At 36.4% G+C, this 72,089-nt stretch overlaps 2 protein-coding genes across 12 annotated transcripts; one reads left to right on the forward strand and one right to left on the reverse strand.

The window, feature by feature from the left end:
• Window positions 1-1,003: 1,003 nt before the first annotated feature.
• Window positions 1,004-55,092, reverse strand: LOC149266355 (uncharacterized). Of its 3 annotated transcripts, XR_016252711.1 has the most exons (7): window positions 54,814-55,077; window positions 18,136-18,238; window positions 17,908-17,952; window positions 17,371-17,466; window positions 11,174-11,270; window positions 1,550-1,708; window positions 1,004-1,429 (listed from the first exon to the last, which is right to left on the reverse strand). XR_016252711.1 is itself a non-coding variant. In XM_089395891.1 (6 exons), exons 1-6 carry the CDS (start codon window positions 54,940-54,942, stop codon window positions 1,342-1,344), a joined length of 558 nt encoding a protein of 185 aa, XP_089252017.1. In that variant the 5' UTR covers window positions 54,943-55,092; the 3' UTR covers window positions 1,004-1,341. The 3 variants fall into 3 exon arrangements, 2 of the variants coding, with proteins under 2 accessions (XP_089252017.1, XP_089252025.1); XM_089395891.1 differs by lacking the exon at window positions 1,550-1,708 and having other exon boundaries at window positions 54,814-55,092; XM_089395899.1 differs by lacking the exons at window positions 1,550-1,708; window positions 54,814-55,077 and adding an exon at window positions 53,037-53,158.
• Window positions 55,093-58,740: 3,648 nt separating this feature from the next.
• LOC149266356 (uncharacterized) lies at window positions 58,741-65,348 on the forward strand. 9 transcript variants are annotated; one of them, XM_089430411.1, is made up of 3 exons: window positions 58,741-59,042; window positions 60,218-60,242; window positions 64,671-65,348. In XM_089430411.1, exon 3 carries the CDS (start codon window positions 64,678-64,680, stop codon window positions 65,335-65,337), a length of 660 nt encoding a protein of 219 aa, XP_089286537.1. In that variant the 5' UTR covers window positions 58,741-59,042; window positions 60,218-60,242; window positions 64,671-64,677; the 3' UTR covers window positions 65,338-65,348. The 9 variants fall into 9 exon arrangements, with proteins under 9 accessions (XP_089286537.1, XP_089286524.1, XP_089286529.1 ...); XM_089430398.1 differs by lacking the exon at window positions 60,218-60,242 and adding an exon at window positions 62,615-62,705; XM_089430403.1 differs by lacking the exon at window positions 60,218-60,242 and adding an exon at window positions 62,615-62,705 and having other exon boundaries at window positions 58,741-59,007.
• Window positions 65,349-72,089: the final 6,741 nt, after the last annotated feature.

Raw genomic sequence — 72,089 nt, forward strand, 5'->3', positions numbered from 1 at the left:
ACATGTCTTAGGGTTTTGGATCTCCAAAATCTTCTTGAAAGTTCACAAGTAACTAGCTTCATGTGCTTGAGTAATGTGAGTTAACGTGACATCCACTTGGTATCATGGTGATTAATAAAATAGGTCAACTTATGAGAGACATAGCTTCTCATATGAACTCTAATTAAAGTGATCTTTACACGCCATTGAAAAACTCTTGATGTATATAACATTATTGTTTAAGGTCTCAAATAAACTTCAAAAGTTTATAACCCAAAATCAACAAAACTAAACATGTCTGAGAAAAATAAACATGCAAACCAATAAAACTTTGATTTTTCCATTTAAAAAGGATTAACAAATAAGAAATTATATGATAATATAATTCAAATTATCATTATTAATACAAATTTCACAAAACCAACCCTTAATGCTTATAAATTTTCTAAACCTAACTGGTAATTATTAAGTCGGCATAAACATAAAGCATATTTACAAATTACCATGTTTTACCAATTAAGATTGGTAAAATGAAAAGATCCATATACTAGCATTTGCACCCAATGTTGCAAAGAAGACGTCGTAAGGCATAGCGTGTGGAAGAATATCGAAATGTGAATAGGCTTTTGTGGGCTTTTTTGAAAGCAAGGGTCGATGATTACGAGTTTTAATTTGAGGAAGCCATGCCAAAAACCATTGAAATGGAATGTAAGTAGCCATTAATATGCATCAATATTCAAATGGGAAATTAAATTAATATGCGAACAACAACCGGGAAGCCATATTGATTTGGAAAAGGCTAGTTAAGAAATCATTATTCAAATGGGAAATTAAATTAATATGAAGATATATTGAAAACATGTATTATATTCGTTAAAATCAATTGACTTTGCCAACAAAATATGTTAAAACCCATTGAGAATGAATTGGTTGTGAGGACATAAACTATCAAAATGGTATTGATCTTGAAACATCCCTTCTTAAGTTTGAAATGGAAAACAAAAATAGTTGTGAAGACATAAACTATGAAAATGGTATTTGATGTTGAAACATCATTTTCTAAGTGTGAAATGGAAAATACAAATAGTGTATTGTAACATCCTTTTTAAAGTTTGAAATGGAAAATACAAATAGTGTATTGTAACATCCTTTTTAAAGTTTGAAATGGAAAACACAAATAGTTGTGAGGAAACAAACCATGAAAACGGTATTTGATCTTGAAACATCCTTTTTCAAGTTTGAAATGAAAATACAAACAGTGAATTGTAACAAAAGAGGTTCGAAACATCCTTTTTCAAGTTTGAAATGGAAAATACAAACAATGAATTGTAACAAAAGAGGTTTGAGAAGGAATATAATAGTCTAAAGAACACTGTGCTTGTCATTCCATATTTGAAGTTGTATGAAAAACTGGTGGAGGTAGTGAAGACCTGAAGAAGCAGTAATGGACCTGCAAAATGTATATGTAGTTAGAATTAGCAATATGTAAATCAGTTGCGGAAATTTATTAGTAATACTTTGCAGGTGAGCTGTGTTAAAATGAATCTGGAATGAATGGAAATGAAGTTACCTCTGCTATGGGGATTTATATATTGTTAGTGGAAGATGCATGGTGAATAACGTCATATTGAACACCATTGGAGGTTAATGCGTAGCTGGAGATGCAGTTTTTTGTGCTTGCCAGGCGACTTGTAGTTGTGCAGGTATGTTATTTCTGAGGCCATGTGGCCTGTTGCAAAAGAAAGAAAAGGCTAGAATGAGATGTACAGACAATATAAAGACATTCAAATATTTGCTTATTTACTAATATTCATTAAAGTTGGTTGTTGTTGAAAGATATGAAAAGTATGTTATGAAATAGAATGAGGTAAATAAATGGAGGAAACCTTTTGGTGAAGTCAAAGTATGGGTTGGAGCAGATTATCTGGGGGCGGCATTGAACGGAGAATTTCTTCGGCGTTTTTTCTGCGAGCAATGTTGTTGTTGTCCTTCATTTTACTGTAACGATCGAAACTGAATGCGGGGTTAATCCGAAGATCTTGTAGAGAAGGCACTCTTGAAATAGCTGTGAATGTGAGACCTTGACGTTCTGTTTTTCCAATGTCAATTGTTGCTTTTGGAAGTGTCATACCTTGAGATTTATGTATGGTTAAAGCCCAAGCCATCTTCAGTGGAATTTGTGTACGACCATTTCTTTTTACTGCTGGAATAGGCAAGTGAGTGGGGTTTCTTTCATCCCAAGGAGGCCCAATGTATTTGGGGAAATCTACGACAAAAAATGTTGGAATTTGGGGTGGTGTAGTTGAATCTTTGTAAAAGATGGTTACAATTTTTCCGAGGGAACCATTAACAAGTCCGGCTGAAACCCAAAGGTTGGAAGTCAACATAACTTTTTCGCCATTGCATAGTAATACAATTCGCTCAAGTTGCTCGTCTTCAAAGGAAATATTGGAATATGTGTTGTCATCTTCAGCAATGGACCGTGCGATAGGAGTGTTCAAAGATTTCATCATTTTCTTATTATGGACCATTGTTTGAGCATTTGTTGGAAATAGATGCATGGAATCATGGAATGAACATATTTCTTCTTCTGATAAAAAGGAATCTGTGCGCGACATGAGTATGTTGTAGTCGTCGATTGTTGGATGTGCATCTCTAATGTTCTGGAGAATGTTCTTGAAAGTAACCTGTGCGATGTCGTCGCCTTGTTGACGAAATATTGTGTCTAATGTGATGACTGTGTTGAAGGTGTTCCATAGTGCGCTTCCGTGGCTCGTCCCTGCATATAGAGGTATGTCTTTGACGGGTGGTAGCTGACCGAGATCACCAACCAATATTATGGAACAGCCACCGAAAGGAGTGTTTCTTTGGTGGGGAAATGCCTCGCGAAGACGTTCATCAATATGGCTGAGAAGCTTTGGGCCAATGAAGCTCATTTCATCGATTAGTATGTATCTTATATGCCTGAGTTCTTCTTGGAATTTTGCAAGAGCATTACCTTCTAAGGGCATAAGATCCTTTATAGGAAGGTGCAAAGCAGAATGGATTGTCGATGCTTGTATGTTGAAGGCAGCAACCCCTGTAGGGGCAAGAAGCATGATCGACGAAGGTTCCAGGCTTGCAAGGCGTATGAGCATATCTTTGATGCAATTTATAAGGAGGGATTTTCCCGTACCAGCAGTGCCTTGTATTATCATTATGAAAGCGGGTAAATAATCCTTCCTAGCAAAATGATTAGAAATAATATTTAGAGCTTTTCTTTGCATTGGAGACAATGTAGTAAGGGTCGGCAGGACATGTTGATTTGTTTGAAGAATGCGGTGGATGGAGCGGCTATTCTCAATGAATTGTAATGCACTATTTTGTAGATCGAATGGGATAGTGGTATGATTCCAGTCATGGGTGTCATCAAGCCACAAAGACCAAGCATGTCAAGGTCATTTATGAGAAGCTCATTTGTGGGGTATAATTGGGAAAGTAATTCCCATTCATTTATTTCCATGGTGTCTGTTGGATTGTTTTCATCTATAGTTGAGGGATCATTTGTGGCAAATTCAATATCAGATAGTGTGCGGTGTTGATGCCAAGGATTGTAGAATGGACGGAATGTTTGCCAATTTGCGATGAATTCTGCAGCAGAATCTCTTATATCTTGTACGATATGGCGAAAAGGTTTGTATAACATAAGCTCAACCCTACAAAAGTCAGCGTAGCAAGGTTCTGTTGTGGATGGTATGGAGGAGTAACGTGGTACGACCCGAACAATTGCTTCTGTAGGCCTTTTTTTCCATTTGTTTGTTTTGCGACGAGGATCATATGACCAGGATCTTGCCAATTCTATTAATGATGTGGACTCTAGGATAGAAAGGCGTTGGATATATGTATCTATGATGTGCGGGGATGTAGTGGAGGTGGTGTTCGTTTGTGGAAGGCGCATAAGAATTTTTTGGTTTACATTTAAAGAAATGAATGGCCGACTACATAATGTTAATGGTAATTTTTGCAGCATATGGCAGGTTTCTTGTGCTCCAACGTCACGATCAACAAGGATTTCTGTAAGAAATTTTCGAAATGCGGATGTTGCTGGGTCAGCAATGGGTGAAGCGAGGACAATTCTACGTAGCATGTCGTGGAAGCTTTCAGATTTTTTTTCTGCTTTGGATGCATATTTGGCAATATATTTTGTACAGCGTGTATGAATAGTACTGGTTGGCAGTCAACATTTGCACGCCAAATAGATAGGATGGTAGGGTTATGGCTATTGAGTCGATCATCGTTGCGAGCAGGGGTGTATGTTTTTTGGCCATTGGAATCAATGAATAAGGCCGATTTTGGATGTAATTCCCATGGTGCTTTATAACGACATTGGACTGAGGATCCATTTTTTCTAAGGCACGTGCTTTCTGAGCATTTTGTGTGACGTTCAACACAATTGACGAGTTGTTCATAGTCACTGAAAGGATTGGTTCTGAAGATTTGTGGTGTGGACAATAGACAAGGGTCTTCGAGATTTGTCCAAGAATTTGGTTGGGTTGAAGGTGCAGGAGCACGAGGGTTCCAAGCGGAAATATATTTGTCGAAGAACTGCCTTGCAATATCGACTGCTTCTGTGTCTTCCCAGTTGAGGTTTTCCATATCGGGTGCATTTTCTATCCAAAGGAAACCATGGATGTGCGCAAATCCCCTATGTTGCCATTCATACCTATCAAATATGCGGTTTTGTAAGATAATTTTGCAAAAGGTGAGGAATGTTGTTTAGAGTCATTGGAGGGAAAAAAAAATGCGGTAGAATGCGTACCTGTACCAATAATCTTTTGTATTCAAGTGTTTCTCTAAGATAATCTCATGAAATGCTGTGAATCTATGGTGCATATATAGTGATGTTAAATGTGGGTTAGAGATAATGTTATCATTTCTCCACTTTTGTTGTTTTGCAATATCAGAAGGAAGACATCCGGGCATGATTGCATGAAGATCAGGCCATTTTGTATCAGCTGCACTTAATGTGAAGAAGAACGTCGGGCAACCGAGTTGAGATATCATGTCAGTTAGTTCATTTTTAGCTTTGTGCCAAAATGACCTTGTTCCACGTAAAGAGCTACCGAATCGCATGACTTGCTCTGCCAATTGTTCATCTGGAAATTGTTCTAATCGGATGTTCAAATCTTGAATAGATATTGGAAAGCTATCTGAGATGTTTTTTTTCACAAAAAACGACGTTGTTGCTTGACTGCGATGCCGCATCATGAGATTATATATGTAATAACGAAAGCGTGGGTGGTTTCCAAATCTGTTGTCGTAGTAACGTATGAGATGAAGTGCATATTCATGTAGCTGCACTGCTTTCATTCTTGGCTGATTTGGCATTGCAGCGCCTGTCGGGAAAAGGGCGGGGAAAGCCATAGAGAGTAGACCTTCTGTGTTGTATTCATTGGCTAGCGATAAACCAATTGTCGGCCACTCAATTCTAGTATCAGATTGGTGGTTGTAAGCATGCAAATAATGGCGGATTTCTTGGATTTCTGTATTTGTATTAGGTATGATGGGTACGAACAATGATGTTTGGTCTACGGATGGGTCTGCGAAATCTTCAGTGAGCTCATGGGGTGGCTCAAGTGGAAGGCAGACAGCGGTTTCTGTAGTATTGGAATGGTGAAGGGAGGAGGAGACATCGGTGGGGATCGCTGGTAAGGATGCCAGTGCGTTGGTATCAATACGAACATTCTTATAGTATGGGTCATTTGCCAATTTGTATTCCAATGCAGCGAGAACGCGATGTCTACTGACAATGAAATCATAAGCCTTATGGTCATTACTATGACGCGTGACAATTAGGATGTCCAAGTGTTCAACACGCGTGGCAACATGTCTGTGATTTTTGTAATGTCTTGAGGAAAAAAATTGTGTGGCCACTGTATTTATACTGGCCACCGCGTGCATGTGTTACTTGCAGTATAGGGTTAAACCTAGCAATGAGCATTTCTTATATTTGTGAAAGAGATGTAAGGGCAGCTGGCTGAGGACCAGGGTCCATGTTGTTTGATAATGAGAAGCGATGACCCTTTGTTTCAGAGACGCATCTAGAGCAACAATACATGTGGTTGGAATTGCGGATATGTATTCCAGGATATGATTCAAGACAAATGGAGCATGGGCATTTAGGTGGAAGTTTATCAATCTTTGCACGGAAATCTCGATGTGCTTGATTAGTATAAAAGTTGTTGAAAGCATGTGCGAAGGAGGGGTTAGGGCAATGAGGCATGGATGTATTTGTTTGAGAGGTTTGCTGAGAAGACAAAGAGTCTAATAATTGCAAGGGAGGATTATTTTCAGGGTGGGCCATTGTAGACGAGGAAAGTTCTTCAACCTTTTGTTTTTTGCGTTTTTGACATTCTATGGTGTTTTTTTTTGCTTGGTAAAGCTCACGGCGCCATGCATTTATTCGTTCTTTATTTGTTGCATAGTATCTTCGAGCACGTTCATTATTAGAAGAAGAATCCATTCGCAAAATTTATGGTACCTATAAGCAAGAGAGGGGAAAAGAAGAATGTTATGTGGAGACAACAACCATGTTATTGTATGAAAGAGAAAGAAGGGCAAAAATTGGAAGCGAAAGCGAAAGAAGGGAAAAAAATCTAAGTTCTGAATAGTGTTATGTGAAATTTTTTATTTAAGTAATATTTTTGAAAGAACGTATTAGTGTTTTTTCTGTATACATGTAGGTAGTTTCATGTGTAAAGCTGATAAAAGGGAAAAAAAAAATGTTAATTTGTCTACTCACATAAAGATAGATACAATGGAGAACGAATACTTATTTCAATGGCATATAAGAAAATTTCATAAGAAGGCATGCAACAGTATATCTTGTAAAGTTGTATTTATAAAATTGGACAATAGGAATTGCCAAAAAGCAAGGAATACATTTTGCAATATTTATCTACAATGATGAGATGTTCTGAATTTCTCAAAGGGTGTTGTTGCATTCTGTCATGAAATGCAACTTTTCTTCTTTTATGATAACGCATTTCAATCGTGGGACTTCTTTAAAAGTTTCTGTCTTCACCGATAGTGTGAAGATATGATCTGTCCATAGAGCTCTAGAGACAATTTCCTTTATCAGTTCTGGATCTGAAGATAATAGATGGAAGTCTTTGGCATTATTTCCAAGAATTGTAGATCCCGCGTCTTCAAAAGCAACAGTTGAAGCCAATTCACCAGTGTGATCCTGTATGTCGATTTTCATTAAGTATCTGTAATCACAGTCGCTTACTTCTGCGTTGCATTTTGGACAGAACCACATCCCTGTATTTTGTAGAATAAGTTTTTTCATGCATTTTTTCCCACCAACGACCGACGGGCAAGAAATGTAGTAAAAACTATCCATCCCAATTTTTGTTATTGTGCCCTTTAGCTGGAAAAATGTTGGTTTCTCTAAGGAATCCATACTGTAAATGTCAGCAATTGTTATTTTTTTTGTTGGTGGCCAAAAGGAGATCTTGTTGTCAAAGATGTAGAAGCTGCAGTCGAACCTTCTTTTTTGAACCACGCCTTCAGTGCATGGGCCTCTTCAATGTTAGGATCTACAAGAACAATGGATCTCGTTGTAGTGCCGATATTTTTTCCATTAAATTCTCCAACACGCGCAGATTTGATTGCAATGATGGGGTTATTTCCTGTAGCACATAGGGAGGAGATTTCCTGTGACACGACATTAAAATTATCTCCCCAAAAAATTGCATCTATGTTATACCCTGACATGTCTCGAAGTTGTACTGTTTGTTTATTGACCTCAGAGCCATCTTTTCTACGTATAGTGCATACATTGGAAATGCCTATGACAACACCAAGAATATCAACAATGGAGTTGACGTTTGTTGTTCTGATATCATCAATTGATTTTATATTGAAGCACACTGTTGGACTATGTTTTTTTTCGTTGGCAACATGTTCTATGGTAGATGTTGCATTCAACAAAATTTCCCAGTCATTGTTCAAGTGGTTGTATTGCTTATTAGCCTTTTTTACATTCCCTTTAGAGACAATGTAGACATTTCCATTTTGGATTTTGTCGAAAAAAGAATCTGCGACACTGTTGAAACATGTAATATGTATTTCTCCACCCTCTGCATCGAACAGGTCAAAACCAAACACTTTACCGGGTCCGTATTGATTCTGAAACTGTCGAAGAGCTATTTTCCTTTGGACGTATCCTTTTATGCACCAGTTTGAGTGGTAAGGTTTTAACGATCTGATGGGAATTTGAACTGGCACAACGAACGGAGTTGGAGTAGCTGGAAGAGGGCAATGTCTTTTTGACAAAGGATGTGGGTCCGATGAGGATGGAGTGTCTTCACGAGATGTGATGGGGACACTCATAGTTTTTGGATTGCCAATTAAGGGTGCAAATGAAGCAGATATTTCAAAGTCTATTAGCTTTATAGACCTACATTACAAATGAGATTCATAGGAATAACTGTTAGAAGCGGTTGTGTTATAAATGAAAAATGTTAAATTTGAAATAAGAAATTTATAAGAAACCTACGTTGAAGGACCAATAGCTGAGGTAGTCCAACTTTTAACATTTATAACAGAACCCTTTTGTAGCAAGCCTGTTGCTACGAGATCATTGAAATATTTTGGAAGAATGATGTGTTTCTTATGTGTTCCGTCTGAAATTGCAATACGATACCGCGGAGTTGAATTTCGCATTGAGTGTATTGGGTCAAGTTCAACAATTTGTAGGTACGGTTGAATATGAGTTGGTCCAGATAACATTGAGGAAATTGCATTTTCAGTAAGGTTTGTTGTCATTTTCTGGTACAAAACAAAACAAAAAAATGTTGTTTTCTTCGCGTAAGATGTTTAAAATTCATTACATTCCTATAGCATTACTTGAAAAAATATGAATTAAAGGGCAAAGGGAAAGAAGCATGTTCAGTGTTTTTTCTAAATGAGTGGCCATCTAAGCTTGAAAACACAATGAAAAAAGATATTTATTACAACAACTTTTATATGGCCATTTTTTTTGAAGCACAGTACCACCAAGGGAAGAGGAAGAAGGAGAGGGAGAAGTAAATGAAATAGAAGGTTTGGGGGCAACTCTAGTATCATCTGGTCGTTGATTTGATTGCCCAAGAATCATGGTGTTTTAAACGACAGAGGTCGAGAAAACCCATACCGGCGGGTGAAGTGCAAGCCCTGGAAGGGACAATGTAGCCATATGAGGTAGACCAATATCACCCCTAGAGGAAAAGGGAGTAGGATTCCCCCAAGGGGAAATCCTTGGTTGGTGGACTCCATTTTCTCAAACTGAGACCAAAGAGGGGGGAATGATGTTATTCTGATTAGAATAAATTTTATGTTGCTTTGACACAACTTGCTTTTCCAATGTGTAAGAGTCAAGAAAAAGCTAAAGATGACTCTAGTCGTCTTCGATTTGGGTAACTCTAGTATTAGCTGGTTGCTAAGTTGACTGTTCAAGAGTCACGGTGTTTTGAACGGCAGAGGGCGAGAAAAGGGATACTGGCAGGCCAATTGCAAGCCCTGGAAGGAACAATGTAGCCATATGAGGTGCGCCAACATCTCCCCCTAGAGGAAAAGGGAGTAGGATTCTCCCAAGGGGAAATCCTTGATTGGCGGACTCCATTTTCTCACCCTAAGACGAACGAGGGAACAGTGAGGTTATTTCGATTTAAATAAATTTTATGACGCTTTGACACAATTTGCTTTTTCATTTTTTAAGAGTCGAGAAAAAAGCTAAAGATGACTCTAGTCGCCTTCGAATTTTAATGAGCCTGAAGTGACAAGTGCTCAGATGATCCTTTTCTTTTAAGGAGTCCGAAAAGGAATGAAAGTGAGTCACGGTGTTTTGAACGGCAGAGGGCGAGAAAAGGGATACTGGCAGACCAATTGCAAGCCCTGGAAGGAACAATGCAGCCATATGAGGTGTGCCAACATCTCTCCCTAGAGGAAAAGGGAGTAGGATTCTCCCAAGGGGAAATCCTTGATTGGCGGACTCCATTTTCTCACCCTAAGATGAGCGAGGGAATAGTGAGGTTATTTCGATTTAAATAAATTTTATGACGCTTTGACACAATTTGCTTTTTCATTTTTTAAGAGTCGAGAAAAAAGCTAAAGATGACTCTAGTCGCCTTCGATTTTTAATGAGCCTGAAGTGACAAGTGCTCAGATGGTCCTTTTCTTTTAAGGAGTCTGAAAAGGAACGAAAGTGACTACTCTGGATATCTAGACAAGGGGATTACCAAACCAATCGCAAAACTGCAGAATACTTTTTATGGTACGGCAGTCAATCTTCCCGAATGTTGTGTTCAGTGCATTGCAATCGATAGGGCGGCAGACACGGCTTCTTAAGGATAAAGGATATAGCCTACTATGGTCTCCCAATATATACTCGACGGTACGTGGGAGCACAAGTCCGTACTGGCACTTGTCGTTTCAAAGAGGAGGAATCACCCAACCTACGATGAAAGTGATAGTTACTAGGCTTAACGACGCCAGAACACGTCTCTAGCCTAGACTTCTAAATGGTGTGTGTTAGGTTCCAAAGCGTTTTTATGTTTATTGAAATGTATTTTACAGTTGATCTTTCTTAAGAAGTTTGCCTTTAAGGTTGATCGCATGATGTACATATACAATTCCTAAATATGCAATCTAAGATGATAAACAATCATTTACTTTCTTTTTGCAGTGAAAATCCTAGCTACTAAGGAAAGAGAAGTGAAATTGTTCCATAAATCAATTTATGCATGCATTCTAAATGTAAATGTACATGCATGTATTTGTTTCCCGCTTTCTTAATGTGTGCATGACAAAAAAAATGCCAAGTGGAATATAATATCAATACAGGGATATGACTATTCAAGAATTCTGACAGACATAAGCAAAGATATTGAAGTTTGTATCTAAGATTTTCTAGAGTTTGTTCACTAGAAACAAGACAGGCACGATGGCACCACTTTGCATTAGTTTAACAGAAAGGAATAAAGTTTAAATTATCAAGAAAGCATATATATAACTAAATCATTTCAACTAGGAAATAATTTTTAATCAAATTTATAAGACTCTGTAGCTGCTCAGTGGCCAATGTACAAGTGATGGAAAAGGATTTTCTATCATGGTCCATGGATGAAATAGAAATGAAGCAAAAACTCGGAAAGGAGATTAAGGTTGTTACCAGAGACGAAGAAATACAGAAAACGTCCAGAAAATGTCCTTCAATGCTGAAAGTTGAATGGCCCAGTGAGAAAATACAGTAGGCAAAGGCAAAGCATCTGTATTTAACATTATTGTGTGAGTAACCAACATAAGCTGCACAGTGCTATGCAAATTAAGAAGTGATTATTATATCAGAATAGTTGAAAAGCATTAAGGGACTACCCGCTTTCCTAAATAGTTGGTGAAATTTCCCAATTTTTAAAGTGATGCAAGAATTCTGATCAGCAAATGAAGAGCTTCTATCCACTTTTATATATTTTTCTTGGTTGAAAAGTTCTGAAATATAGCATAGACGCAAAAAAGATCTAGAATGCTAGCCTTATGAGCTAGATACACATTCTAACATGAAAACATGCAACCCCATTCTGTCTAATGTTTCCGGGACAACCCATAGATGTATCGTGATAGTGTTAGCTTAGCATCCAACTATTGTAAAAAGGGAAAAAAAACAACAACTACAAATTAGTTAATATCACATTTAGCTTGCAACTGCGTGCTATATAGTAAAAAAAGGCTATTGTCAGATAAAGGTAGGGAGAAACAACTGCAAATTCAATAACAGAACAAAGATTAAACTGCATGCAAGATGATCCGAGAACAAGTAGTAAAGAAAAAATTGCCAACACTTTCTCCAAGGTGCGCAGATATCGAATTCAGCTGTGCCCTGTTCTCATAAAGGCACCGAATAGCTTGCCTCAATGTTACAATTTCTTTTGCCAAATTCTGCCCAAGAAGATTTTGACTCATTAAAGATAAAAGCGAAGCCTGTTTCTGAAGAACTCCTAGCAGCTGCAAATACTACTATCAATGCAAGTGAAACTGCATGTTCATGACCTTCCACCTAAAAGCAATCTATGCCAATTTTAATTAAACTTTTTTTCATCATTGGTTTTTTTTAATAGGTGTAACTTCTTTTAGAGTAGTTTGTTTTAGAGTGACCTAGGATATCTGCGAACGTTAGAAGTACAAAGAAGCTCATTAGAAATAAGATTCGCGAGGAGAAAATTAAAATAATATACACAATATTTTTTAATTTAAATAATTATATAATGTAAGGGAACATCACTTACAATTAGGTATGCAACCATATAAAAGAAATTGACATCAAAAATAATGTTAAGCATTGTAATTATAAAATCTTCATTTATTGAAAACCAAAAAAAGACACAAACCTCAAGCTGTCATCCTCTCAGTGCCAAAACTCCCCTTTCCAACCTCTACAGCTGACCTTTTCATTGTTTTACAAAGCAAGGCCTTTGCCTAGAATCGTAAAACAAATTCTAAAAACAGAAATGAGCTTGACAGTGTGACACCTATGGCTAAGTGACGTCTCCAACCGCTCAACAAACCAAGAAAACTCTGCCACCTATTTTAACCTACTGTCATATAACAAATGATCTTCTAGTGCATATTTACTTGATGCTTGGTAATTCTCTTTGATCAATTCCTTCTTTAATATCAAGAAGTATTAGTAGGAATGGACCATGACCACAATGAATCAGCAAATTAATTGACAACAGGGGATTCAAGTTATACTAACTAGAAGCACACCTTGCAAGAAAAGTTCTTATTGAATATTTGGTATTAGGCAACTAAATAAACAAAAAAAAAATTCCCAGCTAAACAGAGATGACTCTTTTACAATGTTCAAGGCTTATAGTACAAGACTATGCCCAAACTGTACATTTTGATTCAATGAGAAGTAAGCTCCTGGAATTAGTTAAAATGAATGTCGGTGAATCACCAATGGATGACTAATCTAAAGGTGTGCAAAACGATATCAAGAGAAGGAAGGATCTGATTTCTTTTATCTAGAAGTTCCAGTTCATTTATCGAAAACCAAAAAAAGACACAACCCTCAAGCTGTCATCCTCTCAGTGCCAAAGCTCCCCTTTCCAACCTCTACAGCTGACCTTTTCATTCTTTTACAAAGCTAGGCCTTTGCCTAGAATCGTAAAACAATGAGGAAAATCTGCCCAGATACAGAGAATACAGTTTGGGGGAGTCGTCCAAAGCATGAGTCACAGCAATTTCAAGAATTTAAGAAAGGAAGATGTTAACAAAGCAATCAATAAGTTCTCACGGGAAGGCAATGTTATAGATGCATCTGATGGCATTTGTAACCATTTGTGGCAAAATTAAAAAAGAATGTAAAATATTACTAATGCAAAGAAGATACCTATTCAATCCTGTAAAGCTTATGAATAAAACCAAGTAGAGGTTGACCAGCCATCCAACAAGGTTGTCTATACTTAACCAGAAAGCCTTTATCTGTTAGATACGTGACCATACAGACATTTGGGGCACTTGAGTCATTAGAGAATGACTAGGGCTCATCACCTGTATATATTTCAAGCAACTACAAAGACCAATTTTCTGTCCAGGCCACATAGCAAATCTCACTCCAGCAGCATGTGCTATGATTAAATACAAAGCTATACAATAATCACTAAAACCTGTTGGAATGGAATGTGAGAGTGTTGATGGATATTTTATTATTTATCACAGGCTGTACAAAACATAAATGTCCTACCAATAAATATATTCTATAAAACATAAATTAAAAACTCCCTTTTTCTAATACACTTCCTTTTACTATTAGTGCCACCCAATCAACACCTAAGTGAAAACCATTGGCACTAGGACTAAGAACTTTGTCCATCACTGCATCTGGCCCACCCGTGCAGCCATGACAGCCCATGATGAGCTAACATGTACTATGGGGAATCAAACCCTAGTGGGAATGTATCACTACCCCTACTTACTAAACAGGCAATCCCCCTAAATTAAATTAAAAGACTTTTGGTTCAAAAAAACAAATAGAGGAAAAAGGAGTCAAGCAAGCAAATTGAAATCATGTTGACCATAAAAGGTTGGGATAAGTGGTAGCTTTAGTCATTCTGAAATATATCTTTGTTTTTCAGGTTACGTCAAATAAATGTTATGTTTGTACAGTCAGGAATGTGAAGGAAGACCCTCCAGTGTCACAAGTTGCACATAAGCAAGCATGCACTTGGCAGCAAATTATCAAATTCACAATTAAAAGTTGCTTAGGTAGTATGCAAAGATTCTTTCAATAAGATGAGGAAACGACATTGAGAAAATGGGGTATTGATACCTTCCAAAGTTGTATCTACTTCATCCTGAAAATATTAGGCAAGGAAATGCTATATTACGAAGGGACATAAGCACAATTCATTAACTTCCATAGGCAGAACAGATGTTGGATGACAAAGGCAACAGGGCATGTTAATAGAAAAGCTCCCAGAAACTCTAGAGTTAGGGAAGAATATTAAGTCAGGCACCTTAAATGAACAGCTCCAAGAAGATCTGCCAGATCCTCCACACATGCATAGTGTCATAGACAATGGACATAGTTAGTTGAAGCAGTTCAAGCATATTTCAGCACATATTAGCTCAATGTTGACCGTTGTTTAGAAAATTTTCTTCTTAAAAATAGAAGAAAGCAAGCATCAAATGAGGTACAAAATATTAAGAAGCACCTAAACTAAACATACCCACGAACAGAAGAATTAACAATCATTTGTAACAAATAGAGGATAAACTCTTAAAGGTTCGTGGCAAATTGATAAAGGGATAAATATTGACTCATAACAAATACTTTGCTAAGCTTGCTAATGCTTTTCAGCCTTAAGTTTTATTTACTGTTCAAGTTGGAAGCAGCGTTTTCTTTTTATCTTGGATCAACATCAAGCTTCAAAAGTTCACTAATTTGGCACTCAACCAGTTGAGATCCATGCAGAAACCAACTCATTGTTGATTCTAACCAAAGGCTATCAAATTTAGTACTATTTCCAAAATATGGGAAGCCAATACCACTTTCTCAAGTCACAAATTGAACAGAAGAATTGGAGATTATATCGACTGAAAACCATAGAATTCTCCTCAGATCCCGAAAAATGGGTAATGTGCATCTTTCTTAGGTTAAATGAGACAGAGCAATGGGGCTAACGCTTTAAAAAAACTCCAAGAAAAATATCCTATGAAACTAAAATGAGTCCTCACTATTCCTGAATATGCAGAGCTAGGATAATTGTTGCTTCTCCATGGATCAAAAAGCAATGTTTGTAAGTAAGAGAAACAATCCACGCACAAACAGAGAAAAAAATATAGGTTACATCATCTGTAAGAAATGGTGAAGACAATGTGGTAAAACAGGGGTGTTACTTGGTACTTTTTACTGCAAACTGCAGACTGGGGGAGCTTTGTCAAACAAACACCTTAAGGATATGGATAGTATCTCTTGAGATGGGCTACAATTTCAAATCTCTTCTTACTCATTTGACATGAGCCCTAATGTCAAAAGGGCAGTGAAACATTCAGACTTTTAGCAACATAAGATTGCATTAATTCTCACAAGCTGTGGAGAATACAAACACCGTACCTGGCATTCTGGCTGTCCAACTCTTTCACGAAATTCACCTTTCTTGAGGGTTCTTGTTGAAAATTGAGTTACATAGACAGAGGTTTTAGTAATAGAGTTGGGTCTTCGGAATATAAACCCATGTCATGATCCATATTTGTCAAGGAGTTGTTGGATTTTCTTTGCAGCAGATTTTGCATGTTGTTTTGAAGGTGCATCTTTCCAAGTTAAATACACCAAATCATAAGATACAAGAATGACACAGGTTTATTTGAGGCATTATATTTATCTCAAGTTTTATTAATTTTTCTATGCTAAGGTTAGCTACAGTCAGGCTTGAAAGCATTAGTAGCTAGAAAATGGTGGATTTGGTTCAAAGGGTGCTCTCAGCTCTAATTATTGAAGACGGCCTCCAAGAAGCCAACATATTTCTATGTGATGGACAACAAGACAACTCTGTTCAATGCACTAGTGAGGATTCTCCTTATGATACTATCTAGATTAGCAGTGACACTAAGAAGACAAACAGCCACAATGCCTCAGGTAAATGGCTCCTCAAAAATCTCAGAATATATACCATGATTTCAAAAAAATTGGGGAAATGTTACCTTGTAAGCCTTTTCCAAATTATGCATAGCATCCAAATTCAATAACAGAACAGAGATTAAACTGCATGCAAGATGATCCGAGAACAAGTAGCAAAGAAAAAATTACCAACACTTCCTCCAAGGTGCGTAGAACAAGTAGCAAAGAAAAAATTACCAACACTTCCTCCAAGGTGCTAAACAGAGATGCCTCTTTTACAATGATCAAGGCTTATAGTACAAGACTATGCCCAAACTATACATTTTGATTCAATGAGAAGTAAGCTCCTGGAATTAGTTAAAATGAATGTCGGTGAAACACCAATGGATGACTAATCTAAAGGTGTGCAAAACGATATCAAGAGAAGGAAGGATCTGATTTCTTTTATCTAGAAGTTCCAGTTCATTTATCGAAAACCAAAAAAAGACACAACCCTCAAGCTGTCATCCTCTCAGTGCCAAAACTCCCCTTTCCAACCTCTACAGCTGACCTTTTCATTCTTTTACAAGGCTAGGCCTTTGCCTAGAATCGTAAAACAATGAGGAAAATACACCCAGATACAGAGAATACAGTTTGGGGGAGTCGTCCAAAGCTTGAGTCACAGCAATTTCAAGAATTTAAGAAAGAAAGATGTTAACAAAGCAATCAATAAGTTTTCACGTGAAGGCAATATTATAGATGCATCTGATGGCATTTGTAACCATTTGTTTTGAAGGTGTATCTTTCCAAGTTAAATACACCAAATCATAAGATACAAGAATGACACAGGTCTATTTGAGGCATTATATTTATCTCAAGTTTTATAATGTTTCTATGCTAAGGTTAGCTACAGTCAGGCTTGAAAGCATTAGTAGCTAGACGATGGTGGATTTGGTTCAAAGGGTGCTCTCAGCTCTAAGCTATTGAAGTTTGTATCTAAGATTTTCTAGAGTCTGTTCACTAGAAACAAGACAGTCACGATGGCACCACTTTGCATTAGTTTAACACAAAGGAATAAAGTTTAAATTATCAAGAAAGCATATATATAACTGAATCATGTCAATCGGGAAATAATTTTGAATGAAATTTATAAGACTCTATAGTTGCTCGGTGGCTAATGTACAATTGATGGAAGAGGATTTTGTATCATGGTCCATGGATGAAATAGAAATGAAGCAAAAACTCGGAAAGGAGATTAAGGTTGTTACCGGAGATGAAGCAATACAGAAAACGCCCAGAAATGTCCCTCAATGCTGAAAGTTGAATTGCCCAGTGACAAAACAGAGTAGGCCAAGGCAAAGTATCTGTATTTAACATTGATGTGTGAGTAACCAACATAAGCTGCACAGTGCTATGCAAATTAATAGTCTTTGCGAGAAGAAAACCCAACATGATCCACACAATCTAATCCTCACGAGGAAGGTTTTGCAGGGATTTAAAGGTTTTCTTATGTTATAAAATCCTAGGCAAATGTGGGTGCCCCAGCAAATAAAAATGTATACCATAATACCCACTTACTATTAAGCATTGTCTCCAAAGGAACTTGAACAATATGATAAAAGATTCACCTTTTACTTCTATAATATACATACTGTTAAATATATGAAAAACACTTTCTGCTTTCAAGTAAGACTCTATAGTTGCTCAGTGGCTAATGTACAATTGATGGAAGAGGATTTTCTATCATGGTCCATGGATGAAATAGAAATGAAGCAAAAACTCGGAAAGGAGATTAAGGTTGTTACCAGAGATGAAGCAATACAGAGAACGTCCAGAAATGTCCTTCAACGCTGAAAGTTGAACAACAACTACAAATTAGTTAATATCATATTTAGCTTGCAACTGCTTGACATATAGTAAAAAATGGATATTGTCAGATAAAGGTAGGGAGAAACAACTGCAAATTCAATAACATAACAGAGATTAAACTGCATGCAAGATGATCCGAGAACAAGTAGTAAAGAAAAAATTACCACCACTTTCTCCAAGGTGCGTAGATATCGAATTCAGCTGTGCCTTGTTCTCATAAAGGCACTGAATAGCTTGCCTCGATCTTACAATTTCTTTTGCCAAATTCTGCCCAAGAAAATATTGACTCATTAAAGATAAAAGCAAAGCCTGTTTCTGAGCACTAGCAACCTTGCTGATGTTCTTTAGTCACAAACATGATATCATTAAATTTAGTACAATATGATATCATTAAATTTAGAAATTGTACTAGAGAGAAATATAACAAGAATCGTTACTGGAGGTTCAACCCAAGCCACATAAAAAATGATGGAAAGCAGTACATCAGCCAGCATTCAGTGCAAACACACCTCACAAGATTTGTCCCCTGCTTGATATCAATCACAAAGTTGCAGCAAACAATAGATTTAACATAAGAAGTGAAGAAATAAAAGAAGTTGATCTTCTTGGTCTCCTAAGAAAAGAATATATCTGAGTGTGAGTGTTAGCCCTGAGTTTACTGAATGGAACTTTGTTAGTAAATGGATACTTCTAAAATTCAAATTTGAGATTGATGAAGACCCTATGCCACAAGAAATTCGCAAACTATCACATAGCCTTGACTTTCAAATTTTTTCTTTCCATCTAGAAACAGAATAAAGGCACTTATAAAATATGGACCTACATATGATCCACAAGTTTCCAGTGCTACTAAGGATGCAGTCAAAAGTACTTCCTTCCAGAGAGATAGGAATAAGCCTTTTGCTAATGACCAGTATGACATTTGGTCTCTGGCTGATCTCTGAATTTATGGTATATCTGACCTGCCCTCTCCACATCTGCAACTTGGGGTACATCATCAATGTGCATAGGGCTCTTATAACCAACAACATGCAAAGGACTCATCCAAGTTCAATTATTTTAAGTGATGTGATGAGCTCTATTCTAATGACTTCGAACTTTGTTATTGAAGCTAAACTCTAAACAATTCTTCTAAGACTAAATTCCTCTTAGTATAATGATATTTCTACTTTAAAAGAACAAACATTTTGCCTAATAAAAAACCTGGAAAAAGAAGATCTGAAATAAAAGTAACCCTCAACACAAAAATTTCATCAATATAATAGGCACCAAATCCTAGTTCATCACATAGTAGAATTCAACTTGCTCAGACACATCTGCTGTTAATTCCTGTAATTCTGGTTTCTGCACCCTGAGATACAGCACCAAAACTATTGTCCTTCTTCGTCTATCTAAACTATTTTTTAATCTTGATAGTTTTCTCTTGATGTTATTCCATCCCTTCCTCAAGTCTCCACAACAATCTGGATTCTGTATAGGAAGAGATTTTTTTAGGCTATCTAACCCTGCATTTTCTCTGAGTATTTCTTCCTCTCCATGTTGTCATAGGTCCAAGTTGCCCCATGAACAACAGTAGCTTCTTATTGAACTCTTGTACAAAAGAGATTTCGATAGCTGAACAACAATGGGGATTATTAAATAGAGATAAAATAGTCACATCAATTTCAAGAGAAGAATAATACCCATAATAGTACATTGAGGTGATAGTATGAACCCATAGCTTCTACTCAGAGTTGCACATTTAGCTTAACATATAAACCATAGACAATAGGACCAGCTGGGATCCCAGCTATTTAGATGAGGATAATTTACCAACATTGATTTACACAGCAGATCTTAGAATGACGACATTTTAAAATAAAACATGTTTCTCAACATCCTCACAACTTTCTGAGAACAAACCATGATAGCATGAACCTGAAAAAGATGAGGGTTATGATCCTCGATCTCAAACATAGACTTATCACATTGAACCTTAACAAGACTAAGGTTACAATATTCAATACCAAAAACAGATTATGACAGTGAACCCTAACAAGACTAAGGTTATAATCTTCAATACCAAACATAGACTTATCATTCTAAACATTAACAAGACTAAGGTTATGATCTTCAGTACTTCTAAGAACAATCATACTTCCATTTCATATCTACAAGGGATGAAGTAGAGAATCGAGATCGCTTCAGCATATACCTATGTGGGGTTCCAATTCACTGGCAAGGAAGAGGCCTCAAAAAGATACAGGCCTTGACCTAAGTGATAGAAACTCAAGGGACAGAAAAGTTGAAAGTGAAGGGGCCAAGTCTTGCTCAAGACAAGCGTTCCGTGAAAATGGTATATGGATTCCTTGAACCCCTACTAAATGCCAATGAAGATGAACATGGTGATCATAGATTCACAATAGAACAAATATATGCAAAAACAATACATTCTTTCATAAAGGCTTACAGGTACCTACATTAACAATGGGCAAGAGAAATTTTGATGCAGTAGTAGACACAAGCAGAGATGAGCATCATCTCTAATCTCTGTTGGGAAGAGTTATTCAGAAAACCACCTATAAAACCAAGAAAGATGATAAGGGTGGCCAATTACATTATTTGCAAGACTATAGGTAAATTGATGGCAGTAAGAACACAGTGTTATGAGATCGCTCCTCATAAAACATTTGAAGTCACGATGGCACCACTTTGCATTCGTTTAACACAAAGGAATAAACTTTAAATTATCAAGAAAGCATATACATAACTGAATCAATTCAATTGGGAAATAATTTTGAATCAAATTTATAAGACTCTGTATCTGCTCTGTGGCTAAATTTATAAGACTCTGCATTTTAGGCCTGATTGCTTCCTTGCTGTCAGGCCTTCCGCTTGCTCCAAGATTAAGTTGGGTCACTGCAAAAAATTCCTCTTGCTGTGGTTGTTGGCTTATTCATGTCAATTAAGCTGATTGGATCCATGCCTTCTTTACTTGAAAGGTGATGAGTGGTAAGGTGGACATTTATCTGAAATGAAATTTTATTAGCATCCACGGAAAGCCCTGAACATCTACACGAGGAGTAAAGCAATTACAGTTTTACAAAGAATTTATCTCCCCTTTAACTCCAATCTATAAAGGATCTAAAAGTATATCCGGTTACACTGTATATATTCCGTGTCTAAACATGTTCTCTGATATTGCAAGACATCTTTCATGTAGATGGCAACTTGCTTGGCAGACAAGAAAAGCAAACTCTGTATAGTCTTCACATCTCACTTTATTAATTCTGAAAATAACTCTGTAAGTGGATAATATACAGGATACTGAATAACAACAGTTTATCAGAGGAGATGCCATGGCAGTTGACCAACTGCTTTAGCCTTACTACTCTGTAAGAATTTTCCAAGGTTTTATATTTTCTATTCCGCACTAACAAAAAATAGGAAGATTAGATCAATCCCCTGAAGAGTCAATCCTGAAGTCATTTTTCTTAAAAAAGGTTCTAGTTCTAGAAACAAAACAAAGGGAAGTGAAGTTTCTTTTTTCTTTGAGGTTGAGATGAAAAGTTCAAATCAATTCACTAACGCTAATAAAAAGCATTCGATAAAGAACTGGATAATCCATTAAACAATCAATGTGGGGTATAAAGAGAATCTTTTAGGGGAAAAATTGCCAGTGTGTTGATTGGTATATGAAAATTTTGCAGTTCTTGTGTATTTTTCTGTTGACTGTCCTCTAGGACTAAGACACCCTAGTCTCCATGTCGAGAGTCAAGAGGACTGTTTCCGCTTAAGATAGAATTTTGTAGTTCTTGTCTATTTTTCTGTTGACTATCCTCCAGAACCAAGGAATCCTAGTATCCATATCAAGAGTCAAGAGGAGTGTTTCTGCTGAAGACGTTATTTGCCCTTAAAGGAATTGGTGACTGGAAATAGGTTTATAACTCTATTACAATTTTGTCATGTCAATTAAGCTGATTGGATCCATGCCTTCTTTACTTGAAAGGTGATGGGTGGTAAGGTGGACATTTATCTGAAATGAAATTTTATTAGCATCCACGGAAAGCCCTGAACATCTACACGAGGAGTAAAGCAATTACAGTTTTACGAAGAATTTATCTCTAGCTGACATCCTCTCAGTGCCAAAACTCCCCTTTCCAACCTCTACAGCTGACCTTTTCATTGTTTTACAAAGCAAGAGTTACCAGGATTCGGATACGGATACGGATACGGATACGGATACGTATCCGGATCCGGATCCGCTAGTTATTTGAAAATCTAAGATCCGGATACGGCAAGGATACGTCACGTACTATATATATATATATATATATATATATATATATATATAGATATATTTAAAATTTTAAAAAACATCTTAAAGCTAAAAAATCAAATACTCCATGAAACCATCAAACATTTTTAGAACACTAAATGATAAAATCATAAATATGAAGATTAAAACATTGAAATAGTGCATTGTGCCCCATACAAAGTAACAAAAAGGATCATGATTCATAATATCATGAATGATAATAGTAAATACATTTACATATCCTCAAATGGATCTATATCTTCTGTATATTGCAACTCTACATCATGAATAGATGATGGGGGTCCCGGAATGTAGGAAGTTGCATTAGTAGGCTGGACTGGTGGTGGAACAATATCCTCAAGTAGGTTGAGGTGAGTCATGGCATTCAATGTCAGGTTCAAGTCAGAGATCTCAGGCTCCACATCCCACATCCTGCTCGGACCCTTTTTATACTCTGGTTCAACATGTGATAGAAGACGGAGGTTGGAATGAACATAAACAAGGTCCTCAGCCTTTGCCGCTCCCAACCTGTTTCGCTTCACTGAATGGATGAAGCCATATGTACTCCAATTCCTCTCAGCTGATGAGGAACTAGCAACCTGTGATAACAACCTAGTGGCTAGAGTAGAGAGATGAATGCTATCCCCACCATGGAAACCCCACCAAGTAATAGGATCAAGATGTCCTCGATCATCCATAGCTACTGGATCTGAAAAGCTACCAGTCGACTGTACAAACCCTCCAAATTCTTGGCGGACTTCCATTGCAACTCCCATATCTCTATAAATTTTCTTCAAGGCTGTCTTGTATCCTTGTACCACTTCAGAATCTTTGTTTGGTGCTGTTCTACCAGGTAAAGACAAAATTTTAGAATGATAGTATTTAGGGTGCAATGCATATGCCAGAAGGTGTAATGGCGTGGTCATTTTGTTCCACCTTTCTGTAACTATGTCATTCACTAAATAATAGAATGTTTCATGAGGGTCATTTTCACTTGCCCTGATAATTTCCCTTATCCTCTCCAACATACTATCAATGTTTTCATAAACTTCCCCCAAGCAAGGTGTATCTGTATCAAATGCCCTGATCAAGGTCAAGATTGGTTCAGTGAACCGTAGAAGATATTGAACCTTGTCCCACCATGCATCATCAAGAATGATGGACTTGATTTTTTGCCCTCTATCAGAAGTGGAAGTCCTCCATGATTCCCAAAGAAGGTCAATGACCATTGCTTGTAGTGCTTGTCTCACCTCCACAAGTCTCTTTATGACAAGAGTGTGGGAGGCAAAACGAGTTTCAGCAACCTACAAGTTTCAAAAGGCCAAATCTCAAATGAGAAACCATATATAAATTTGTAATTAAAAATAAGAATTTCTAATACAAATAGTATTGATTAAAAAAATTACCTTTAGTAGCTCCAACTTTGCAAAACCCCGATAAATGGCTTGGGACATTGAATGATTTGTTATGAACATTTGGATTTCTTTTGATGCTACATATATTTCATTAATCCATTCAATCTCACCAATCTTGGCAAGCATAAGGTTCAATGAATGGACTGCACATGGAGTCCAAAATATGTGATCATATCGACCCTCCACAATCAAACCTGCAGCTTTACAAACCTGTGCGTTGTCCATAATGACTTGGACAACATTATGTGGCCCCACACTTTCTATTGCATCAATAAGAATTGTGGATATGAAAGATGCATCTTTCTCTATTCCATTGCAATCAACAGCCTTCAAAAACATTGCCCCTTGGGGGCATACTGCAACAACATTAATTAATGGGCGGTTTCTTTGGTCTCTCCATCCATCAGAAATGATGGACACCCCTGTTTCTGCCCATGTATCCCGGATTGCCTGTAGCTGTCTATCCACGGATTGTCTCTCTGATGCCAACAAGGTAGTGCGGACCTTTTCATATCCAGGGCTTTTGTACCCTTTTGGCGCTTCATTAACCGCCTTAATCATTTGTTGCCAGTAAGGGGAACGCACCAAATTGAATGCTAGCCCATTTGCATAGATGCAACGAGCTACATGTTCATCAGCGATGTCTCTACCTTGATTATTGAAACACGCTTCAAGAGGGCCTAGAGTGGCCCTTTTATTAGATGCAGCAGCAGGCCTAGATGGCAATGGAGGCCTAGTTGTAGAACTTTGCACATGGTGTTTTCCCTTAGCAAGTTTCCTATCAACAGCTTCTTACAAAGATGCATAGAATTTCATTTTTCCAGGACTCAAACCTTGGCCAGGTTTGCCATTTGCATCTTTTGGCCCGGTGCATACTTGCACCCCTGTGTTAGTTTGACCGGTGAGATGGGCCTTCACTCTAGTATATGAGCCATTTTTTATATCTTGGCATTCATTGCACTTCCATTTAAATGAACCACCTCCGGGATTTTTTCCAATAATCTCCACATACTGCCATAGAGGAGATTTTGGGTCTGTTTTGATGATTTCCCCTTCACTATGCTCATGTTGTGAATCTTGTGATGGTTCCATTATGATAATGGTATAGACTCTATTGGTTACTTGCAACTGCATATAAAAGTCAAATTATAATAGATTATCAATAAACAATTAAAAATTAAATTGTAAATACATTAAAAAAAATTAAATTTATAAATACTAAAACTAAAACTAAATAGTAAATACTAAAACTAAAATAGTAAATTTTTATACAGTACTGACTACACTATATGACAATTATGTAATTATGTATGGCAGAGCTACTCATGTGCTAATGACAGGGATATATGGCTGTGACAATTGTGCTACTAAAGGTAATTTTTTTAATCAATACTATTCCTGCTGCCTTATAAATTTATAATCATAGTATATAAAAACTGGACCACAGACTATTCAATGTATGGCAGTGAGCCTATTTATAAATTATTAAATATAACATAAATATAATATTATAACATAAACATATAACATAAATATAATATTATAACATAAACATATAACATAAGTTTATAACATATATTAAATATTAAATTTTAATATATGAATATATTAAATATAAGTTTATAACATATATTAAATATTAAATTTTAATATATGAATATATTAAATATAACATATATAATATATTACATATTAAATTTTAATATATGAATATAATAATATATTTAGGCCGATAGGCCTTTCTATGCATCAACAATTGTCAACACTTTTAACCTTAACCGTTTGATCAAGTTTGACAGTTTCAACGGTTGATTTGAATTTGACTGTTTTTTCCAAATATGTGAGTTTCCTTCTTTTCACCTCCAGTTCTGCTGTGCATTGAACCTGGCCCTTTGAGTTGCATTAAATTTGACTGTTTTTTCCAAATATTTGAGTTTCCTTCTTTTCACCTCCAGTTCTGCTGTGCATTGAACCTGGCCCTTTGAGTTGCATTACAGTTTTTTCCAATTCTTTTGTCACTCTCGAAGATATGCATTACTGCTTTTTCCAATTCTTTTGTCCCTCTTGAAGATATTTTCACTGTTTTTTCCTTAACAATTGTTGTTGCTGTTCTTCTTCCTGGCTTTTGGCAGCTTTTTGGCAAGCACTAAGCTTCATCTACCATCACCTTTGATGGGAAACTTAAAACATTGACGGATACTGTCTCCTGCAATCCTCTGCGGATACCTTTCTTTATCACTGGAAACAAATAGGTCACTATCAGCGTATTTTTATATTTTCCCATTTTCTTTCTATTGTTTCGTATGTGTTATATGTACACATACATATCTTTTTCAGCGGCATTTCTGGGGTGATTGAAGACTGCTTGTAAATTGAAATTTCAGCTCAATAAGTTCTTGTACCCTTCTAAAATGTTAAATGTATTTCTACAAAACTCTCCAGTCAAAACAAAAAGGCATATGACATTAAAAAGTTATATAGGCATGCTTTGATATAGATCCTCTCCCCCACACCCCTTTCTTTTCATAGTGAGAAAATTTGTGTGTTCTGCAGTAAAAAACTTTCAAGAACTAGATATGGGCTTTTTCTATACTGTCAACTAAAACTAATAATCTTTAAATTTCGGATCGTGTGGCTTTACAGAAATTTAATTCCAAGTGCATTACTGAAACATATTGGCAAAAATTAAAGCAAATAGCAAAGACCTGGTTTGGTCTTGCGCCCTGGAATTTTAATTGGCATTGTCTAACTAGTTGAAGGTGAATTTTGTTCGGAATCAGTTGATTTTTTTCCAATAAATCTGACGGTGGAATTGTTTTTTGGGAAATACCTTAGGTACCCAAAATCGTAGTTCAGGGTTTCAAAAATTTCCCCCAAATTTTATCAAAATTTCCATTGGTTTCCAGAAAAAGGAAAAAAAAAAAAAGTAGATTCTTTGGACTACTCTATTTATCTTGCTGTCAAGTACGTTTTATATATAATTGTGAGCCTGAGGTAGGTTTGCAATTAGTTATACAAAGAAATTTCTAAGCATAATAGTGCTATAACACGATTTTTTTTTTGAGAATGCCTTTACTCCAATATTTCTTTGTATTTTTCTGTGTATATAAAATTCTCCTTTCGGGTGGATCTACCGAATCATGATGACCATAAATAAATTATTTCCGGTAGATTTAAACAAACATCAAATATAAAATTATAATAACTTTAAATTTGTTATAAATTATATAATTTTGGGTAAAATTGTCATTTCTTATGGTTTAAAATTGACTTATAAATTCATAAATAAATTCAATACCCTAAAAACCCTAAATACACTTAAAGTTTATATGTTAAACAACTTAACTTGTAATTCTTAAAAATCCCTACCAATTTTTAAGTAAAATTAACCAAAAAAAATAAGATAAAAAAATCATTTTCCTATTAGTTAAACTATATGATAACATATACACACATAAAAAAAAATAAGGAAAGCTCAAACGTAAAGGTGAATAAATAACGTCATTATAATAGAGTGTGGGAATGAGGTTGGTTCCAAAAAAACCTGTCAATACGTCATTAAAATCAGATAATCAGAAAGCTAATCTAATTACTTTATTCATTGATCTTACTTTTAAAATACCCTCAAAATCTACCATCTAATAAGGAAAATAAGAAAGTTATACAAATTGAGCCAGCTACTTTGTTTATCTATACTACTTTAAAATATTCTAAAAACCTGCCATCCAATAAAAATGTCCATTCAATCTGATATTAAAAACATCTAATCACATACCAAGAAGAACGACCATATCTTGGAGATTGAGACCCTTCGTTTTGAATTGTCCAGCTGCATCAGCAACTCGTTCTCTGGGACTAGGCAAGTCGACCTCGTTTATAGACGATATGCTTCCATCTCTTCTTCCAGTTGGTAAACTGTAAAACGGCCCTTTTGCCTGTGCATCGGTACATTAATACACTATCAATTCAACTGGAATCTAACAGATAATAGCGAGATGAAACAATTAACTTCGCTATATTAGATTCCGAAATATTTCTGAAAATTACAATCAGGATAAAGATGCCCATTAGTGAGTGATATCATACCAGGGATACAGCGTCTCTCGTTTTTCGTCAACAAGGAGCTAGCCCGTCCCAGGTTGCTTTCCGGCAAATACTCACAAATCTCAGAAATGGAATATCTACACTTGAAGATTGGCAACACCTAATGTCAAGAACAAGTTCGTCTCTTACACATGAAGAGCAACGCACATTTGAAGAATCCATGCACCTATATGCAATAAACAACTCAGTTGTTTTGCATAATAAGAAAATGCTTAAAAAATTGAACATCCCAGTAGCGCTTTGCTCTGCAGAACAACAAAGGCAGAGAACTCCTACTACAACAGAAGATGAGCATTTGCCTGCAAAAGTGCTCTTATGCAATGAACAAAAAGTTATGCTCACCAGCAACTTATGGGTACATGCAGGCCTCGTCAATGGCGCACTTGGAAAGGTCATCTCAATATTTTATTCTATTGGTTCAAAGCCCCCAGAATTACCATCCTTCGTGGTTGTCGACTTTATACAATACAAAGGAACACCATGGGACATTTCACACCCAACATATGTACCCATTTCTCCCATCACAAGGGGTGAACGCCGTCAGATACCACTTCAAATGGCATGGGCTTTAACGATACACAAGTCACAAGGAATGACATTAGACAAAGCAACAGTAGACATTGGCACCAAAGAACGACAAGGGCTAACGTTCACTGCAATTTCAAGAGTGCGTTCATTGGCAGACATTCAAATCAATCCAGCATTCCCATTCTCACGCATTTCACAAATGCACAAGAATCCATATCTTAAGCGTAGACAACAAGAGGAATCATTGCTTGCATCAAAATCTATGCAGGAAAATATACTCTAGCCAATCGTACAACCTGCTTTCCAGAATTACCCACATGGTAAACACCACTTGCTGCAATAACCAAATTTCACATACATTTGCTTTCTATTACATTTAACCTCATATGATTTTATATTAGTTTGAAATCATTTATTTTATTTGAAATATTCAAACAAAATATTTCCCGCCAAGAACAGCGAGGTCTAACATTCACTGCAATTTAGAAATTTCTTTAAAAAATTATTTATTTTACTTCAGCGCTTTAAAAAACATTCTTTCGTCAAACACATCCATTGTCACTTACAATATTTTATTTTTTGATGGAAACAGGTATGGATACAGGCTATTTATGATTTTTGTATGAGTATTGCCAAGAAATTCAGCAGCCTGCCCCAACAAACATTGCCTCTCTATCGTTTGCATCCAACCATTGAATTGTTAAAGAAGGTAAAAGAAATACTCAAGATAACAATTCACATCCATGAAAGTGACACACACAGAAAAATGCAGCGTCAATTGCAGGAACAACTCTGTTGTCGATGCCATGCCCCATCATGCATATATGATTACCTGCTCATTGTCAATTACATCTATATGTAATAAAATGCTCTTATTGTACGTATGTTTAGAAGCCAAATAATACTTTCATTGTATATATGTTTAGTTATTAGCTACCAAACATGTCTCTATGTGTAGAACATATGTAAAATTTCAAAAAATACATTGCAAAGCATGTAACTATCTCCTGTATAATTGCTTGTGATAAACACACAATACCAAGTAAAATATTTAGAATATTCAAGTGTAATAAGTCTACTATGTTCCATCAAACATGATGCATAGTTATGGAGTGTCATAAGTTTTTTTGTACCTACAATTTTAATAAAAACTCAGTTTACATAGATTTGGCCTTTTGAGTGTGGTTTCTATTGTTCATGGAATGCTAGATGTTATGCTACTCACGTTAAGTTATCTTTGTTTTTGTTTTCAAAAAAGTTATATAGGAATATGTATACCTTACATGGGCTTCTGCAATGACATTTATAGAGTGGTTAGTTGTTTGTTTTTAAAATAGAATACATTTACATGAAATTTTCTAATTCTCTTCTTTTTTGTTTCAGTGATGTCAGCATTTTTAAATACATGTGAATGAATAGAAAGTCTTGTGGTTTTCTTTAAGTATTTCTGCTTTGACATGCTGCTTTGTTCTCTTTCTCACTTCCAATATAAAGATCTTACATTCCCAGTCTGTTCTGTGTCCTATATCTTTTACTCTATTTTATATTTAATAAACTGTACAATATCAATAGCAGCGGAGAAGGTGGCCCGACCTTTTATAAAAATTCAACAATTCCAACTTCATAAATCTATCGGCCTCTCTTTGTACCTTTTGGTACAATTGCTAGTAAATATAACATATATAATTAGTTAGGCCGATAGGCCGGCCCGACCTTTTATAAAAATTCAACAATTCCAACTTCATAAATCTATCGGCCTCTCTTTGTACCTTTTGGTACAATTGCTAGTAAATATAACATATATAATTAGTTAGGCCGATAGGCCTTCCTATGCATCAACAATTGTCAACGCTTTTAACCTGAACCGTTTGATTAAGTTTGACAATTTCAACCGTTGATTTCAAGTTCACTGCTTTTTCCAAATATATAAGTTGCCTTCTTTTCACCTCCAGTTTTGCTGTGCATTGAACCTGGCCCTTTGATTTGCATCACTGCTTTTTCCAATTCTTTTGTGTCTTAAGATATTTTCACTGTGGAAGATATTTTCACTGCTTTTTCCTTGACAATTGTTGTTGTTGTTTTTGGCCAACACTGAGCTTCATCTACCATCACCTTACAAATTCTCATGAGAAACTTATATTCCTATAATTATCTTTTAACTGCATTTTCACGGGAACTTTCTTTGTTTTTCGTTAATAGGTGAGGCGTATTTGATCTTTGGTACTTGGTACACTTCTATACTTTCACTGCATGCTCATCGGAACTCTCTGTTTTTTGGTTCAAAGTTGAGGCCTATGTATCATAAAAGTATTTGATCTTTTTGCACTTGGTAGATTATCATACTTTCACTGCATTCTCACGGATCTTTCTGTCTTTTGGTTGAAAGGTCAGACTTATTATCAATTATTGACAGTTAAAAATGCGTAAATGTCATAGTTTAAGTTTCATTCTTTAACTTGTTTGCCTGCGTTTCATTTCCATTTTCGGATGCGTAAATGTCATAGTTTAAGTTTCATTCTTTAACTTGTTTGCCTGCGTTTCATTTCCATTTTCGGTTTTGGCACAAGGATTTCCCATTTTTTTTTAAATCAATTATTGACAGTTATAAAATGCGTAAATGTCATAGTTTAAGTTTCATTATTTAACTTGTTTGCCTGCGTTTCATTTCCATTTTCGGTTTTGGCACAAGGATTTCCCATGGTTCTTATGTGTGTACTATGTATTTTTTTTTTAAAATCAATTATTGACAGTTATAAAATGCGTAAATGTCATAGTTTAAGTTTCATTCTTTAACTTGTTTGCCTGCGTTAGGTTGTCTTGTAATACTCTTAGTGAGGACATATTGGTTCTTTCTCAGAGTTGAAAGAAAGAAAACAATAATCTCTGTACTGGTTATATATGTTTATAACGCTCCTATTCAGTACGCATAATGATTCTTGCTGAGACTTCATATTGAAGATTAATAGGACCGTCGGTAGACCAAATGCAGACACTTTAACTTGTGAGTCAATATAATGTGAATATTGATTATTATAATAGAAATATATTTCATTTTTCTAATGATAAATTTGTTTTATAATCTTTTGTTTTCAAAATTCAATGTGAAACTCTTGTCCAAGTAAAGTTGGTGATAAGACGATTACTAAATTCGTAATTTATCAGCAAGCTTTTGAACCACTACATTAGTTGTTTAGACCAGATGTGATACTTTCAAAAATATATAATTTTCAGCGGAATTCCGATATCATTCCTTTATATCAAGAAATAATTTATTTTGTTTTTTACATTAATTTGGTGTTTATTTTCACTGTTATATATAATTAGTATAATCAATTTTAACACTGAATTTATAAGATTTAATTTCTCTTCATGCTTTATGGACTTTTAATTATAATTAATATAATCCCTTTTAATTATAGATTTATCAGATTTGATGATGCTTGATAAATACATAGTTAAAATGCACACACAGACATATACATTTTTTCATTTTCAATTATAGTTAGTATAAATCACTTTAACTATCGATTTATCAGATTTCATCTCTTTTCCTTCTCGATAAATACATAGTTAAAATGTACACAGGCACACATATATAGACTCCTTTATTGTTTAAATTGCATGTTTGAATAAATAAATGGTTTCAAAACCTTAAAATTCTTCTTCTGCATCTTAATTCTATATAACATGAATTTGTAATTTTAACATGGCTTTGTTGGATTTTAGACATAATTGATTAAATAAAATATGTAAAAAAGGAAAAAAGACTAAAATATTAAATATTAAAATTACTTAAAAAAATTTATTGTTTTCTCAATTGCGTATATGTTATGTAGATAGATTTTTTAAATTATATACAAATAACATTAAAATATTTTATTTAATATAGATTTTCAGTATCTAATTTATCAACTACATTACACACATTATATTTTTTCATTATTATTATATTTTTAATTACATATCATGATTACTTAATTTTATATTTCATGTATAACCTTATTAATTTGTTATTTTAAATATTTTTTAATTATTACTTATTAATTTAATAATAAATATAAAATAAACCCTACTTTTTCTTTTATAAAAAATATATATATATATTTTCATATTCATTTACTTTTTTATTTAATATTAAAATATGTTATTATGATTAACATGAAAATGTTTTTTTACAATATAAATTGACATGAATATTTAAATAATTTATTAATCCTTTTATTAAATTATTTTTAAAAGTATAAAAAATAAAAAAAAATTCACATTTAAAAATAAAATATAAGAATTTTCAAATCTTAATTACTTTATCTTGCTTCAAAGCTAACATGCAATTATGTTACTTTACATGGACATTAAAATATATTATTTATAGTTGTGAAAAAACCATTTTTATCAAATATTTTTCAAACTACTTATAACATTACTAAAAAACTTATTAAATAATACTTTTAATTAAAACTAACTAAATGTATTTAATGATTTATAATTATTATAAATATATAAAATTATTTTTATTTATTACCGTTAACATTATTTTTTATTTAGAAAATATGTTTATTTCAAAAAGATAAATATCAAATCAAATAGAAAAAAAATATGAATATCTTATGAATTATACTATATCTTTAAATCTATCTATATATAATTGGCCTTCACACACATTTCCTATGATATATAAAATTGACCTTCACACATTTCTTATAATTGATAGATATTTAATTAGTTCATTTTTTAAAATATTTTATGATGACATTTATTTTTATTTGATTATTATCTTAAATCTTTTGGGGGTATATTTAGTATTTCTATATTAAATTATTTTTACTTTAATATAATCATAAAAGTCTGTAAACTATACGCATCTTTTGTTATTTGAATGAGCATAAATGATGTATAGAATAGATCTTCAAACACATTTGCTATAATATATAAAATTGACTTTCACACACATTTCCTATAATTGATAAATATTTAATTAATTTACTCTTTTTGGATATTTTACCATCATATGATCTTTTGTTATTTGAATGAGCATAAATGATTTATAGAAAACACATTTGCTATAATATATAAAATTGACTTTCACACACATTTCCTATAATTGATAAATATTTAATTAACTTATTCTTTTTGGATATTTTACCATGATATGATCTTTATTTTTATTGATTATTAAGTTAACGTCACAATCGTTAACTTGTGCAGGAATCATCTTGAAGCCGGTCAGGAGGAGTTCTTCTTACCGCACAGAGATCCCCAAGCGAATCTAGAAAGAACCAAAGGTGATCCTTTCTATACTGCTTGTCAATATATGTCAAATAGATGAACATGTGTGTAACAGGTACCTTTTTTCAGATAACCTTACGGTTTCTAAATGCTTTAGTTTTTCTCTCATAAAAGAAATTCTTTTTGAAAGAAAAGCCGATAAACGGTATATCTCCTCCTGTCGAAATAGTTGTAGGTTTCTTTGTTTTGTTTCAATAGTTTTTAGGGAATATTGAGAAAATGAACTTTCAATTGTGCGTTAGTGACCCATTTCCATGTTTTTCAAGTGACTTTGTGGACCTAAAGGGGGGGGGGGGGGGACTTGTCCCAAGGGCTAAATTAGGATATAAAACATTATTATGCTAACAAATTTGATGTATTAAAATTTATTTTTTAAGAAAATGCTTTAGTTTTTCTCTCATAAAAGAATTTTTTGTTGAAAGAAAAGCTTATAAACTGTATATCTCCTTCTGTTGAAATAGTTGTAGGCTGCTTTGTTTTGATTCAATAGTTGTTAGGGAATATTGAGAAAATGAACTTTCGGCTATGCAAAGTGTTGCCTGACTTTATATGCACTGATGAATACATGAATATTTGAAATAATACATGTGTAGAATAAGACTTGTTTGCATAAGAAATTGAAATTTTTTTTAAATCATTGTTCTGCACGGTTTAATGAGTCGAGAGTCTCATCATATTCATACGTCAATACCCCCTCCAAAGACAAATAAGAAAGCACACTAAAATTTACACTAAAATCAATCAGATACTCTTTCTTAGAGCAAACCAACATTAGATATATTAGGACCTTGGGATAAGATAGTGAGTCAACTACCCAAGGTTGCAAATCAAACTAGTGTCGTTAAAGAGTGAAAAATCCTTCTGCACTCATATTACCAGGACCACTCCACTCACAACGGAGCAAAATACGAGACAACATTGGATTGTAATTGAAGGTAGCCCGCCTTCTTTTACAGCTTCTTTGGGCATTCTGTGTAACGGGGGTCTCTTCGAGGATTTCGGAGCTGAGTCGGGGACTCATGTATCCTGCCCACACACCGTGCTATCTACGACTATGTCCCCCCTGGTAATGTCTGTGATTTGAGGTATCTCTAGTGGCCAATACTTCTAGGTACTTACCTAAGGTGACTGGGACGGGCTGTCTTGGTACCTCAAACAGACGGACCTACTTTGTCTTCATTTTTTGGGAGGGTGCTCGTCTTCACGAGAGTACTTGGCCCCTCAATCTGAGGTTCGGGCGAAGCTCAAAACTAACTGTAACTGTACATTTGGCCATCCTTCTCTGTTACTCATTGAGAGACTGGGTTTCATCTCCAGTAATTGGTGTTTATCAGACAAGGTAATTTCACTTTGTTTGCTAATTATCATTTTTAGTGTATTTTTTCTTTTTTAGTACTCGAGTGCTATAATTTTTTAAGACTTAAAGAATATCACCTTAAAATTTATCTGATAAAATATACCATTCATTGCGACTACATCCGTCCCTCACCATCAATCCAGATGGTTGTTAGGACTTCCTCCACTCACTGTGGAGAATTTGCCGAGATCCACTGACTCGAATTCTTCATCCTCAAGGAATCATTCTCCTAAATTGTACACAGGATCTATGTGGACAACCAAAAATTTGTTTATCTGATTCAGCAACGGCTCTGATTCAAATCTTATCAGAATTGATGGAAGCAATAGGTGTTACTATTGAAAAAATAGATGAGTCCAAATTAATATCACATGGATCTTTTGATGCATTAGTACTTCTACCTAAGCTAACCATCACTGACCACACCTACAAGGTCATCTTATCTTTAACAGTGTTGTGAATGACAATTTACTCTCAAACCTTCTGCCCTTATTATTGTTTCACCATCAAAAGTTAGCCTTGCTAGCTTACTTCCCTCATTCACATCACATTATTCTTTACATGACTTTTGTGCTGTGGTAATTTGATGATTTACAGGTACTACTATCACAGAAATAGAATCCCTCTATTAATATTATGGAGCTAGCATTGACTACAAATTCCATTCCTCTGCTGTTGAATGGTTCCACTGATATTCAACCACTGCTCCAGATAATCGATATTGGTTCTGTTACATCATTAAAAACAACATCCTCGCACTTTTGCATTACTATATCTGATGGAACACATCAACACAAGACTTTGCTACCATCAACATATAGCCAACAAGTTGCATCCGAAGACATTCAAATTGGCTCAATAATTCTGCTTAAAAAAGCCGCTTGCATGGTGCTTCAAAACTCCTCGTAAGGCCCAAATTTTGAATTTACCCTTTTCTATTTTTTTTTCTTCTATACGCTTCCTGCATTACACAAAAAAAATAAAAAAATCTTCATTAATTCATTTCTCATTTGTTTACATAAGGTCCATCCGAGTGGTTGAGCTTGAAGTTGTGATGCGCTCAGCAGCATTGATGAAGGACTCATCGACACTGCTACATGCTAAGGCAGGTACATCCCAAGTTAGCTCTTCATCAACAGAAGATACCTTGCCCTCTATAGTTACTCCACCAATTACGGCAACAACTACAACAATTCCATTCACGGCACTCAATCCTGCTCGAAAATATTGGTCAATCCAAGGTAGAGCATCTGCAAAAACATCATTGAAGACTTACAACAATGTGCGAGGATCAGGAAAAGTTTTTGGGTTTGACCTTATCAATCGTGATAGGGAAGAGATCCACCTTTCTGCATTTGCTGAATTCAAATTGGGCAACTATACATTGTTTCAAATGGCACAATTAAAGAAGCAAATCCAAACTACAACCACCTCAAGAACAAATGGGAAATTTGCTTGTTTGCTGCTTCCACTATCAATCCATGTACCATAGATGATCCAACGTTTCCTTACCAGAGCTTTCACTTCAAGACTATTGCTGAAATAAAAAGTGCAAGTCCAAATACGAATGTGGATGTCATTGGTGTTGTTACTTCCACCTCACCTGCATCAACAATTCGACGAAAAGATGGAAGTGAGACATTAAGGAGAACACTAATCTTAAAAGACAAGTCAGGTTTTAGCATTGATGTAACATTATGGGGAGACCATTGTGACTCTATAGGACAAAACCTTGCTGAATTATACTCTTTCGACAACCCACCAATCCTTGCAATGAAGGGAGGTCATGTATCTGAATTTAATGGCACCACAATAGGGACGATATCAACAAGCACTCTCATCATAAATCCACAAGTTGAAGAAACTCATCAACTACATGCATGGTTCCGTGAAACAGGTTATAGTTCTTCTTCTCCATCTTTGAGTAGAAACTATGGTGTTGCTTCGAAACATGCCCTACCACGAAAGACGTTTCATGAAATTGCTAGCATGAAAACCTCCGCTAAAGCAATATGGGTTTCAGTTCGTGCAACAATAACTGCTCTTCACATGGACGATTTCTACTTTCTAGCATGTCCATTAGATTTCAATGGAAAACAATGCATGAAGAAGGTTGTGGAGCATTCTAATAATCTTTGGCATTGTACAAAATGTAACGGCGACTTCCCAGAATGTGACTACTGTTACAAACTTAAAATTGAGCTACATGACCACACCGGGTATCTGCAGAATGTCACAGCGTTCAATGATGCAGGAAACGAGCTCATGGGCATCACGGCAAAAGACCTGTTCCTTCTTTCTATTGAACCAGCTGATCTGCAGGAAATTTGTGGCCGAATTTCAGGGCATCGCTTCCTGCTAACACTTTCCATTAAAGAAGATTACTTCAATGGTGTTCAACGCTTACAGCCAATACTGATAAATTCAGAAGAAATTCAATATGCCTCTGCATGCAAAGAAGCCCTCAATGACATTCAAGCAATGTCCACTTCAAAAAGACCTGTTGTTCGCCGCCTTTGAAAAGTTTTTTTGGGTCTCTTCAAACACTACTATTTTTACATAAACAAACATTTCTGCACAACTCATTGTTTCATATTGTTGTAAATTACACCCATGTTATTGTGATGCACACTGTCGCTGCAAATACTCTCTTCCAGTTATTCCAAAATATGTATGTTTACCACTTTTCATTTTACATAATATACATATCAACATTTGTAAAGACTTACTACATAATTTTCCCGTTCGTTGTTTACATGTCTATACATTGATCTCTTGCTTGCTAATCTATTCATGCTATCGTTCAAACTTGAAAAAAAAAAAAAAAAGGAAGCAAAATCTTGGTTATCTTGCTCCTCTCCTCTCAATAATAGATGCCATAATAACATATGATTTTATAGTACTCCTAATTGCATGTTTTTCCTTCTACCTAATGTACCTACATTCACTGTTGTTCAAATAAGAAAAAAAAATTCTAGAAATTGTAATACATTCTCCAAACATGCAATACTTGTTTATGAAAACTAACACAATTTTTTTGTACTTGTTTAGATATGCCAAAAAACAATAAAAATGTGGACAAACACGAGCGACGACGTCTTCTTTATGCACAGCAAAAGGATACAATAAATGCACGGCGACGACTACTTTATAAAAACCGCAACAACCCTACTACTTCCTCTACATCCCTCCCCACCTCAAATGCTCTCCCAACTATACAAACCAACCCATCTCACCTTCATCAAATCCAATATAACCCTCCCCTTAATGAAGAACACCGTCGCTTTCGAGAAAGGATTGATGAACTTTCTAGCATGCACGTTTGCACAATATGTAAAGAAGCATACCCAGGAATGAAAACAAAGCTTTTACACGGTAGACTTTCTTGTTTTCGTTGTGCATCATCTAAATCTACCAATCGTTTTTCTGAACTAAACAACATGAACCCTGGTGAACAACCCTATGTCCTTCAACAGTTAACACAAGTTGAAGAAATGCTCATTGCACGTGTAAACCCCATTCTACAAGTCACTCATGCTCGTGGTGGTCAATACAAATATAGTGGCCATACAATTAGCTTCCCTCAAGACATCACCACTATTGCCAAATACTTACCCAGAATGATTTCTGACTTAGACATCCTCATTGTGAAAAGGCAAAATCCATCTGAAAAGGCTTATGAATTCTTCGTTTGCAAATCACGTGTCCTTGCAGCGCTTGAATACAAAACAAAAAATGACCCTTACTACTGTGATGTTCAATTCAATTCATCTGCTATTTCTGCACTACCGGATCACCCTACTGATATTTCTTCTCTTCTCCATAATGTAACCACCTCCTCTTTCGAACCCCATCAAACCAATATTGATTCTACTTATGATACTGATGTCATGCTACCTCCATTAGAAATCCAACCCTCTTCTTTCGTTCCAATACTCCCAAATTCAAGTACTGAGCTTGAGCACATTTATAATTATTTGCACTTGACCCATTCAAATTCAACAAGCTCTATCGATTGGCCTCCTATATCTTTAACAGCTATGAATGAATACAACACCATAGGCCTCTTTGCCATGGCATTCCCCACACTCTTCCCTACAGGCATTGCCATGATCATGCAACCAAGAGTTACAAAAGTTGAGATGCATGAATATGCTTTACACTTGCTGCACTACCATGATAACCGATTTGGCCAACACCCAAGATTCCGCTACTATCTTTATAACATTCTAATGCGCCATCGTAGCCAAACTACTGCTAGTGTTTTTGTGAAAAATTACATTGAGAACAACTTGCCAACAACGGTTTCAGACCTACGACAATGTCTTCATGACTCTCCAGATTCAAGATTGCCAGAGCAAATAATGTGATTCGGTTCAGCCATACAAGGAACACGATATTTCTGGAACAGACGTCGATCTGAGCTAACTGACATGTTCATGCAAATAGGAAGTCCTACATTCTTTTTCACTCTCAGTGCAGCTGATACTAAATGGCATGACTTGCACATGATCATGCCTCCCAGTGTTCCTTCCAATTCAGTCAACCACTTCCAATGGAAAATCCAAAATATAATTGAGAACCCACATCTAACAGCCCAATATACGCATTGCAGATTTACAATTTTTCTCAAAGAAATCCTGCAAAAAGGCCTCCATGCAGTAGACTATTGGTGCAGGTATTTTTTAATATCCATTTTCTTCTACATTAATTTTCTACATTTGATATATATGTTTTAACGAGATTTTACCTTCATATTATATCCAGGTACGAATGGCAACATAGAGGATCCGCACACATTCATGGCTTCCTCTGGCTGCAAAATGCACCAAACATGGACACAATTGACTGGAACAATGCATTAGAAATTGCTAATGCACAGAAATATTTCGACCACTACGTAACTGCCTGGAATCCACGTCAAGCAGAACACCGAAATATTCCGCTTCAGCAATCAACAATTCATAACCCATGTCTTCTTGACACAACATCAATATTCACATCCAATCAGTTTGAAGACTATACAGAGCTTGTTAACTGCATTCAACGTCATACAAAGTGTCATGAGTCTTCGTGTCTTCGCAAGAAAGACAATGTACTTAGCTGCCGATATGGAGTACCATGGGAGTTGAAGTCCACATCTTCACTTTCCATTGATGATAAAGGTCATAAAATCTATGTCCCTGCACGCAATGATGAAAGATTGAATATTCACAATGTCGATCTACTCTCTATTTGGAGAGCAAATGTTGATTGCCAACCAGTCCTTTCTCGCCATGCTGTGTTAAAATATATTTCAAAGTATGCAGCAAAATCAGAAACAAGATCTGAGAGCTACCGTCAAATGCTATCACGGCTATCACAAAGTTCCATTCCAGAAGCACCTACTGTTGCTGTTATCCGAAAAATCCTTATAGAAACCATTGCAGATAGAGACATTGGAGCACAAGAAATATGCCATATGTTACAAAAGCTACCTCTTTCTCTCAGCAGCCGTACATTTCGGTCTTTGAATGTTAACAAGTCTGTTTTCAAACGTGTTTCACAAGATACTGAGAACCCTTGTTTGACACCAAACTTTATCCTTGCATACATGAACAGGCCTGTCTCCTTGGAATCACTGCCCCTCCTTGAAGCTTCACGCTCATGGTAATATTCTTCCCAGCGAAAAAAAAACCAATGGAAACACATATTCCCACCAATGATTGTACATGTTTTGCCCCGTTACAATGCCATTCCTTCCTCTGATGATCCTTCTTATGCCACTTTTTGCTGGAGTGAATTACTATTGTATTTCCCCTTCCGAACACTCCCCAATGATATTGGTTCAACTGATGCAGAAATTATTGCACATTGGGAACAAAAAAAGGGTACATATACACCATGGCATGTCCATCGAGAAATTGTGTTATGAAACCAGCTCACAAAAAGATAGAAAAGAGAGATCCACGCCTTAGAATTCAGCCTCTTCGAGGGGGCAACCTCCTTCACATTACATAAATGAACAATTCTTGGATGATACAAATGACAAAATCTCCTTTCTATATATAGGGGTCTAGGGAGTCACAATATAATCCAGCCGACCTAACAATAATAATATAAAGCCACGAAAATAACAATAGAGGGATTCTATGGGGCACCGAAATAACAATATGGGGGTAATAGGGGCACAACAATATAAATAAGGGGTATAACTACAATAGTAATGGGGTAATCACTAGTATTATAGGGACCCAACATGCCCCTCTCCTTCAAAAAAGTGTTGTCCTCAACACTTGAGTAGTTCTGGATACTTCTGCATAAAATTCTCATCCTCCCATGTGGAATCTTCAGCGGATAAGTTCTTCCACTTGATAAGATACTCTGAAATTGATCGATTTCGTAGCTGTCGAGTTCTTGTTTCTGTGACTGCTTCCGGTTCCAATATAATTTTTCCTTCCTCGTCAAGTTCTGGCAATATTGTTTGAATTGGGAGCTTGTCACCTATAACCTTCTTTAAACATGAAACATGGAAAACTGGGTGCAATCGAGAAGCTGCAGGAAGCTCCAATTTGTATGCCATAGTACCAATCTTTTGCAACACCTTGTACGGACCATAATACTTTGGTGATAATTTATTATCCTTCTTAGCTTGCTTTAGGGACATTTGCTTATATGGTTGTAGCCGTAGGAATACCCAATCACCTACATCAAAACTTCTTTCACTGCGATGTTGATCTGCCTGTTGTTTCATTCTATTTTGTGCCAACACGAGGTTATCCTTTAAGAGTTGGAGGACTTGTTGTTGATGTTCGATGTGATGTTCCACTGCCTGAACCTTAGAATTTTCTCTTAAATATGATGTGATGGATGGTGGTTGATACCCATAAAGTGCCATAAATGGGGTCATTTTTGTTGCTGTATGGAAGGAAGTGTTATACCACCATTCAGCCAGAGGCAACCATTTGACCCATTGTGTCTGTTTATCAGATACAAAGCAACGAAGATATCCTTCCAAACATTTGTTTACTATCTCAGTTTGCCCATCAGATTGAGGATGATAAGATGAGCTATGAGCTAACTGAGTACCAAGACAAGAAAATAATTCTGTCCAAAAATTTCCAGTGAAAATGGGATCTCTGTCACTTACAATAATCTTTGGGTTTCCATGTAGCTTTTGAACTGTTTCCATAAATGCAGTAGAAACTGTACTGGCTTTAAATGGATGTGATAATGCACAAAAGTGTGCATACTTGGTAAGTCTGTCAACTACCACCATGATGACACTCTTTCCCTCAGACTTGGGTAAACCTGTGATAAAATCCATTGAAACCTCCTCCCAACGTTGGCTTGGAATGGATAAAGGTTGTAATAGACCCGGTGTCTTAATTGTTTCAACTTTATTTTGTTGGCAAACCAAACATTCCGCCACAAACTTTTGAATATCTGATTTAAGGCCATCCCAAAAAAATTCCTTCTTAACCCTGTGGTAAGTTTTTAAAAATCCTGAGTGCCCTCCTAAGGGAGAAGTGTGCAATTCCATAAGAATCTTTTGTTTTAGCTGGGAATTCTTACAGAGGTATAAGCGATCTTTGTACCATAACGAATCATTTTGCCAGCTAAATGTATCAGAAGTACTGGAATCTTGTTGTAGCTTTCGAATAAGTGCCCACACTTCTTCGTCATTCTTCCATTCCTCCCTTGCTTCGTTTATCCAATCTGGTTGGATAATAGAAATGGCACACAACAATGCTTCCACATCCTCATCCTTTCTTGAGAGTGCATCTGCCACCACATTTTGCTTCCCTTTTTTGTAGATGATTTCAAAGTCATAACCCAACATCTTTGTGACCCACTTTTGTTGCTCTTCAGAGGATAATCTTTGTTCTAAAAAGTATTTAAGGCTATCATGATCCGTTTTTACCTTGAAGTGTCTTCCCATTAGGTAGGGTCGCCATTTCTTAAGTGCATGGAGTATTGCCAACATTTCCTTCTCATAAATAGCTTTGCTTAAAAACTTTCCCTTGATTGGACGACTTTCAAAAGCAATGGGTCTTTCATCTTGCATTAGAACAGCACCAATTCCATTTCCTGAAGCATCACATTCCACAATAAAGGTTTTTGTGAAGTCCGGTGTAGCTAAGACCGGTGCTTGGCACATTGCCTCTTTAAGATGTTCAAAGGCCTTTGTTGCTTCCGGAGTCCATGAAAATGAATCTTTCTTCAATAATGTTGTTAGAGGTGCTGCTATTCTCCCATAATTCTTAACAAACTTGCGATAATACCCTGTCAACCCAAGAAATCCTCGCAGATGCTTTATGGATGTGGGGATTTTCCATTCCTTAATGGCTTTAATTTTGCTAGGGTCTACCTTAACTCCTTCATGAGATACAATATGACCCAAATATTCCACCTCCTGGACTCCAAAGAAACATTTGGATCTTTTTGCATATAATTGTTTCTCCTCCAATAGTTGTAGCACCCTGTCAACATGTTCAACATGATCCTTCCAAGACTTGCTGTAGATTAGTATATCATCAAAAAATACTAACACAAATTTTCTAAGGAATGGTTTGAAAATTGAATTCATCAAACCTTGAAATGTTGAAGGTGCATTGGTAAGGCCAAAAGGCATGACCAAAAATTCATAATGACCCTCATGAGTTCTAAATGCCGTTTTCGGAATGTCTTCAATCTTCATTCTGATTTGATGATATCCTGAACGAAGATCCAACTTGGTGAAGTAAATTGATCCATGCAATTCATCCAGTAATTCATCAATGACAGGAATGGGGAACTTATCTTTAATAGTGAGCTTGTTGAGCTCCCTATAATCCGGACACATGCGCCATGATCCATCCTTCTTGTGCACCAATACTACTGGAGCTGAGAAAGAACTTTGACTCGGTTGAATTATACCAGCCTCTAGCATTTCTGCAACCATACGTTCAATTTCACTTTTTTGGACATAGGGATATCTGTACGGCCTGATGTTTGGAGGAACACTTCCTGGAATCAGATGAATAGCATGATCATGATCACGCATAGGTGGGAGACCTTTGGGAGTCTCAAATACCTTGGAATGATTGTCCAGGACTTTTTGGAGATCTGGAGAAATAGATGATTCCAATGTGGAAACATCTAGCGAACATAATTGTGCAATTACACCTCTTTGCTCCTTTTTTAGAAGCTTTGTCATACCATTAGAGCTGATTATCTTTCCTGGTTTCCCTGCAATACCCCTTAATTCAACTTCCTTTCCTTCCGTAGAAAATTTGATGAAAAGTTCTTGAAAATTAAAAGCTATTGTACCCAAGGATTGTAGCCATTGGACTCCTAGTACAACATCACACCTCCCATTGGAATGGAAATCATTGGGCTAGTCAATACATATTCTCCCATGGATAGCTTGATATTATGGCACTTTCCAGAGCAATTTATTGTTCCTCCATTTGCAATCATCACTTGACACTCTGGTGCTGGATATAGGAAGCAATTCAATTCTTTTGCTACCCTACAATGAATAAAATTGTGGGTGCTTCCTGAATCAATCAACACTATTACCTTTTTCTTCTTGATTTGTCCTTCTATCTTGATGGTTTGAGGAGTGGTAATTCCCGCCAATGCATTACAAGATATGGTCGGATTTATTTGTTCTTCATCTAGGCTTTGTTCCTGGAGTATATCCTCTTCTTTTGACCTTTCTTGCTCCTTTTCTTCTTCTTCACAATCTATGTAGAATAATTTCTTCTCAGCACACTTATGACCTTTTGTGTATTTGCTATCACAATTGTAACAAAGCCCTTTTGCTCTTTTTTCTTCCAATTGTTGTGGTGTCAACCTTGTAGGTTGTGGAAGACTAGGGGCAACAACACTTCCGTCTTTATAGTTGTGAGTGGTATGCTTCCTAGTTGCCATAATTTTGCTTTCCATTTTTCTTGCTAACCTGAATGCCTTCTCTAATGAATCAGGTTCCCAAAGGCGAACATCATGTTGGATATTATCCTTTAAAGACCCTATGAACACATCAATCCTATGCTCCTCTGGAATATCTTTTACCCTTATGTTCAATTTTTGGAACTCCTCAATGTGCTCCATTATTGAACCCTTTTGTTTGAGACTTATCAATTGGCTAAAAAAAGTGTTGCTTTTTGTATCCTCATAATGTGCTATCAATTCTTCCGTAAAAATTGCCCAAGTGATAAATTGTTTACGAGAACAAAGCCATTGATACCATACAAACTGATTTGGTTCCAAATATACAGTTGCCATACGTACCTTTTGTGTGTTTTGCACATTATTGAGATCGAAGAATTGCTCCATCTGTAATATCCATGTGGCGGGATCCTTGCCATCAAACTTCCTCATATCGATTTTTGGAATATGGTGATTCTTCAATCCAACATTAGCGTCTATGGAATCATGATTAACATTTCTTTTGTTCTCATCATGAGTTTCCTTTAGTACCCTTTCACCCTTAGGGACCATTTCTTGTAGCAACTTATTCATATTTATCTTCAATTCGTCCATGTCTGTCTTCAAATCTATCTTCAAATCATCCATCTTAGCTTCCACGTCAGTCATCTTAGCTTCTACGCCTTTCTTTAAACAGTCCATCTTAGCTTCTACACCTTTCTTTAAACCATCCATCTTAGCTTCTGTTCCTTTTTGTGCAAGGGACAGTTGTTGCACTTGGTCTTGTAATTTTGATATATCATGTTGCATTTCTTCCTCTTCTTCATGAGTCATGCTAGAGCTTTCAGGTTCCTTACTAGGTGTTTGCATTTTCTTTCCTCGGGCATCAGTTACCGATAATAATGCTCTACTATGCCCTTTGAATTCCTTCAAAATAAATTTTCAAACCAAGCTTAAGCAAAAATTTAAGAAAATCTACACACCTTTTTTCACTTTGTAGGAGCTCGATATTGCCTCTGATGTATCTCTGTACTTTCCAATCATCTAGTTCTGAATTTGTGATCTGTAGTAGCCCTCTGTGTCCTCTTTCCAATGCCACAAGTCTGACCCAAATTGGATTCTCCAAGGAAGAGTTATGTGAAATCTCCCACAGTGACTTGCTTTTAGACTAGTTCAGTAGAGCGAACTTGTACGACGTGCCACGAGTCACTGTTTCAACCTTTGGATCTAAAACTCGCATACAAGAAACTACAGTCCGTCCTCTTTCTGTACCTTCTTACGAAATTTCAATCCGATCCCCAGAGAGAAAGTTATGACGATTTTCCCCAGGTCACCTGTTTTGAATGTAATTCAGGAGTCTGCAAAAAGACCAACTTCCTCAGATCATATCTCCGCAAATATTGCGCGAAAAGCTCTGAAATTCGGACCCAAGGTTCAGCGCGATTTCTTCTCAAATGGGTTTTTTTTGCGACTTCTGAAATGTCACAGAAAAAAAGTTATAGCGAAAATGCCACGATGACCTGTTTGGAGCAGCGAAACCCTAGAATCCAAAGCTCTGATACCAAATGTTATGAAACCAGCTCACAAAAAGATAGAAAAGAGAGATCCACGCCTTAGAATTCAGCCTCTTCGAGGGGGCAACCTCCTTTACATTACATAAATGAACAATTCTTGGATGATACAAATGACAAAACCTCCTTTCTATATATAGGAGTCTAAGGAGTCACAATATAATCCAGCCGACCTAACAATAATAATATAAAGCCACAAAAATAACAATAGAGGGATTCTATGGGGCACAAAATAACAATATGGGGGTAATAGGGGCACAACAATATAAATAAGGGGTATAACTACAATAGTAATGGGGTAATCACTAGTATTATAGGGATCCAACAAATTGAAAACCCACAAACCCCACATACTGAAGATCAAACTACCCCCAACATCCCTCCTGATTCCATGCAGATGAACGAATGGCAAATCCTCTCTCAGCTGCACCCAGGTTACAATATTGCAATTGATGACCTTGACATGATTGGCTACCGCGACTTTGATGCCAACCACAATTGGTCACATAATACTATCCCTCCCCACTTGCAAGAAACTGCCATAAATTTCGTTGATTTCAACCGCTCAATGATTCAAAGCGAACATCATTCTTTTTGCAACCTTCCCCAAGATCACACATTATCTCCTACCCAGAACATAGCCTTCACCACTATTTTTTCACACTTTAAAACCCCTTCGCCAAAACCCCCACGCAAAATCATCATACAAGGAACAGCTGGGACAGGAAAATCCCATTTGATTAAATGTCTGCACCATGCATTTGTGGAAAACTCACCAGCAAACAAAAACCCTTTGTTGTTACTTGCACCAACAGGTGTTGCAACTTTCAACATAAATGCCCTCACAATTCACTCTGCCCTTCGTATCCCTATCCAAACAATGCATCCTCTTGAAGGCCAACCACTCCTACAACTGCAAGAGAAACTTCGTCATGTAGAGTACATTCTCATTGATGAAATGAGCTTCATTGGTCCAAAAATGCTTACTCGCATTGATGATCGTCTAAGAGAGGCATTCCCTCTTCACCGAAATGCACCATTTGGTAATCGCTCAATTATCCTTGTCGGAGATTTAGGCCAGCTACCACCTGTAAAAGACATTCCTTTATATGCTGGGACATCGCGTGGCACTGCACTTTGGCGCAGCTTCGACATATTCATAACACTTTCAACCGTTTTTCATCAACAAGGAGCTAGCCCGTCCCAGGTTGCTTTCCGGCAAATACTCACAAATCTCAGAAATGGAATATCTACACTTGAAGATTAGCAACACCTAATGTCAAGAACAAGTTCGTCTCTTACACATGAAGAGCAACGCACATTTGAAGAATCCATGCACCTATATGCAATAAATAACTCAGTTGTTTTGCATAATAAGAAAATGCTTAAAAAATTGAACATCCCAGTAGCGATTTGCTCTGCAGAACAACAAAGTCAGAGAACTCCTACTACAACGGAAGATGAGCATTTGCCTGCAAAAGTGCTCTTATGCAATGAACAAAAAGTTATGCTCACCAACAACTTATGGGTACATGCAGGCCTCGTCAATGGCGCACTTGGAAAGGTCATCTCAATATTTTATTCTATTGGTTCAAAGCCCCCAGAATTACCATCCTTCATGGTTGTCGACTTTATACAATACAAAGGAACACCATGGGACATTTCACACCCAACATATGTACCCATTTCTCCCATCACAAGGGGTTCACGCCGTCAGATACTACTTCAAATGGCATGGGCTTTAACGATACACAAGTCACAAGGAATGACATTAGATAAAGCAACAGTAGACATCGGCTCCAAAGAACGACAAGGGCTAACGTTCACTGCAATTTCAAGAGTGCGTTCATTGGCAGACATTCAAATCAATCCAGCATTCCCATTCTCGCGCATTGCAGAAATGCACAAGAATCCATATCTTAAGCGTAGACAACAAGAGGAATCATTGCTTGCATCAAAATCTATGCAGGATAATATACTCTAGCTAATCGTACAACTTGTTTTCCAAAATTACCGACATGGTAAACACCACTTGCTGCAATAACCAAATTTCACATACATTTGCTTTCTATTACATTTAACCTCATATGATTTTATATTATCTTGAAATCATTTATTTTATTTCAAATATTCAAACATAATATTTCCTGCCAAGAACAGCAAGGTCTAGCATTCGCTGTAAATTAGAAATTTCTTTAAAAAATCATTTATTTTACTTTAGCGCTTTAAAAAACATGCTTTTGTCAAACACATCCATTGTCACTTACAATATTTTATTTTTTGATGGAAATAGGTATGCATACAGGCTATTTATGATTTTTGTATGAGTATTGCCAACAAATTCAACATCCTGCCCCAGCAAACATTGCCCCATCATGCCTATATGATTACCTGCTCATTGTCAATTACATCTATATGTAATAAAATGCTCTTATTGTACATATGTTTAGAAGCCAACTAATACTTTCATTGTATATATGTTTAGTTCTTAGCTACCAAACATGTCTCTATGTGTAGACCATATGTAAAATTTCAAAAAAAAAATGCAAAGCATTTAACTATCTCCTATATAATTAGTTCTGATAAACGCATAATACATGTAAATATTTAGATGTATTCAAGTGTTATAAGTCTACTATGTTCCACCAAACATGATGCATAGTTATGGAGTGTCATAAGTTTTTTTGTACCTACAATCTTAATAAAAAAGACTCAGTTTACATAGATTTTGGGTTTCTAGTGTGGTTTCTATTGTTCATGGAATGCTAGATGTTATGCTACTCACGTTAAGTTATCTTTGTTTCTCTTTTCAAAAAAGTTATATAGGAATATGTTTACCTTACATGGGCTTCTGCAATGCCATTTATAGAGTGGTTAGTTGTTTGTTTTTAAAATGTAATACATTTACATGAAATTTTCTAATTCTCTTCTTTTCTGTTTCAGTCATGTCAACATCTTTAAATACATGTGATTGAATAGAAAGTCTTGTGGTTCTCTTTAAGTATTTCTGCTTTGACATGCTGCTTTGTTCTCTTTTTCACTTCCAGTATAAATATCTTACATTCCCAGTCTCTACTGTCTCCTATATCTTTTACTCTATTTCATATTTAATAAACTGTACAATATCAATAGCAGCGAATAAAGTGGCCCGACCTTTTCTAAAAATTCAACAATTCCAACTTCATAAATCTATCGGCCTCTCTTTGTACCTTTTGGTACAATTGCTAGTATATATTACATATTAAATTTTAATATATGATTAACGGTGCATATATTAATATATGAATATATTAATTATAACATATATTAAGTTATTAACCGTAACGGCGTAACGTTGTCATATATTAATATAACAGTGAACCACACGGTCCCTGTTAATATATTAGTATAATATATTAATATAACAGTGCTGTTAATGTATTAAATTTTAATATAACAGTGAACTACTACAACGCTTACATTATAAAACTGTTGAAATAAATATTAAAAGTTTAATTACCTGTTAAACCCTTGGTTTGTGCGGGCGTGAACGGTGAACGGTGCCAGCAGCCTGACCAGTGAACGGTGCTGCGTGCTGCGTGCAGTGGGTCCGGCAGTAAGCCCGCAACAAAAAACTTAAAAAGCGTGTGCAGGAGGGGCCGGCGCTTAACCCAGAACGAATACTGTGCAGGAGGGACCGGTGCTTAACCCGGAACGAATACTGTGCAGGAGGGGTCGGCGCTTAACCCGGAACAAATACTGTGCAGGAGGGGCCGACTGCTGAATGGCGACAAAGGAATAGCGGACAAAGCAAAGCAGAGTCCCGACAAAGAAAATGCTTTAATATATATGGGGACCACAAATTACAATATTTAAACCTAAAGCGATATATGAAAGTTAACCTAAAAAATTTCTGCGTTTTTTAACTTTTGCGGCTACCCTATCACCGCTTCCGGCAGCCACCAGCGGGTCCGTATCTTGTAAACGTTGCCCGTTCCCAAAAGCTTAAATATAACACATACGTATTTTAACCGTTTTTTTGGAGTATCCGGATCCGGATCCGGTTCAGATCCGTGGATCCGGCGATACTCCTCCTTCCTGTGCCGGATCCGGTAACATCCTGGTCCAAGACACCCTAGTCTCCATGTCGAGAGTCAAGAGGACTGTTTCCGCTTAAGGTAGAATTTTGTAGTTCTTGTCTACTTTTCTGTTGACTATCCTCCAGAACCAAGGAATCCTAGTATCCATATCAAGAGTCAAGAGGAGTGTTTCTGCTGAAGACGTTATTTTCCCTTAAAGTAATTGGTGACTGGAAATAGGTTGATAACTCTATTACAATTTTCTCATGTCAATTAAGCTGATTGGATCCATGCCTTCTTTACTTGAAAGGTGATGGGTGGTAAGGTGGACATTTATCTGAAATGAAATTTTATTAGCATCCACGGAAAGCCCTGAACATCTACACGAGGAGTAAAGCAATTACAGTTTTATGAAGAATTTATCTCAGCTGTCATCCTCTCAGTGCCAAAACTCCCCTTTCCAACCTCTACAGCTGACCTTTTCATTGTTTTACAAAGCAAGGCCTTTGCCTAGAATCGTAAAACAAATTCTAAAAACAGAAATGAGCTTGACAGTGTGACACCTATGGCTAAGTGCCGTCTCCAACCGCTCAACAAACCAAGAAAACTTTGCCACCTATTTTAACCTACTGTCATATAACAAATGATCTTCTAGTGCATATTTACTTGATGCTTGGTAATTCTCTTTGATCAATTCCTTCTTTAATATCAAGAAGTATTAGTAGGAATGGACCATGACCACAATGAATCAGCAAATTAATTGACAACAGGGGATTCAAGTTATACTAACTAGAAGCACACCTTGCAAGAAAAGTTCTTATTGAATATTTGGTATTAGGCAACTAAATAAACAAAAAAAAAATTCCCATCTAAACAGAGATGACTCTTTTACAATGTTCAAGGCTTATAGTACAAGACTATGCCCAAACTGTACATTTTGATTCAATGAGAAGTAAGCTCCTGGAATTAGTTAAAATGAATGTCGGTGAATCACCAATGGATGACTAATCTAAAGGTGTGCAAAACGATATCAAGAGAAGGAAGGATATGATTTCTTTTATCTAGAAGTTCCAGTTCATTTATCGAAAACCAAAAAAAGACACAACCCTCAAGCTGTCATCCTCTCAGTGCCAAAACTCCCCTTTCCAACCTCTACAGCTAACCTTTTCATTCTTTTACAAAGCTAGGCCTTTGCCTAGAATCATAAAACAATGAGGAAAATCCACCCAGATACAGAGAATACAGTTTGGGGGAGTCATCCAAAGCTTGAGTCACAACAATTTCAAGAATTTAAGAAAGGAAGATGTTAACAAAGCAATCAATAAGTTCTCACGTGAAGGCAATGTTATAGATGCATATGATGGCATTTGTAACCATTTGTGGCAAAATTAAAAAAGAATGTAAAATATTACTAATGCAAAGAAGATACCTATTCAATCCTGTAAAGCTTATGAATAAAACCAAGTAGAGGTTGACCAGCCATCCAACAAGGTTGTCTATACTTAACCAGAAAGCCTTTATCTGTTAGATACGTGACCATACAGACATTTGGGGCACTTGAGTCATTAGAGAATGACTAGGGCTCATCACCTGTAAATATTTCAAGCAACTACAAAGACCAATTTTCTATCCAGGCCACATAGCAAATCTCACTCCAGCAGCATGTGCTATGATTAAATACAAAGCTATACAATGATCACTAAAATCTGTTGGAATGGAATGTGAGAGTGTTGATGGATATTTTATTATTTATCACAGGCTGTACAAAACATAAATGGCATACCAATAAATATATTCTATAAAACATAAATTAAAAACTGCCTTTTTCTAATACACTTCCTTTTACTATTAGTGCCACCCAATGAACACCTAAGTGAAAACCATTGGCACAAGGACTAAGAACTTTGTCCATCACTGCATCTGGCCCACTCGTGCAACCATGACAGCCCATGATGAGCTAGCATGTACTATGGGGAATCAAACCCTAGTGGGAATGTATCACTACCCCTACTTACTAAACAGGCAATCCCCCTAAATTAAATTAAAAGACTTTTGGTTCAAAAAAACAAATAGAGGAAAAAGGAGTCAAGCAAGCAAATTGAAATCATGTTGACCATAAAAGGTTGGGATAAGTGGTAGCTTTAGTCATTCTGAAATATATCTTTGTTTTTCAGGTTACGTCAAATAAATGTTCTGTTTGTACAGTCAGGAATGTGAAGGAAGACCCTCCAGTGTCACAAGTTGCACATAAGCAAGCATGCACTTGGCAGCGAATTATCAAATTCACAATTAAAAGTTGCTTAGGTAGTTTGCAAAGATTCTTTCATTAAGATGAGGAAACGACATTAATAAAATGGGGTATTGATACCTTCCAAAGTTGTATCTACTTCATCCTGAAAATATTTGGCAAGGAAATGCTATATTACGAAGGGACATAAGCACAATTCATTAACTTCCATAGGCAGAACAGATGTTGGATGACAAAGGCAACAGGGCATGTTAATAGAAAAGCTCCCAGAAACTCTAGAGTTAGGGAAGAATATTAAGTCAGGCACCTTAAATGAACAACTCCAAGAAGATCTGCCAGATCCTCCACACATGCATAGTGTCATAGACAATGGACATAGTTAGTTGAAGCAGTTCAAGCATATTTCAGCACATATTAGCTCAATGTTGACCGTTGTTTATAAAATTTTCTTCTTAAAAATAGAAGAAAGCAAGCATCAAATGAGGTACAAAATATTAAGAAGCACCTAAACTAAACATACCCACGAACAGAAGAATTAACAATCATTTGTAACAAATAGAGGATAAAATCTTAAAGGTTCTTGGCAAATCGATAAAGGGATAAATATTGACTCATAACAAATACTTTGCTAAGCTTGCTAATGCTTTTCAGCCTTAAGTTTTATTTACTGTTCAAGTTGGAAGCAACGTTTTCTTTTTATCCTGGATCAACATCAAGCTTCAAAAGTTCACTATTTTGGCACTCAACCAGTTGAGATCCATGCAGAAACCAACTCATTGTTGATTCTAACCAAAGGCTATCAAATTTAGTACTATTTCCAAAATATGGGAAGCCAATACCACTTTCGCAAGTCACAAATTGAACAGAAGAATTGGAGATTATATCGACTGAAAACCATAGAATTCTCCTCAGATCCCGAAAAAGGGGTAATGTGCATCTTTCTTAGGTTAAATGAGACAGAGAAATGGGGCTAACGCTTTAAAAAAACTCCAAGAAAAATATCCTATGAAACTAAAATGAGTCCTCACTATTCCTAAATATGCAGAGCTAGGATAACTGTTGCTTCTCCATGGATCAAAAAGCAATGTTTGTAAGTAAGAGAAACAATCCACGCAAAAACAGAGAAAAAAATATAGGTTACATCATCTGTAAGAAATGGTGAAGACAATGTGGTAAAACAGCGGTGTTACTTGGTACTTTTTACTGCAAACTGCAGACTGGGGGAGCTTTGTCAAACAAACATCTTAAGGATATGGCCCTATACAAATGAGAAATTTATAATTGGCAATGGTGCTACAAGCACAGTTTACAGATGTGATCTTAAGAACTGTAAGCCAGTTGCTATTAAAAGACTATCCCGAGATCTATTGGGAGTGCTCTTGTCAGATTTTGAAACATCCTCGATCATTCGAGCTGCGCTTTCCCAATATGTTAGATCTGCAGCCTTCCCAGCCCCAAGACCCCGGGTTTTAGTGTGTGTGTTCACAGACACAAATATAATGTCAGCTTCCAAAACATGCTTCTCCACATCAGAGCTGAAAAACAAGTTTTTCCCTCTGCAACCTTTTACGACTTCATCAAGACCAGGCTCATAGATTGGCAGCTGGTCACTATTCCATGCGGCAATCCTAGCAGATGAAATATCTACGACAACGACTTCAATGGCAGGACATTTAAGTGCAATGATGGCCATTGTTGGCCCACCAACATATCCAGCTCCAAGACAACAGATCTTCACCATCTTTACCTGCTGAAGTGAAATTGAGCAGATAAGTGCAAATGAAAAGGGAATCTAGCAAAGAAACCCTGATCGGTCTCAAAGATCCAAAGATATCCAAAGAGACCTGTATCGGCCGGCCGACGAGAGCTCAAGATAGAAGCGCGCCATCTATTGGGAGCGCTCTTATTTAACAAAGGAGAACTTTCAAACAAACGGCAATCCTGGTGTTGAGACAACGCCCAGTCAACCCAATGGCAAACTGATTACGTTCTGATGGATGTGCAGCAATCACAAGCAATCACAAGTGGATAACAAACATTGCTAGAATGGTTTGAGATTCGAATCCAGAAACCAGAAATCTTACCCGGCTGCTGTCGTAGCGTAGCTTTGGAGGAGCGCCTTCTCCTCTGTAGCAGGTGCGAACCCCAAACCGGTGACCAGAATCTTTGTCAGGATTACAAGCCACATGAAAAAGCTTTATAAAAGACTCCATTACTTCCTCCAGGCACTTGAAACATCAGAGGCAAGAAAAAACGGCCTACGCACGGCCTACGCGGCCCTCATGCAGCGAAGAAAGAGACGTGTGGAAACCCTTCTCTCCAATCGTCTAACATTAGATCTAACGGCTACGATTACGACACAAAGACATTTTGGGGGGTTGATTTCAGAGGGGAACGCCTTACGGCGTAAATATATCAATTGTGGGTGATGCTGATAATTTTTTTAAATAGTTAATGATAAAGAAAAGAGTAAATCTTTATTTATTCATTTATTTTAATTATTTATATAATTGTAAAATTAACTAGCATTTGCACCAGATGTTGCAAAGGAAACGCCGTAAGGCATAAATTGAAAAATACAAATACAACAAAAGAATACTTTGATAAAGAATAAAAATATATTGAATGCTCAAATCAATGCCCCATTAACTGGAAGCATTTAGTAGACATATCTATCAACATTAGGATTATACACAATGATCAAGAAATTTCCCATATACAAACAACAACTTCCACAACAACCTTTTGTCACATCCACATTTTAAGAAATGCCTTGGAACGTGATCGGAATCTTCCATATTGCCTTTTTCATTATGCAGATAAATCTTCCATATTGCTATTTTCATCATGAATATTGTTAGTTCATTGTTGTAAAGTGTTAGTGTGTTAAATTCAATACTATAAGTTCGACAAGCGAAAAACATTCCTCAATTAGCATAATATACATTTTTCTCTCACCGTGTATTTTTCAGTCAAAGAGCACAAGTAACATATTAACATGTATTTTCCCTTCATTATTTTCATCATAGAGCCAAGAAATCTACGCCTTATCTATAAAGTAACAAAAACATTTTGAAATAAGTTTAATATTTCAAGCCAGTGTCTAACCTATAAAGTAACAAAAACTTTTTGAAATAAATTTAATATTTTAAGCAATTGACTAACCTACTTTAATAATTGAAAAATTCTCAAAGATGAATTATACTCCATAATAAGGGAGCCAACATTGGAGCCCATACTTTCACTAAAACCAAAAGAAACACAACCACTTGTTAAGAAGAAATTCAAGTAATAATAATAAAACAAAAATAATAAACATTAAAGTATCAAATGGTATTTCCAACACACAAGTATAAATATACATGCTCTATGTCCATTGTTAAATTAAATGGGTGTGGAGAAAATTAGTAGAGAACCCAAAATTGTATTTCTAATTAGGAGGGGTGGAGAAATAGTTTTTCTAGAGAATATTTTATGTTTATTTTAAGAGGGATGGACATACTTACACATTGCCTTCATAGTGGGTTGTAGAATGAGTCTTTTTGAGATTTTAAATTTTGTAATTTTTATAGGTTTTTCTAGAGAATATTTTATTTTTATTTTAAGAGGGATAAACATACTTACACATTGCCTTCACACTCGGTTGTAGAATGAGTCTCTCCGCTTAATAACATTAGTTTTTGAGATTTTAAAATTTGTAATCTTTATAAGTTATAATTTCAACTGTTACTAATGTGTTATAATAGAACATATTATTAAGACTACATGAGTTATATCTAATTATTTCGAGTTATGATAACTTTTAAATTCTTTTTTATTTTAATATGGTGAATGGGTAACTAATTGTATCAAACTTGGTGGCTACCACTACAACACTAAGAATATAGCCAACAACCCATAAGTCAGATATATCAAGAATTGACTTAGCAAAAGTCTACTCCTTGAGCCTTATCACAATAGGCCAAAGATGTCCATCCATAAGATTTAAAACTAAATGGAGAAAATTAACATCACATTGGGCCAACTGTTGGATTGGATCATCACACCACGGAAAAACCATAAAATACTAAATTTTAATTAATAAAGTTTATATAAATTAAAATAATTTCGCTGATCTTCAACCAATGATGATACAAACAAATCAATGGAATTAAAAAATATATTCAGACATCTGTAGGGCAACTGTGTGAATCAGGAAATCGAAACTCCAGCGAAGCCATCACTACTGTCTGCGAAGGGTTTCGAGCGGGTAATCTCTCCAGCATGAGATAAACAGGGAGTTCAACCAACACATGCAATCTTAATTGATTAAAATTCCAATTATAATGATCTGATCCAACGACACAATTTCTTTTAATCGTCTAACATATCAGATCAATGGTTGAAAATAGGACACGGTGGCATATAAGGGAGTTCTTCCCAGAGGGAAACGCCTTACGGCGTAATTAATGTATAGTATTTTTATTTTTATTTATAATAAATTTATTATAAATTATTTGCTAATTGATATTGAATATAGTCATATTAATTTATATTTATGAATATGTAATGAGTTTACTATTTTTATTTTAGAATAACTATTTTATTTGAAATAATACATTGATGATATATAACAAAACAAACTTTCATGTTAGTGAACTTAGGTTGTGAATCTATTTCTATATATTAAAAAAAATGAACTTATAGCTTTCCTCGATATTTATGAATATGTAACGAGTGTATTTTTTTTATTTAAGGAAAACTATACTATTTGAAATAATATGTTAATATGTTAATGATAAATAAGAAAACAAATTTTCACACTTATTAACAACTTAGATTGTAAATCTATTTTCATATAACTTAAAAAACACTCAAAAGTAACCAAAAATAATTTTAAACCTTTTTATAAAATCAAAATAATATTTTTAAAATAATAAATATCTTAACCTCCATCATACAACATAATTCATATGATACCCACCTTAAACTTAATTACAAACTTTTATAACACTTTCCAATGTGAATTTATTTTCATGCATATTAAGAAAAAACTCAAAACTAATCGCAAACAATTTTAAACTTTCTTATAGAATCAAAATAATGGACTCTTATAACATTTTGAAGATAGTCAATATCCTAACCTCTTTCACATGACATAGTCCATTTGATATCCACCTCAAACTTAATTACAGACTTTCACAACTCTTTAGGATGTGAATATATTTCCATACATCTTTCAAAATACTTGTAACTAATTAAAAAATAATTTTAAAACCTTTTTATAAAATCAAAATAATTGAATCTTAATATTTTTGAAAATAGTCATATCTTAATCTCCATTATATATAGTTATTGTGATATTCTTTTCAAACTTTTTTTCTCAAGGTGGGAAAACCTATTAGTGGTCAAACAAGCATTGAGGATAGTCAATGTGGCATCGCCGACTCATTATTTTTATTCAAGGAAAATCAGTGTGGCTGACTCATTACTTTTATTTAAGGAAAACCACGCTACTTGGAATAACCTGCTAATGGTCCATAATGGGGCAGGTTTTCACTCCAGCGAGATGCCTCTTAACTCTTAGCCAAATAGAAGTAGTTTTAGGGCATACTCTCAAACTTAATTAGTTGGTTCAAAACATCGACCAAATCCATAATGTGAAAGAAAGAAAAAAATTATTTTAATGTCCACGAGGTTAAAAGTAACCTATGGGACAGATTGCTTCTTCATTTGCTTGATGTATTCAGACATTTTCCTACGAGGCTTCAAAGTAAATGCTCCTAACATCTCGACAAACCTCTCGCTAAATAAATTATTCCAAAAGCTAATTGCCAACCTATATACGTAATATAAATCACAAAAATCTTGAATTTAATACTAAAATATTAATAAAAAATTATTTTCAAAATAAAAATATAATATCGCCATAACTGGTCCTAAAATATTAATAAAAAATTATTTTCAAAATAAAAATATAATATCGCCATAACTGGTCCAAACTTTAATATAAGCAGTGAGGCATTTCTCTTTGAAATGAACTCACTCTTTGAAATGAACTGACCTAAGTGACCTAAGTGAATGAACTGACCTAAGTGAACTAAGTGGACCGCGTAAAGTTGTGCACCGTGTAAAGTTGTGAGATGAACTGAACTTCAACTTCTCCTTCAACCATTCAGCCGGCGATTCAGCCGTGCTAGCAACCACCAAACCAGCGCCTTCGTTAGATCACCACGGACTTCAACCGGCGATTCAGCCGTGCTAGCAACCAGCTCCTCTGGCTTTTTAATTTCTTCGAGGTTTCTACGGTTTCTGGCTTTTTAATCTCTTCGAGGTTTCTACTGTTTGTTCAACTGAAGGTGCTTTTTAATTTCTTCGAGGTTTCCACTGTTTTTTGAAGAGGAGGTTAAGGTATGCTTGGACCTTGGTTAACTGTTATAAATTTTTACAGAAGAATTTATAAGAATAGATAGATGGGTTCTATTTTGTGTTGGAATTTTAGGATAGATCAGTGGTTTTGTGATGGCTGAGTAGGTTTAAATGTACAGAGATTGGAATTTTAGGCTATATAAGTGGTTTTGTTAGGTTTTTTTGAGGGGTTTCTGTCGATTTTATTTTCTGTAATGGTCCGCTGCATAAGGGGGTTGGGTTTTTATTAGGTCTGTGTATCATAGGGCTTGTTCTGCGACTACCATACTGTTATAAATTTTTACAGAAGAATTTATAAGAATAGATAGATGGGTTCTATTTTGTGTTGGAATTTTAGGCTAGATCAGTGGTTTTGTGATTGTTGAGTAGGTTTAAATGTACACAGTTCGGAATTTTAGGCTATATAAGTAGGTTTTGTTAGGGTTTTTGAGGGGTTTCTGTCGATTTTATTTTCTGAATGGTCCGCTGCATAAGGGGGTTGGGTTTTTATTCACGGCTGTGTATCATAGGGTTTGTTCTGCTACTGCCATACTGTATAAATTTTTACAGAAGAATTTATAAGAATAGATAGATGGGTTCTATTTTGTGTTGGAATTTTAGGCTAGATCAGTGGTTTTGTGATGGTTGAGTAGGTTTAAATGTACAAAGTTTGGAATTCTAGGCTATATAAGTGGTTTTGTTAGGGTTTTTGAGGGGTTTCTGTCGATTTTATTTTCTGTAATGGTCCGCTGCATAAGGGGGTTGGATTTTTATTCACGGCTGTGTATCATAGGGTTTGTTCTGCGACTGCCATACTTTTCATTAATGTTGTGTAATGGCTTTCTGCATGTTTTGCAATGTTTGATGAGATGTTAAACAATTAAAACAATATTGGGCGTTAGATCACCACCGACTCCTCCTACTTAATCGTAAACCGACTCGGTATTCCTTTGCTTTTCAACTTCTTCTTCAACCGTCTGCGTTCTTTTTCTTCAACAATAAATTCAACCAAACCAGCGCCTTCGTTAGATCACCACAGACTTCAACAGGCGATTCAGCCGTGCTAGCAACCAGCTCCTCTGGCTTTTTAATTTCTTCGAGGTTTCTACTGTTTCTTCAACTAAAGGTGCTTTTTAATTTCTTCGAGGTTTCCACTGTTTTTTAAAGAGGAGGTTCAGGTATGCTTGGACCTTGGTTAACTGTTATAAATTCTTACAGAAGAATTTATAAGAATATATAGATGGGTTCTATTTTGTGTTGGAATTTTAGGCTAGATCAGTGGTTTTGTGATGGTTGAGTAGGTTTAAATGTACAAAATTCGGAATTTTAGGCTAGATCAGTGGTTTTGTGATGGTTGAGTAGGTTTAAATGTACAAAATTCGGAATTTTAGGCTATATAAGTGGTTTTGTTAGGGTTTTTGATGAGTTTGCTAGACCAGTGGTTTTTTAATGGTTGAGAGTAGGTTTAAATGTGCAAAGATTGGAATTGAAAATAAAATTATGTTCAATAGTTAAAACTATGTAATCATCCTTATTCATCCAGAGGGCAACGGGGTTATTGGATGGTCCAGTGATAGTGATAATGTTGATAATGGCTCCCTTAAATCAAATTCAACAACAAATTTCATTCACCGTTGTTCTCTGCATATTCGATTTTGAAATGGTCCAACACTGTCTTATTCTTTAATTCCTGGCTCCAGAAAATTCTCATGAATTCTCCAAAATTATATCCTTTGAAGTTTGTACCGAGATGGATGCTGTTCATCAACCAAGGACGCTGCAGGGGCAATGAAGGCATCCTCCGAGCGGCCATAAAATGCAAGAATTGATATACGTGCAGCAGATGCATTCCTTACTGCTCGATGTTCCACACTTCTGAATCTACCATTGCTCACAACCTGACAAATTATTAGCATTAATAATAACATTGTCAAATTCCCATTGTTCACAACCTGATAAATTATTAGCATTAGCATTAGCGTTAACAATAACATTGTCAAATTTTCAGGAGCAAATAAAGTATTGGATCTGCTCTTGCTCTTGTTAAATACCTGCAGTTGATCTCCCATATTAACAACGAAAGCGTTGGGTATGGGTTCTACAGCAACCCACTTTCCAATTCTGAGTACTTGCAGTCTTGCAGACCACTGACCTCGCCTTGCATTAAAACAGTGATGCCACGCGCATCTGAATGGCGTGGTGTGTCAAGAGTAATATCCGGTTTCGGGCATGGAGGATAGTACATTATATCCATGAGTTGGGTGTGTTTTCCGAAGATTCTGTCCAAGTGACTGGAATCGAGCCCTAGAGCTTCAGAAACGGCAGCCAGCAGCCTTAAAATCAGAGCTCTCACCTTCATAGTGTAATTGCCTGTGATCTCTTTGTGTAAAAGCATATGCAAGATAAGTACTTGTTGTTGTTGCAATATCGTTCCTCCAGAGTTTGGACTTCTTTTATTTACCCTCTATTGAATCTGGCATGCTCGGTCTTCCATGGGCATTTCGAAGAATTCTTTGGCAATTTCCATCCTGCTTTTCATGGTTCCTTCTGGCACGCCATGGTTCACTATCTGCACTCACTTAGATCAACCAGAAGATATGTGGCCAATAGTACATACCCTCAGATATGAAACTTGAACCAGTCATTAGATCTTATTAACACATCAGACTGACATTAAAAATATAGGTTAAATAATCCTCCAACTCTGAAAGTAATACCCTCAAAAACTTCAGGAATAGAAAACTGATAAGAAATATGCTAGAATATCCATGGCAAGCTTAATTTGTAACATAGGGCCTTTTTGGTGTGCGTGGAGGATAATCCAGAGATATTAAAAGAAAAGCACTGGCAAGAGAAGGGGGATCAAAGTATGATGTACCTGGAAAAAGCCATCTTCCTCGCACGTATGGCGGATTTCTTCAACTACCCTTGTTCTGTTAGGGCCATCCAGGTCCTGGAGATCCACCACTGGAATGCTCTCAGAGTAAGACACCTCAGACAGGTGGGGGCGTTCACTGGGAGGCAGGATATATTTATCTTGAACTTGAAGATGATTTATTCCATTGGACAGCAGCTTTTCGACAGCATTCACATCCTAGGTCAGGACATCTTCCATTGTAGACGGCATATTTCTTTCTCGAGTGCTGTAAAATTGGCAGTGGCACCTACCTATTGCTGTGCAAAACTAAGCTTCGATTCGCACACCAGAAATAGGATATCGGATGATGGGCAAAAGAGGAGTGAACATTCAGATCTCTGCAAATGAATTGAAAAGACATCCTCATGTTAAAGTTTTCAATATACACTATACAGTTTTACTACTATTTTTTACTCACTTTCTTTTAATTTTCAGAATCGAAAGAGAGGATGAATTATGTTTAATAAATAGCAAAAGAATTTAAAAGAAGAATTATAAATTCTGATTATGTCGTTCAAATTCACGGCAAGAGCCAATTGGCATCATTTTCAATTTTCTGAATGTGCTATCCATGGCTGTAGCGGTGCACAAGTTAGCCCAAGCAGTGAAGATTTCACAAGAGTTGCAGGCTTTGGAAGACAAGTCAGAGTGGAAAATGAGAATCCTTACAAGGTCTGGGCCATTCCCATAATGTACAAAGTTCGGGATTTTAGGCTATATCAGTGGTTTTGTTAGGGTTTTTGAGGGGTTTCAGTGGATTTTATTTTTGTTATTTGCTTCTTTGGATTATTTCAAAGACCATGTAATAATCCTGTTGATGGTAGAGCTATATGCTGGTAACTGTCCCTGGGCTTGGTATTTGATGTTCTGTAAACTTGTCTGCTTTTTTATTTGGATCTCTGTTGCTCTCGATGAGCTCTTTGTTGATCTCTTTAATTGCAATCTGAATATGCACTATACGGTTTTATAATCTTATCGTTACGGTTTCTTCCGTAAGTGTTTTTAAAAATGACACGTTTCATGAAATAGTTTTGGTTTCTGATGTCACATAGACACCTTTTTTTGGTTCACCTATTCTGTAATGGTCCCCTGCATAAGGGGGTTGGGTTTTTATGTCAGGTCTCTGTATCATAGGGTTTGTTCTGCGACTGCCATACTTGTCATTAATGTTGTGTAATGGGTTTCTGCATGTTCTGTTTTGAATCGATACTTCTGTAATGGCTGGTTCTTCTGTTTGAGCACTAAATGTGAACATGCGTTCACATAAGGCACATGTCAAAGCATGTCAATGCTCTCGTACACGCAATTGGCCAATTAGTTGCCTAACGGTAGATAGGTTGGTGCTGTTTTTTGTTGTAATTTAGGCTAGATTAGTGGTTTTTTGATGGTTGAGAGTAGGTTTAAATGTGCAAAGATTGGAATTTTAGGCTATTTAAGTGGTTTTGTGGTTAGACCCATCTCCAGTGTCTCATGGCAACTCAAGCTCAAGCCTCAGCAAGCAACCATCAAGAGCATTCTGTGTCTTTCTCCACCCCCCGTTAAAATGCCACTCAGTTCCTGCTGCGTTAGCTCTTTTAAGTCATTCTCTTTCCTCTTCGTTTTCAATTACAAGCCCACCTTCAATCGCATAAAACACTCATACTCTGTCAGTCAATGTACACCCGATTCAATAACCCACAACTTCAACCCCTTTCAGATCACCTTCAAAAACTTGGGTATTTCTCAGTTGATATATGCACAGCACAAAAACAACATTCTCAAGGATGTGGGTAGGCAAACTCTATCAATGGCATCCATGCTCTTGTTCACCTCTCTGATTCAGCAAGTTCACTCTTAGTCTGAGGGGCTTTTCATAGAGCTAGCAAACCGGTGACCTTATCAATATCAGGATTGAATTTGATACAGGATTATTCTAGTTCGCTATATAATCTTGTGCCACAATTGCACAATCTTGATCTTGTAACTATTTAATAAACACTTTGATGCAATGGAGCCACTGAACCTCTTTAAGGCTTATTTCAACATTATGAGGATATGGACATGATATGAAAATTGCCTAGCCCACTGTGTAAAGTATGCCACAACTGAAAAACTGAACACTTGTAATCTTTAAAATAATCAGCTTGATTCCATGGAGCCACTGAACCTGTTAGCTCGACGTTATAAGGAATGGGCTTGTTATAGAAAATTGTCTAGTCCACGGCATAGTCTATGCCACGATTGATAAAGTGAGCATTCTTAATGTTGCAAATAATTAACTTGATTCAATGGAGCCAGTGAACCTGTTACCTCATCATTGTGAAGTTTGAACATGCTATAGAATTTGTCTGGTCCACTGTATAATCTGTCCTGCACTTGAAAAATTGGAGCATCCTAATGACATTGGAAATCCTACCTTACAGTCTAGTTGCATATCGATTTTACACCATAAGCAAAGTGACTTATTGAGTCAAATATTGCACTTGGCAACCATATTCTGTTAATTATTCCTGGATTGTTTAATTGTTTGTGCTCATTTCTTTTCATCTCTTTTGCTTTTCCTGTGGCTATTAGTTTAAAATGTAAATGGAGATTGGAACTTGAAGCTTGAATTTGTTGGAACTACTATCCTGAATTACTGTTAATTTTGATTTGCAGGATTGGTATGGCTGCAAATTGGTTATCAGGATTAACAATCGGAAATCGAACTGTAGACGCAGCGGATCAAGTATCAGCACATGTTAGAAACCAATGGCCTGTGGCCATATTTTGGGATATTGAGAATTGTCATGTTCCTGCTCAAGTAGTTGCAGAGGATGTGGCAAACAACATACTATTGGCTCTACAGCAGCGTCCTGAAATAAATGGAGCAGTGACCACCTTTAAAGCATATGGAGATTTTAATAATATCCCTCCAGGAGTCAGAGAGGGCTGTTTGAAGACAGGGGTAGAATTTATCTATGTTCCCACAAGCAAAAAGGATGCAGCAGAGAAAGCTATTTTAGTTGACATGGTCTTGTTTGCTCTTGATAATCTCCCTCCTTCTACTATCTTTTTAATTTCTGGTGATGTTGATTTTGCTCGTGCTTTGCACAAATTGGGGCAACGTGGTTACACAGTTGTGCTTGCTATTCCACCTGGAGTGAGAGTCTCTAAGGCACTTTACAATGCTGGGCGATTTGTGTGGGACTGGCGTAGCATTGCTCGCGGTGAGGACCCTTTGTCACCGCCACCTGAGTTGGCTTGTTATAGAGTTGGGTACTTCTCAAGTGAAGACTCAGATGTTCCAAATGATGAAGAGGCTAATGTCTATAAAGAAGTGTGACAGAATGGCTATATTGTTGGAACAAGTTCAACCCAGAGTTACACCTTGAATTCAATGGGCTTGTTATAGAAAATTGTCTAGTCCACGGCATAGTCTATGCCACGATTGATAAAGTGAGCATTCTTAATGTTGCAAATAATTGACTTGATTCAATGGAGCCAGTGAACCTGTTACCTCATCATTGTGAAGTTTGAACATGCTATAGAATTTGTCTGGTCCACTGTATAATCTGTCCTGCACTTGAAAAATTGGAGCATCCTAATGACATTGGAAATCCTACCTTACAGTCTAGTTGCATATCGATTTTACACCATAAGCAAAGTGACTTATTGAGTCAAATATTGCACTTGGCAACCATATTCTGTTAATTATTCCTGGATTGTTTAATTGTTTGTGCTCATTTCTTTTCATCTCTTTTGCTTTTCCTGTGGCTATTAGTTTAAAATGTAAATGGAGATTGGAACTTGAAGCTTGAATTTGTTGGAACTACTATCCTGAATTACTGTTAATTTTGATTTGCGGGATTGGTATGGCTGCAAATTGGTTATCAAATAATATAAGTTCTCTATCAGGATTAACAATTGGAAATCGAACTGTAGACGCAGCGGATCAAGTATCAACACAAGTTAGAAACCAATGGCCTGTGGCCATATTTTGGGATATTGAGAATTGTCATGTTCCTGCTCAAGTAGTTGCAGAGGATGTGGCAAACAACATACTATTGGCTCTACAGCAGCGTCCTGAAATAAATGGAGCAGTGACCACCTTTAAAGCATATGGAGATTTTAATAATATCCCTCCAGGAGTCAGAGAGGGCTGTTCGAAGACGGGTAGACTTTATCTATGTTCCCACAAGCAAAAAGGATGCAGCAGATAAAGCTATTTTAGTTGATATGGTCTTGTTTGCTCTTGATAATCTCCCTCCTACTATCTTTTTAATTTCTGGTGATGTTGATTTTGCTCGTGCTTTGCACAAATTGGGGCAACGTGGTTACACAGTTGTGCTTGCTATTCCACCTGGAGTGAGAGTCTCTAAGGCACTTTACAATGCTGGGCGATTTGTGTGGGACTGGCGTAGCATTGCTCGCGGTGAGGACCCTTTGTCACCGCCACCTGAGTTGGCTTGTTATAGAGTTGGGTACTTCTCAAGTGAAGACTCAGATGTTCCAAATGATGAAGAGGCTAATGTCTATAAAGAAGTGCGACAGAATGGCTATATTGTTGGAACAAGTTCAACCCCGAGTTACACCTTGAATTCAACACATAAAGCTGCAGATTTGTCCAGAACATAGTTTTTAAAACCGGAACCGGTGACCGGACCGGTCCACCTAATGAACCGGTTTACCGACCGGAACCGGTCTAACCGGGACTGGTTTGGTCTAAACGAACCGGTTTTAAAAAAAAACATTAAATAATTAATTTTTAATGAAACAAAACTATTTTTAAGATGTAAAACCATGATTCCAAGCCAATAGAGACAAAATATGCAAAGTTTGCTCATTTATATACCATGTAAAGGTGAATATATCAAAATGGCACCGAGTGCAATACATATCATTGACAAAATAGCAAAATACATAAGAAATGAGGCTCTAAATGGCCTATAAAGTCCAAAAACAATGGTGCAAGCTATGAGGCCATTGGCCTACAGTCCTTCCAATTTCACAAGTTCCTTTTTCACACCCAAATGTCAAAACCCTAGAGCCTTTGCTCATGTGATGAAGTCCATCACTGCTTCCAAATCACTGTAGCAACATTTTGTGCAAATAATGATCTTCATTATTCAGGGCTTAGCATTAGATTTCAGAACCTAAGTGTTCATAGTAGTAAATGCATATGGCATCAATCTTCAATCCAACATGTCCTTTATGTCTTTGGCCTGCTGCAAAAGATTTGGCCTTTTCAAGGGAGGACCTTTGATTTCTCAAGTTTCCACTGAAGAAGTACTTGGTCTCATTTCCACTGTGATAGAACTCCCTTTACCACAATGTGCTTTCTCCAAAGGCATGCTAGTGAAAGTGGTCCATTTTCTATTTCAAGGGTGAGCATCACAGATACAGTTCTTCAAATACCCATCAGTGATCATATGCAATGCAAGATTCACAGTATAATATTTCCACACTTCAGTCTTTCAGTGTATGAGTAAAGATCTCACATTTCTTATATGTGGCTATGACTTGCTTTGAGCCACAATCCATATTGTACTTCTTGTCATTTCTTCTTGCTTTAGCACTATTTCATTTGGCATGATTGAAGACTGTTCATCGTTGTCCTTAAGGATTTAAGGATACCTTACAGCCCCTGATTAATCTATAATGAGTCTTCAAGTTCAAACTTCAAGATATACTGAGACCAATAGTTCTGATTTTCCGCAGACCTATACCGGTCCACGGACAGTCTACAAGAATGAAAAATCACTGATAGCAAATTCAGTGATTGCTTCATATGTTTTACTTTGCAGACACATACTGTTGATGTAGATCAGGGCTCATATTCATCATAGAACTGTAGAACTGCATGTACATCTTGTAAACCTTGACAGCCTTCTAACCAGTCACCAGTGGTATTTTATATGATCAGTAAACTGTTTCGTTTGAAGAGCATGCCTAAAACCGGCCGGTTTAGGACGGAACCGGCCGGTTTGATACAAACCGGCCGGTTCCGTCCTAAACCGGCCGGTTCCGTCCTAAACCGGCCGGTTCCGTCCTAAACCGGCCGGTTTGATACAAACCGGCCGGTTCCGTCTTAAACCGGCCTTCCAACCAGGTTTTTTGGCCGGTCTAGACCGGCGGCCTTGCTAACCGACGGGTTAGACCGGTAACCGGTTTTTTAAAACGGTTTTGAAAACTATGGTCCAGAATTCAATTGGCAGGACCATCGGGACAACCCGGTGCTGCCATTTCAAGGGGCTTCAGTAGCTTTTCAATAACGTCATCTTCATCTGCGCAAAGTATTAGTCCAATTGCGAGAACTTCCTCTGCACCAATAAATGTTAGCAAATCTTTGCCAGTATCACTTTTTACGGATGCTGGTAGCTCCAGTACATCCTCTGATACCAGTCTAGCATCAAATTCAACTGCCCGGGTTCAGCCAGGTGATATTGAAGGTTTGAATCGGAATTTTCCGAAGTTTGTAAATACAGCACGCCGGAAGAAACCCTCGCACCCAGTCCGAGGAAAAGGACGCAGAGGCGGAGGTAGAGGACATCAATTCGAAAGGCAGGAACCGAGATCAGAAGCTCCAGTTGGCCAGCAACACGGATGGAGAACCATGTAACCTGTGTTTCAAGAGGCCAAGGCACTGCAGGAGGACTTAGAAAGGGGGATGGAGGTCTCGGGAACTTGATTCCAGACCCAGGTAACACCATGAGTCGCCTGCCTCTATACAGGCAGGCCCTTCATGTTTACTGGATAGTTAAGAGAATATGAAAGTTCTCTTTCAGAAAAAGTTTTAAGATTTGTTGACCTTATTTTTAATAAGCCTATTTGTTAAAAGTTATTTCGATTGTCAACATGGCATGGATGTATTATTCCTATAAGATGTCAGTGGGTTTGCAAAAACACTCTCGGGAAAAGTTTTAAGATCTTTTTCCTTTTATTAATAAGCCTATCTGTTAAAAGTTCTTTCAATTATCAACCTGGCAAGATTAATGTATCGTTACATAAGTTCTTCACAGTTAAAACATATACCAGACTATCATAGATTCACAATGGAGATTTCCCAATTAAATTGAATTATTGGTACAAGCTGAGAATTCTTATTTAACCCTACGTTGCCAGTGTATTCTATCAATACTTACACTCTTAAGATACTTAAGTCATGGAATCCGAGTAAACATTTTTTTAATGAAGAACGTTGCCAGTCTATTCTATCAATACTTACACTCTTAAGATACTTAAGTCACGGACGAAAAAGATGAAATTGAGTGCATCTCTAGACAAAAATAAATTTCTTCTTATATTGGACAACATTGGGAAGGAAATAGATCTTAGTGAAGTGGGCGCCAGAATTGGGGATAATACTGGTAGCAAACTCTTAGTCTCCATCCGCAGCACACAAGTGATTGAAAAGATGGGAGCAAAGGATTACTCCCTAGAGATAGAACCCTTGTCCTTAGATGAAGGCTGGGACTTATTTAGAAAATGAGCTTTTGAAAATGCACCTGAGAATGGTATTGTAGAGACGAGAGCGAGAGAAATTGCCTTGGATTGCAGAGGCTTGCTGTTGGCCATAAAATGCAGTTGCTGGAGCGATGAGGTTTAAAAAGAATGAGTATGAGTGGAGCCATGCTTTAAATTCGATGAGAAAGAGGGATGCTTTTGTCCCAACAAATCTCAAGGCCATTAACGCAGAGCTTTATCAGGTGTTAAGATGGACTTGCAATGAATTGTCAGAATTCCATCTAAAGATTTTTTTTTTCTAAATTGTGCAACATTTTTGGAAGATGAAGAAATTGCTGTGGAGACGCTGGTGCAGATGTGGGACGCGGAAGGCTTCCTCAACAAGCCAGGGACACCTTATTTCATGGATGCTTGGCGGTAATGCATTGATGAACTAGTAAGAAGGTGCTTGGTGGAGCGTGTGGAGTATATTGTTGAAGATGACTATCACAGTGTCGAGTATTTAAAGATTCATGAAGCTTTTCGTGACATGGCAATTGACATAGCCAAAAGGAGGGAACATGCTTATTTGCAGCAGGTCAGCTTTCCGACTGACAAAGTTTCCAGGACTGCAGACGAATATCGGTGGGATATAATGCTATTCGTGATCTGCCAAATGATTTGAGATGTTCAGAACTAAGGAGTTTGGTTTTAGCCTCCAATATTCGTTTGGAAAAGATTCCAGAAGAATTGTTCAACAATACCCCGTCTCTTCACGTTTTGGATTTGTCATCCACTCCAATTAAAGGATTGCCAACCTTGAAGCAACTTCAATAGCTTCAGTTTCTCAACTTGTCTAACTGCTCCAAGCTTACTGATTTTCCTGACAGCGTCTGTAGTATCATGTCACTTAAAGGTTTGGATTTGTCATACACTCCAATAAAATCATTGCCTGAGAACTTTTGTAATCTATATAGTCTTCAAGTTTGAATCTTAATTCTTGAATGTTACATTCCTTAACTCGCCATTCTGGAACATACATCCAGTCTATTGCAGGTTGGTAATTAATTAAAAAAAAATTCGAGTGTGAGAGTTAAGCAAGTTTTGTGTTGATTTGTATTTGTTTGCAATAAGAATACATTGGAATAGATGTTGTTCTTATTCACAGCATTTCTCCTACATACTGTCCTGCAGGAATGTGGTAATAAAACATGTGACCATATTGGCTCCCCTTGATGCCCCTAACACAGATGGGATTGATCCAGGTAGTTTTCGCTGCTAACAAAGTTTTATTAGTGGTTCTGTTTGCATGCTTTGATGAACTCACTCCTAGTTCTATCTCATTTTCTAGATACTTTCTTTTTGTCCAATTATCATGAATGTTGTTTAGAATGTTGCCTAGGGCTAAATTGCTGCCTAACAGAAATGATGTGAAAAGTACAAAGAATGTGGATTCAATCAAGGAATGAACTATAGGATTTCTGTTTATCAACTTAAGTTTAGGTGATTTCTCCCACTTAATTTCTAGTATGTTATGTATTGTTATGATCTTGCTCTATTTGGTGAATTTATGGGGTGCATCACTGTGAATATACTTTGTCAGGCCCGCAGTAACTCCAGACTTGGCAGAAAAAACTGATTGGTGTATTATTCCATAGGTAACCCATTATTATATACAATAGGGAGTGATTGTTCAGTTCATCTCCCGATCACTGTTCACCTTCCCAATTTATTTATTTACATAAAATTCTCAATCATGAAGATTAGGTGTCAACATTCCCCCACTTAATCTGAAGGGATGTTGGTGAGTCCAAGCATCACTCTGAATCGTTCAAGCTTTTCCTTTCCAAGTGCTTTGGTGAAGATGTCTGCAATTTGCTCATTTGTGGAATAATGACGGAGATGGATTGTTTTGGCCTCAACATGATGTCGAATCAGATGATATTTAGTATTGATATGCTTTGTTCGATCATGGAACTTTGGGTTCTTGGCCAACTTTATTGCAGAGGTGTTATCAATCATGAGTGGAGTTGATTGTACTTATTTTACCTGCAAATCTTCAAGAATTTTCCTGAGCCACAATTTCTTTCGTTGCTTCAATTTCTGCCACGTATTCTGCTTCTGTTGTGGAATCTGTTGGAACTGATTGTTTGCGTGATCTCCAGGAGACAGTGCCTGATCCAAGACTCATAGCATATCCTGAAGTAGATACCCCAGTTTCTTTGTCTCCATCGAAGTCTGAATCAGAGTATCCAATCAAGCTGAAGTCGTCCACCTGTGTATACTTGATTCCAAGGTCTTGAGTTCCCTTCAAGTACCTTAGAACTCTTTTTGCAGCAGACCAATGTCCCTCACAAGGCTTTTGCATAAACCTGGAGAGGATTCCAACAGCGAATGAAATGTCTGGTCTGGTGGTAGTGAGGTAGATGAGACTCCCTACAAGCTGTCTATACTTTGTTGCATCCTCAAATTCCTTTCCTTCAATAGATGTGAGCTTTAAGTTTTGTTCCATTGGAGTAGAAAGAGGATTGCACTCTGTCATGCCAAATCTGTTTAACAAATCTCCAATGTATTTCTTTTGAGAAAGAAATATGGATTTTGGATGTTGGGTTACTTCAATGCCAAGATAGTAATGAACATAGCCCAAATAAG

This window comes from Pinus tabuliformis, chromosome 6 (assembly GCF_031772625.1).
Source record: "Pinus tabuliformis cultivar Carrire ecotype Pingquan chromosome 6, CPIR1, whole genome shotgun sequence".
NCBI lineage: Eukaryota > Viridiplantae > Streptophyta > Pinopsida > Pinales > Pinaceae > Pinus > Pinus tabuliformis.

What these genes read in the sequence shown, in the direction of transcription:
- LOC149266355 (XM_089395891.1), bottom strand. Translation starts at nt 54,942, where the DNA reads ATGGAGTCTTTTATAAAGCTTTTTCATGTGGCTTGTAATCCTGACAAA. An exon ending in TACGCTACGACAGCAGCCGG is followed by an intron (nt 18,239 to 54,813) that starts GTAAGATTTCTG and finishes TTTCTTGGGCAG; the next exon opens with AATTTGGCAAAAGAAATTGT. An exon ending in TCTGTATTGCTTCATCTCCG is followed by an intron (nt 11,271 to 17,370) that starts GTAACAACCTTA and finishes TGTTAAATACAG; the next exon opens with ATGCTTTGCCTTTGCCTACT.